A 62,681-nucleotide genomic window follows, 5' to 3' on the forward strand; every position below is an offset into this window, starting at 1 on the left:
GACTCTCTAGGTTATGATAATTGTATGTAGCACTGTTGAAGAATAATCTTCCATTAGTAAGCCAGTTGCAGATTTAAAGCATTGTCCCTCAGTGCTGTATGCATGTTTTACAGAGGCCTTTATAATGACAGAGTACAGGAACTGGAAGACATGTGATGGTCGTTTTGTCTGACCTCATTCCTCTTCCAGATGGAAAAACTGAAGTCCAGATATATCATTAGCGCCAGCGCCCCAGTCTGGGCCTCAGATCCAGCTCTCTCAGCTGCTTTCTACTCAGATAACCCTCTGAACTTCAGTGGCCCTCAGTGGCGGCATCATCAGGGTTTTCTGTCCTCTCACCAACAGCCTTCACTCTGTATCTGCTTGTCTCCAAGTTTTATTTTTCTTTCCCTAACAGCATATTACTTAAAATTCTGTTGGCAACAATTAACATGAATTCCAGTCAAGTAGTCATTGGATATGTACTGCCCTCTGGGTGGAGTATAATTCGGACCACATAGTTTCTTTTGTCTGAGGCACTTCCTACAGTATTCCTAACTATGGAATATGCTGCCTCCCAAACTCAAAGAGGCCTGTGAGGTATTGTACTTCCTTCTTTGTGGTGGGAATGTGACGTGCAATAATTTGTCCTTTATTTTAAACCTACTCCAGACTATTGGCTCCCCCTAAAATTGTTACTGATGTGGCAGGTCCCTTAATCTTTAAAGAGTTTTTTCTTATTCTCAGGGATGTATATGTCACAGATGTCCAGCATATTTACTACTTCTTAGTTAGACTGTTTGAACTGATCAATAAGCAAACATATATGATATTCTATAGAATGTCCAGATGGCCCAGGTTTCTTTGGATTAATTTATGACATAGAGTAGAAAAGCCAATATAGACTGGACAGACTGTCAGTGTAAGCTGTTGTCCTTCCCATGAAAGTGAAGTTCAGTTCAGCAGCTCAGTCGTGTCCAACTCTTTGCCACACCATGGACTATAGCACACCAGGCTTCCCTGTCCATCACCAACTCACGGAGCTTACTCAAACTCATGTCCATCAAGTCGGTGATGCCATCCAACCATCTCATCCTCTGTCATCCCCTTATCCTCCCACCTTCAATCTTTCCCAGAATCAGGGTCTTTTCTATCAGGCATTTGGCATCAGGTGGCCAAAGTATTGGAGCTTCACCTTCAACATCAGTCCATCCAAAGAATATTCAGGACCGACTTCCTTTAGGATTGGCTGTTTGGATCTCCTTGCAGTCCAAGAGACTCTCAGGAGTCTTCTTCAACACCACAGTTCAAAAGCATCAATTCTTCAGCACTCAGCTTCCTTTATAGTTCGACTCTCACATCCATACATGACCACTGGAAAAAAACATAGCTTTGACTAGACAGACCTATGTTGGCAAAGTAATGTCTCTGTTTGTTAGTATGCTGTCTGCATTGGTCATAGCTTTCTTCCAAAGAGCAAGCATCTTTTAATTTCATGGCTGGAGTCACCATATGCAGTGATCTTGGAGCCCAAAAAACTAATGTCTGTCACTGTTTCCATTGTTTCCCCATCTATTTGCCATGAAGTGATGGGACTGGATGCCATGATCTTAGTTTTCTTAGAATGTTGAGCTTTAAGCCAACTTTTTCACTCTCCTCTTTCACTTTCATCAAGAGGCTCTTGAGTTCTTCTTCTCTTTCTGCCATAAGGGTGGTGTCATCTGCATATCTGATGTTATTGATATTTCTCCTGGCAATCTTGATTCCAGCTTGTGCTTCATCCAGTCCAGCATTTCTCATGATGTACTCTGCATAGAAGTTAAATAAGCAGGGTGACAATATACAGCCTTGACGTACTCCTTTCCCAATTTGGAATCAGTCTGATGTTCCATGTCTAGTTCTAATTGTTGCTTCTTAACCTGCATACAGATTTCTCAGGAGGCAGGTAACGTGGTTTGGTATTCCCATCTCCTGAAGAATTTTCCACAGTTCGTTGTGGTCCACACAGTCAAAGGCTTTGGCGTAGTCAATGAAGCAAAAGTAGATGTTTTTCTGGAATTCTCTTGCTTTTTCAATGATCCAACGACTGTTGGCAATTTGATCTCTGGTTCCTCTGCCTTTCTAAATTAAGCTTGGAGATCTGGAAGTTTACAGTTCACATACTTTTGAAGCCTGGCTTGGAGAATTTTGAGCACTATTTTGCTAGCATGTAAGATGAGTGCAATTGTGCGGTAGTTTGAGCATTCTTTGGCATTGCCTTTCTTTGGGATTGGAATGAAAACTGACCTTTTCCAGTCCTGTGGCCACTGCTGAGTTTTCCAAATTTGCTGGCATATTGCATGCAGCACTTTGACAGCATCATCTTTCAGGATTTGAAATAGCTCAACTGAATTCCATCACCTCCACTAGCTTTGTTCATAGTGATGCTTCCTAAGGGCCACTTGCCCTCACATTCCAGGATGTCTCACTCTAGGTGAGTGATCACACCACCATGGTTATCTGGGTCATGGAGATATTTTTTCTACAGTTCTTCTTTGTATTGTTGCCACCTGTTCTTAATATCTTCTGCTTCTGTTAGGTCCATACCATTTCTGTCCTTTATTGTACCCATCTTTGCATGAAATGTTCCCTTGGTATCTCTAATTTTCTTGAAGAGATCTCTAAGTCTTTCCCATTTTATTGTTTTCCTCTATTTCTTTGCATTGATCACTGAGGAAGACTTTCTTATCTCTCCATGCTGAACTCTACATTCAAATGGGTATATCTTTCCTTGTCTCCTTTGCCTTTAACGTCTCTTCTTTTCTTAGCTATTTATAAGGCCTCCTCAGACAACCATTTTGCCTTTTTGCATTTCTTTTTCTTGGGGATGGTCTTGATCACTGCCTCATGTACAATATCACAAACCTCTGTCCATAGTTCTTCAGGCACTCTATCTCTCAGATCGAATCCCTTGAATCTATTTGTCAGTTCCACTGTATAATCGTAAGGGATTTGATTTAGGTCATACCTGAATTGTCTAGTGGTTTTCCCTACTTTCTTCAATTTAAGTCTGAATTTGGCAATAAGGAGTTCATGATCTGTGCCACAGTCAGCTCCTGGTCCTGTTTTTGCCGACTGTATACAGCTTCTCCATCTTTGACTGCAAAGAATATAATCAGTCTGATTTGGGTATTGACCATTTGGTGATGTCCGCATATAGAGTCTTTTCTTGTGTTATTGGAAGACGGTTTTCCTATGACCAGTGCATTCTCTTTTCAAAACTCTGTTATTCTTTGCCCTGCTTCATTTTGTACTCCAAGGCGAAATTTGCCTGTTATTCCAGGTATCTCTTGGCTTCCTACTTTTGCACTCTAGTACCTGATAATGAAAAGGATGTCTTTTTTGGGTGTTGGTTCTAGAAGGTTTTGTAGGTCTTCATAGAACCATTCAACTTCAGCTTTTTCAACATTTCTGGCTGGGGCATAGACGTGGATTACTGTGATACTGAGTGGTTTACCTTGGAAATGAACAGGGATCATTCTGTTGTTTTTGAGATTGCATCTAAGTACTGCTTTTTCCCTCTAAATACTTCTTCAGCTATTACATATCTATTGGTATGTAATCTTTTCATCTTCACCCAATTTTAAAGATGTTCTAATTTTTTATTTTAATTACTTCTCAGTTCCATGAATTATTTGGAAGAATATTTTTAATTTCTAAAATTTTACAATCTCTTTTGGGTAATATTTTATTATTGATAATAGTAGTACTTTGTGGTCTCCATATCATTTTAATAGTTTGATACCTTTGCTGCTGCTGCTGCTGCTAAGTCACTTCAGTCATGTCCGACTCTGTGTGACCCCAGAGATGGCAGCCCACCAGGCTCCCCCGTCCCTGGGATTCTCCAGGCAAGAACACTGGAGTGGGTTGCCATTTCCTTCTCCAATGCATGGAAGTGAAAAGTGAAAGTGAAGTGGCTTAGTCATGTCCGACTCTATGCGACCCCATGGACTGCAGCCCACCAGGCTCCTCTGTCCATGGGATTTTCCAGGCAAGAGTACTGGCGTGGGGTGCCATTGCCTTCTCCTTTAAGCCTAATATTTGTTCAATTTTTGTAAATATTTTTAAGTATGCTTGAAAACAATGTGTATTCTTTAACTGCTGATTTGAGTTCTATAAAATCTATATAGGCTTCCTAATTTTTTGTCCATTTAGTCAGTTACTGAAAGTGATGTGTTAGAATCTCTCACGGTATTTGTGAGCTTGTCAATTATTCTTTGTAATTTTATTCATTTTGGATTTATTTATTTTGAGGCTTTATCAGGTGTCTACAGTTTCTGAACTGATGTATCTTCCTGGTGAATTTTTACTTTTATGTTATGTAGTATAAGGGACAGAGAAGGCAATGGTACCCCACTCCAGTATTCTTCCCTGGAAAATCCCATGGACGCAGGAGCCTGGTGGGCTGCAGTCCATGGGGTCGCTAAGAGTCGGACACGACTGAGCAACTTCACTTTCACTTTTCACTTTCATGCACTGGAGAAGGAAGTGGAAACCCACTCCAGTGTTCTTGCCTGGAGAATCCCAGGGACGGGGGAGCCTGGTGGGCTGCTGTCTATGGGGTCGCACAGAGTCGGACACGACTGAAGTGACTTAGCAGCAGCAGTATAAGGGAGTGAGTTTGAGCACTTTGGGGATGAGCAAAGATAACATGGCCATGAGGTGGCAGTAGCTGCACACGAGCTCTGTTTTGGCACTACTCGATAGGTCTGCAAGTTGGGAAAGGCCCTAGCACCACCCAGAGCTTTAAGGCATCAGGCCCCCATCAAGAAGGGAAGGAGGGCGAGCATACTGGGGGAAAGAGGCATCAGAGACAGAGGTTTTTTGTCTAGGGGGCTTATGTATTATGTTACTCAGCAGCATGTCAGGAGTCTCTGAGTTAGAGAGTTCCAAAGCAAGGCAAGCAGCTTAGAGTCTTTATTGCCCAAAGGCTTATTTCATCTGTGGCAAGCAGATTTTGGACAGTTTCACAGGTTATAAAAAGCAGGCAAGCTCTAAATGGCTAAAAATTCTGTTTGTTTGGATTATGTTTAAAACAAGTAGACGGGTGAACTTTTGGTTTGGTGCCAGTGGCTTTTGAGCTAATGGGTCACAACCTGCTCTGAAGAAATAAACCACCCATGGGCCAATATACAGAGGCCACCTTTGCTTCATAAACATAACATAAGATAGCTTTCTTTATCCCTTTTTTGCTTATCATTGTTTATTGTATTTTACTTTTTTATTAGTATTATATTATTTTGCAAAGTTTGTTTATAATGGTCTGCTATCTTACTATTTACTTATTATTCAAACTGCTCTAGTAAGAATTTTACTTTATTCTTGCTTCCATGTACCCAAAACTTCTCTGGGTAAGGTCATAAAATGACCTTCATGATATTAAATCCAATTAATGTTTTAAAACTTTAAAAGCTTTATTTTATATGCACATGTTTAATTGATATAATTTGAAAATGGGATCTCATACATGGAATTTTTTTTTCTGTTTGCTTATTCTTTCCTCTCTCCTCTTCCCTTTCCCACCCAAATTCTCATCTTTTCTACCCTCTCTAGATAAATGATATCATCCACTTTCAGTTCAGTTCAGTCGCTCAGTCCTGTCTGATTCTCTGCAACCCCATGGACTGCAGCACCTGTCCATCACCGACTCCCAGAACTTACTCAAACTCACATCCATTGAGCCGCTTGTGCCATCCAACCATCTTACCTTCCGTTGTCCCCTTCTCCTCCTACCTTCAATCTTTCCCAGCATCAGGGTCATTTTTAATGAGTCAGTTCTTTGCATCAGGTGGCCAAAGTATTGGAGCTTCAGCTTCAGCATCAGTCCTTCCAATGAATATTCAGGACTGATTTCCTTTAGGATTGACTGGTTGGATCTCCTTGTAGTCCAAGGGACTCCCAAGTATCTTCTCTAACACCACAGTTCAAAAGCATCAGTTCTTCGGTGTTCAACTTTCTTTACTGTCCAACTCTCACATCCATAAATGACTATTGGAAAACCATAACTTTGACTAGACGGACCTTTGTTGGTAAAGTAATCCCTCTGTTTTGATATATCATTTTCATTTTTCTTCATGCTTATAAATCATATGCAAACATATATACATACACATACAACCCAAAATAAGAGTATATAATATATATGTTAATATATATCTCATCACTACTGCATAGAAATACTACATCAACTAATATAGCTCTAATATGTATTTTCCCTTAAGATCAATGTTGCAATAAAATATATATATGGACAAATATACTGATTTTATTTCTGTAGGATTGCTGTAACAAAGAATATATTTCATCCCGAAGGACTGTCACAATCTGTATTTCTTACTGCTCATATATGAGAATACTTGGTCCCTCTCGGGAAATTCCCACCAGCGATGGGTATTGCTCCTCTTTACATGTGACTACCTATCTAGTGGGGTATAAAATGACAGTCTTCTAGAGCTTCATTTGTATTTTCCTGATCACTAGTGAGTTTGAGCCTAATTTTATATATCTTGGTCATCTGGACTTATTCTTCTATGGTTATATCTTTATATTTGCCCATGGTTTTGTTTGCCTTTATTTTTTTTTTGGCCCATTTTTAAGTGCTCTATAATACGTGTTATCATTACATATTACATAATCCAGACTAATATAGATATTAACTCTTTGTAACCTACATTGTTTCCTCCATGTTTATTGTGTATAATTGATATTTGACTTTACCTCTTTGTCACAAAAAATTGTTAATTTTTGCCACGTAGGTTTCCCTATCTTTAGTCTCTTTTCTTCTTCCCCACCCCCAACTCTCTTTCTAAAATAATAAAAAAAAAATTTTTTTTTTTGGCCATGCCCTCTGGCTTGTGAGATCTTAGTTCCCCAACCAGGGGTCGAACTAGGGGCTCTGGCAGTGAGAGCACTAAGTTCTCACCCCTGGACTGCCAGGTAATTCCCAATAATTATTTTAAAAATAACTTTATATCATATCAAAGCTTTTAATGAAAATTAGCAGTCCAGTCTTGTTTTCTGTGTGAATTAAAGCACATATTCATCATATGTTAAATTTTCACCTCAATTCTTTTCTAGCAATCTAGTTTATTCTTATTTAATGCAGTTATTTTTCTTACCATATTGACTTGATTCCAGTGACTGTAGTATATGCTGATATCTGGTGAGTAAAGTTTCTCTCATATTGTTTGTTTTTGTAGAATTTTCTGACTATTCCAAATGAATCTTAAGATAGTTTAATCCAATTTAAAAATACTCATAATTCTAATGTGTTCTAGTCAATTAAAGAGATTTGTATTTTTACAATAGTGTTTTCTAATATGTTTAAATTTTGTTCAGTATCTTATAGTAACATTTTTATAGGTTATTTTTTTCTTATAAGTATTGTACCTTTCTGAGCAAATTTATCCTACCTTTTTGGGCTTTTTCACTATCATGAATGAAATATTTCTCCCTTTAGCACTTCAGAGTGCTTATTGCTATTAAATTTTGTATTCATCTGATTTCCGAGTACTTTACTCAAAATCCCTCTCTAATTCTGTCTTTTCCAAGCTCTGTCATTTCCTAGGCATATAAAATCATATCAACAGTTACTGGATCCTCCAAAATACTCTTTAATGATAATTGACAGTAACCATGCCAGTTAATTTTAATTGAAACAGCTTATAATTTTAAATACTTGCAGTTTTCATAAGTACTCTTCACTGTTTTAAGCAGTTTCCTTCAATTTCTGTTTTACTCAAGAATCTTCATTAGGAATGGCTACTAAATCTTAGTAATGTGCCTTTCACCATATATTGATATGATCATGGAGCTGAAGCTTCAGTACTAGGGCCACCTGATGCAAAGAGCCAACTCATTGGAAAAGACACTGATGCTAAGAAAGATTGAAGGCAGGAGACGGGCATGGTAGAGGACGAGATGTTTGGATGGTATCACCGACTCAATGGACATGAGTTTGAGGAAGCTCTGCGAGTTGGTGAAGGACAGGGAAACCTGGCTCCATGGGGTCTCAAAGAGTCAGACATGACTGAGTGACTGAACAACAACAAATATGATCATGTTTTCGTTTCTTTAATCATCTGGGTAACCGTTTCTGTTAATTGTTGTTCAGTTGCTAAGTTGGGTCCGATTCTCTGCAACTCCATGGACTGTGCATACCAGGCTTCTGTGACCTTCACTATCTCCTGGAGTTTGCTCAAATTCACATCCATTGAGTCAGTGATAGTATCTAACCATCTCATCCCCTGCCACCCCTTTCTCCTTTTGCCTTCAGTCTTTCCCAGCATCAGGGTCTTTTCCAGGGATTCTGCTCTTCACATCAGGTGGCCGAAGTATTGGAGCTCCAGCTTCAGCATCAGTCCTTTCAATGAATATTCAAGGTTGATTTCCTTTAGGATTGACTGGTTGAAACTCCTTGCAGTCCAGGGAACTCTCAAGAGTCTTCTCCAGCACCACAGTTCAAAAGCATCAATTCTTTGGTGCTCAGCTTTCTTTATGGTCCAACCCTAACAACCATTCATGACTTCTAGGAAACCAGCTTTATCAGCAAAGTAATATCTCTGCTTTTTAATATGCTGTCTAGGTTTGTTATAGCTTTCCTTCCAAGGAGCAAGTGTCTTTTAATTATGGCCGCAGTCACCATCCACAGGATTTTGGGGCTCAAGAAAATAAAATCTGTCACTGCTTCCTCTGTTTTCCCTTTCTATTTGCCGTGAAGTGATGGAACTGGATGCCATGATCTTACATTTTTGAATGTTGAATTTTAAGCCAGCTTTTTCACTCTTTTACCCTCATCAAGAGGCTCTTTAGTTCCTCTTCATTTTCTGCCATTAGAGTGATATCATCTGCATGTCTGAGTTTCTTGATACTTCCCTGGCAATCTTCATTCCAGCTTATGTGTTCCTCTAGTCCAGGATTTCTCATGATGTACTCTGCATATAAATTAAATAAGCAGGATGACAGTATACAGCCTTGATGTACTTACTCCTTTCCTGATTTTGAACCAGTCCATCGTTCCATGTAAGATTCTAACTGTTGCTTCTTGACCTGCATACAGATATTTCAGGAGACAGGTAAGGTGGCCTGGTATTCCCATCTCTTTAAGAATTTTCCATAGTTTGTTGTGATCCATACAGTCAAAGGCTTTAGAATAATCAATGATGCAAAACTGTGTATTTTTCCAAAACTCCCTTGCTTTCTCTATGATCCAGCGTATGTTGGCAATTCAATCTCTGGTTCCTCTGCCTTTTCAAAACCCAACTTGTATACAATACCTAGAAGTTCTTGGTTCACATACTGCTGAAGCCTAGCTTGAAGGATTTTGAGCATAACCTTACTAGCATGCAAAATGAGCAAAATTGTCTGATAGTTTTAACATTCTTTGGCACTGTCCTCCTTTGGGATTGGAGTGAAAACTGATCTCTTCCAGTCCTGTGAACACTGCTCAATTTTTCAAATTTGCTGACATATTGAGTGCAGTACTTTCACAGCATCATGTTTTAGGATTTGAAATAGCTCAGCTGGAATTCTGTCACCTCCACTAGCTTTGTTTGTAGTAATGCTTCCTAAGGCCCATTTGACTTCACACTCAAGGATCTCTGGCTCTAGGTGAGTGACCACACTATCCTGGTTATCCCAGTCATTAGAACAAATAGATTCTGAGGATTTGATCTGGTAGACAGAGTACTTGAAAAACTATGGACAGAGGTTCATAACATTGTTCAGGAGGCAGTGAGTGACGAAAACCATCCCAAAGAAAAAGTGCAAGAAGGCAAGTAGTTGTCTGAGGAAAGAAGACAAGCAAAAAAGCAAAGGAGAAGGGGAAAGATATACCCAACTGAATGCAGAGTTCCAGAGAATAGCAAGGAGAGATAAAAAAGGCCTTCTTCAATGAACAATGCAAAGAAATAGAGGAAAGCAATAGAATGGGAACGATTAGAGATCTCTTTAAGAAAACTGGAGGTATCAAGGGAACATTTCACCCAAGGATGGGCACAATAAAAAACAGAAACATTAAGAACCTAACAAAAGCAGAAGAGATTAAAAAGAAGTGGCAAGATTGTATTAATTAGATGTGCTGAAATCAAAACACTCTTGAATTCCTAGAATACAACCCTTTTTGCCATAGTGATTTTTTTTAACAGTGCTACACTTTTATCTGGGCTTCCCTAGTAGCTCAGCTGGTAAAGAATGCACCTGCAGTGCAGGAGACCTGGGTTTGATCCCTGGGTTGGGAAGATCCCCTGGAGGAGGGCATGGCAACCCTCTACAGTATTCTTGCCTGGAGAATTCCCATGGACAGAGGAGCCAGGTGGGCTACAGTCCATGGGGTGGCAAAAAGTCAGACACAACTGAGCACAGCACACTTTTATTTAGAATTTTCATCCATATGTATAGATGAGGTTGATCTTTTTTTTTTTTTGGCCTTCTGTTCCTTTACCAAGTTTTTATATTAATATCATACTAGCTGTATGAACTGGAGAAGGAAATGGCAGCCCACTCTAGTATTCTTGCCTAGAGAATCCTGTGGACAGAGGAGCCTGGTGGGCTGCTGTCTATGGGGTCGCACAGAGTCGGACACGACTGAAGCAACTTAACAGCAGTATGAAATGAGTTGAAGAGTTTTTCCTTTTTGAAGAAATTTGGGATACTTTAAATCACATTAGAATCATCTCCTTTGCAACCCTGCTGCTGCTACTGCTGCTAAGTCACTTCAGTCGTGTCCGACTCTGTGCAACCCCATAGACGGCAGCCCACCAGGCTCCCCCGTCCCTGGGACTCTTCAGGCAAGAACACTGGAGTGGGTTGCCATTTCCTTCTCCAATGCATGAAAGTAAAAAGTGAAAGTGAAGTCGCTCAGTTTGCAACCCTAGAACTTTTAAAATTAGGATTTTAAAATTCGCTTTTTTCATTCATATCTGAAAATTGGTCTATTAACATGTAAAATTTTATCTTGGGTCGCTTTTGATCTTTTATGTTTTACTAGAAAATTATCACAGGATGCTTGGGGCTGGTGCATGGGGATGATCCAGAGAGATGATATGGGTGGGAGGTGGGAGGGGGATTCAGGATTGGGAGCTTGTATACACCCATGGTGGATTCATGTCAATGTATGGCAAAACCAATACAGTATTGTAAAGTAAAATAAAGTAAAAATAAAATTAAAAAAAAAGAAAAAGAAAATTATCCATTTCCTGCAGATTTTTCAGTGTGTTGCTACACAGTTGCATGCAAAATTCTAAAGTGAATGTACTTCTACGTTCATCTTATTTCACTTCATGGCAGCAGCATCTTGTTGAAGACGCTGTACTTCTGTCTTAAATTTATTGAAGGGATGTTATTGATTCTTATCTTTAGTGTGATTAATGCAGAGGAATTTATGATGGATACTAACGGAAAATTACAGGAAATTTGAGAATTTAGTGAATGTTGACATTTTTATTTTCAATTACAAGGTTCATCTCTGTAATTATGCAATTTAATACTCTTTTTCCATTTCTATATTATTTTGGAAAATTACAGCTTTATAATAGACATCAGTAACTTGTAAATATTGTGGCTGATTTGACAACAGTGTTTTAAGAGAACAGAGTCACAGAATATACTTTTTGTAAGCAAGAATCAAGGATTCAAAGCAAAGGAAACTTAGAAAGTGATGTCTTTCTGACAGAGATAATGTCTCTCTGAACAGATTTTCAGTGTCCTTCAAGACCATAAGTGGAATTCCCTGGAGGTCCAGTGGTTACAACTCTGTACTTCCACTGTGAGGGTCATGGGTTCAATCCCTGGTCAGGGAACTAAGATCCTGTATGCCACATGGCCAAAAAAAAAAAAAAATACACACACACACACACACACACACACATATATATGTATATATATAAACCTAGTAGAAAATTGCACAATGGTATTGCTAGTAAGTAATATGGTCTACTTTTTATATAAAACTAATGCTTGGTTCAAGATAACCTCCAAATTGGATTTCTGCAAAAGATAATGGATGCCTCTCTGAATGTGATGCCATGAGCTTCCAGTAAAAAGTTACTGTGACAACTAAACCATAACCTCATATGATGCAGCATAGCTAAAACAGAGCAACAGCCCTGAGAGTCTTGGACAGTCCTCTCTCTGGTGCACAGGGACTGCGTGGTCAGTAAGGCAGTCACGGAACTACAGCTGAATGACTTTAAACATGACTTGTCATCCTCCCTAAAGTGCAGGAGGTCATCTAACTTGATTTATGTGGTTTAAATCACTTTTCCTTTAGTTTTTCTCATATTTTAGCAAATTAAATTATGTAGTGAATTAATCATTAAATCTGAAAAATGTTTCAACTGAATGAAAAACTGCCTATGAGAAATCCTCTAAATATCAAGGAATGAGTCAAGGTATTTCCTGCATAAACTTTCCACCTGGATACCACTTTAAGCACTCAGCTTTTAACCATATGAAGTGGAAATTGGTATCACCAAACAAAACAAATCCTACCTTCTTACATACTTTAAACTACTTCAATCCAGTTCAGTTGCTCAGTCGTGTCCGACTCTTCGCGACCCCATGAACCACAGCATGCCAGGCCTCCCTGTCCATCACCAACTCCCGGGGACTCATGTCCATCGAGTCAGTGATGCCATCTAGACATCTCATCCTCTGTCGTCCCCTTCTCCTCCTGCCCTCAATCTTTCCCAGCATCAGGGTCTTTTCCAATGAGTCAGATCTTCACATCAGGTGGCCAAAGTATTCAAGTTTCAGCTTCAACATCAGTCCTTCCAATGAACACCCAGGACTGATCTCCTTGCAGTCCACGGGACTCTCAAGAGTCTTCTCCAACACCACAGTTCAAAAGCATCAATTCTTCGGCGCTTAGCTTTCTTTACAGTCCAACTCTCACATCCACACGTGACCACTGGAAAAACCATAGCCTTGACTAGACAGACCTTTGTTGACAAAGTAATGTCTCTGGTTTTTAATATGCTGTCTAGGTTGGTCATAACTTTCCTTCCAAGGAGTAAGCGTCTTTTAATTTCATGGCTGTAATCACCATTTGCAGTGATTTTGGAGCCCAGAAAAATAAAAGTCAGCCACTGTTTCCACTGTTTCCCCAGTTGCCAACATCTGCTGGATCATGGAAAAAGCGAGAGAGTTCCAGAAAAACATCTATTTCTGCTTTATTGACTATGCCAAAGCCTTTGACTGTGTTGATCACAATAAACTGTGGAAAATTCTGAAAGAGATAGGAATATCAGACCACCTGACCTGCCTCCTGAGAAATCTGTATGCAGGTCAGGAAGCAACAGTTAGAACTGGACATGGAACAACAGACTGGTTCCAAATAGGAAACGGAGTATGTCAAGGCTGTATATTGTCACCCTGCTTATTTAACTTATACACAGAGTATATCATGAGAAACGCTGTTCTGGAGGAAGCACAAGCTGGAATCAAGATTGCCGGGAGAAATATCAATAACCTCAGATATGCAGATGACCACCATCTTGATACAAATTCATCATTAAACATCACTTGTACAATTGGACCACAGTGATGCTCTTAGGCACTGTGTTGTGGAGGACTCTACTTTAAGTTTTCTCAAGTTGCTACACGTTTACTGTTCACATTGGTTCCCTCCCCTGCTGTCAGCTGTCACATTTTATTATTTACCTGACTCTAGAAGGACCCTGTCGATACTTGTGATTTGTTCAGGAGCAGAAATCAGATAAACAAACTTGTTAGAATTAGGGGTGAAGTAATAACAAGCCGGGGCTTCCCAGGTGGCGCTAGTGGTAAAGAACCTGCCTGCCAGCGCGGGAAATGTGAGTTTGATACCTGGATCCAGAAGATCCCCTGGAGGAAGGCATGGCAACCCACTCCAGTATTCTTGCCAGGAGAATCCCATGGACAGAGCAGCCCGGTGGGCTCCAGTCCATGGAGCTGCGAAGAGTCAGACACGACTGAGTGACTTAGGACAGCACAAGAACAAGCAGACGCTGAAGATGGGGATCTGTGAGCACTTCTAAACGAAGTCTATAAGCCTCAGTAAGAGCTCTCCTGGTCTTCTCAGGATTGGTAATGCTCCACAACTGAATTCCAAACAAGTAAAGGCAGTTAGATGTTTCTGGTAAGTAGTAAATAAAATATCTATCATAATTTAAGAACCCTGTTTAAAAACATTTGAAACTCTCTTTGCAAGGTAATAGCAGGTTTCTAATGTAAGACTGCAGGATTACAGTAAGGAAGACAGAACTATATAGATCAGCAGCTGGCTTAATTAGCTTGCCATAAACTTATTAACAAATTAGGTTACAAAATACATATGCAATGTAATGAATCATCATATGAAACACTGAACTCAAAACTGAATTGTAATGTGCTTTTCATAATGTAACTTGCTTAATTACCTGTAAGAATGAGTCACTAATACCTCAAGTCCTGCTCGACAGTTTTGGAGACTTATTTATGTAATGGTGGTGCTCACGTCTGAGTAAGGCAATGACTGACTAGTCCCCTGGGTAGGGAGCAGCAGTCCTCAAAATGATTATAATGTGACAGTAACAATATGGCTGTTTCTAGAATGTTATAGGAACCCAAGATATGTATTTCATATCCTCCATTGTATCAATTTACATGCAATTAGATTTCAATTAGATGTCAATTTTTTAAGACAGACATGATAGAATTCTGTGAACTTACAAAAAGAAGTGATAGCAACTGGTAACACTGCTTACGTAAAGAGGTAATTAAAATAACAACTTACTACCAGCCCAGGGCTTCTGAAGGAGCTGCACATGTGGGAAAATATTTGGGTGCAAGTGTGGGGAGAAAAAACCGTACTCAAGAGTATTCTTCTTTTTTTTTCTTCTCCACATTTTCAGTTGTTAAAATTGGTTAAAGAAAGAAATGGTCGTTAGCTTTGATGGTCATTTCTTTCTTTAACCAATTTTAACAACTGAAAATGTAGGTAGGAAAAAAATCTTATTCAAGAGTGTAACCTTATTTTTGGAGTATTAGAATTACCTTTTATGAGATGAAAAAAGTTTTCAATTTTTTAAAATGTTCCTACCTAACAAGTTTAACATTGGTAGTTTCATTCTAATCTCCACATTTGGAGAAAATTTGACCTTCTCTTGTAAGATCTAAGAATGACAACTACTGGAACATGTACAAAACCATGTTGCTCTGATCTGCAGTGAACGCTTTTCTAGAAAAGCATTAGGGACCAGGCTATGCAAAGTCTCGGTGAGGAGCGTTTTCCCCAAGTCTTGTGATCAACTGTGGAAAAATAACTGGTTAATCTGACAGTTGAAGCCTCAGAAGGGTGTTGAAGAAAAAGGTCTTAGGGAAAAAAATGCCAAAAGTGAGAGCACTGTTGTATTTCTTCCTACTCACAGCAGAAGAGCAACAATTTTGTAAATACTCCTTATAAAACTTCTCAAAACCATACCTACATTTCTAATCCTAACTTAAAAATTCCTGCTGTTGTTCACAAGAAACTCAAGATCACCTAAATCAATAGCTTTGATATTACATGCAATAAACTATTCATAAAAATCCAGGTAGCATGCTTAGTGCAGTGTTGTTACATAAGTGCACAGTAACTATTAGCTTTGATGGTTATTGGAAGAATTAAGTATGACTGCCTTCTGAACCGTCTTCATATATAAAGAAAGCACAGTGGACTGACGGATAGCTATTAATATAAGAACTGTAATATGAAATTAAATTGACTCAGGCTAAAAAACTACAAAAGTTTTAAAGATTCTCCAATAAGTTTATTGTGCAAACCTTTTGTATTTTGTTTTACTGGTTTACACTGTAATAAAGAGAAAAATGTTTATACAGATACAATTTTGAACACTAAACTATTATCATATTAATATAAATTCAGATTTTTTAAAACTATTTCTTTTGGGGTTCAGCCGATTAGCAAACAATGTTGTGATAATTTCAGGTGAACAGCAAAGGGACCCAGCCGTACCAGATTTACTTTATTTTTAACTGACCTTCAAATTGCAGCAGCTCATGAGTTTAGCTCTAAGGATTCTTGCCATCCTACCTGACTTTGTCACGAAGTCAGACGGCTGTGACATATACACACACAACACATGTAAACAGATACAAACAAACCTTTTATAAACAAGTCATTTATAATGTAAATAATTTTTCCTTGTTGAAACTTTTTATACCCAGTTCCTGTTTTTTCTGAAATTCGGATATTCACATTTATAGAGAACAATACTTAAAAAGTAAAGAGTTTTTCTCTTTGAAAACTCAAGCAATTCTGACAGCAACATTTTTCTTACTGATCTAAAAAGAATGAAATATGGAAGGGGGAAAAAAATCACTGCAAATGATCAAAACAGAAGGGTACTAAATATATACATATTTAATAGTGGAGGGAGACATTTTTAAAGTATAGATTCTGTTGAAAATATTGATGTTCAAACAGCTTTGCACTCATTGCCAAAACTTTCTCAATTAATTAAAATTAAAAATGTTGATTTTTTTTTGTAGGAAGATACATTAATTGTTTGAAGTCAGAATGAAGAACTGTAATTTCTATACAAAGACTGCTTGAATATACAAAGTATCAAATATAAACAGTAGTGTAAAAAGAAAATAAATTGGCAGAAATAATTATTCGACCAGTAGCAATAATTAAGACCACCATTTGAAAGATCTTCTATAAACAAAGAATGCAAAAATATTGTTATAACTTTTTACAGCACAGAATTGAATTCCATCCTAATTCATTACTCTTACACTTCTTTCTTCTTCAGTATTAGTGGACCCACATTATCTCCTGTCAATTCATTGTGCTTATTATGTGAACCATCACAGGCAGGAAACTAGAAAGGAAAAAATTGCAGATGTTATTTTTCAAATGAGTCAGTAAGTAGAAATATTTTTGACATGCTCATACAAAGAAAGTCCATTACTTTGGGAGGAAAAAAACACATTATTAGATAGCTTTTCTGAGCAACAGATATATTCTATAGCTAACTACCTTCCAATATTATGGCAAACCTAACATTTAAATATTTCATTATTTGGCAGATTTTAAAAGCTTTGGATGATTCCATACAAGTCAATATGATAGTCTTAAATAAGCTCCTATTTTTTATACAGCTCTAACTCTGAGCTCACCTTTTCAATTATTTTAAATTTTTAAAGGATGTAATTTAAATTCAAATTAAATTCTTTCATGTTTTCTCACTATAAAACTCATGCACATTATAATACTTTAAAAAACATTTTAAAATATATTTTTAAAAACTTACTCTTAAGTAATAATTAACAATTTGGTATCTTTTTTTCCTCTATTTACTATGTGCACTCTTATACGATACTTTAATCATTCCTCTATTATCAGATATCTAGATTGTTTCTAAGATTTTGTTATTATAAATGATGCTATGATTAACATTATTGTACTTAGTCTCAAATAGCGTATAACCAAAGTAGCAGAAGAAAACAGATCTCATCAACTACTTACAATGTATCATTCCAAACTCCTCCTCCTTGTCTATTTATTTGTTCTTAATTGAAATATAATTGATTTACAAATTGTCTTAAATACTGCTGTATAGCAAAGTGATTCAGTTATACACATATATACATTCTTTTTTAAAAAATATTATTTTCCATTATGGTTTATCATAGGATACTGAATAGTTTTCTATGCTGTACAGTAGGACCTTGTCATTTATCCATTCTATATATAAAATCTTTATCTGTTAACCCCAACCTCCCACTCTACCCTTCCCCAACCCCACCCCCCTTGGCAATCACCAGTCTGTTCTCTGCCTTGATTCTGTTTCTGTTTCATAAGTAGGTTCATCTGTGTCTTATTTTAGATTCCATATATGATATTATATGGTATTTTTCTGTCTGCCTTAATTCACATCATATGATAATCTAGTTGCATCTACCAAATTCCTTTTTAATTTCCATATTCAAAATCATCCATAACTACAGCTGCCATTCACTAGCTCATACTACATAGAAGGCACTGTACTATACACACATCATCTCACTAAATCCTCAAAAATTTGTGATATTATCAGATTTTAAAAAACTGAGTGATTAAGGATTAAGTAACTTGCTCAATTAAGTTTCTGTGGTGCTCTAACTTTTCTAATGTAGGAAGTACATTGCCTCAGAAGAGGCAAACTTTAATTTAGAACAGACTTTCAGTGCTGAATACTTTGGAAAAGTCTCTCATCTCACAGAACCTCAAAACTGAGGATTTAAGAAGCAAAAGCATGTTAATTGCACAAGTTTTAGTGTATGTATAAATGGACAGCTTACCGTCTTAGAGCGCCAACACCTACAATAAGCTGCTTTAGTAAGGCACAAATCTTCTATGTTTATTTCATTCACCACTTTGGGATTTTCCTTTTGTATTTTAAGATTAATCAAGCTATCCTTCTGTTGCTTTTTCTTTGGGAGGAACGGACGAACCGCAAGGTAGCCAAGTAGTGCGAGTACGCCAAGGAACGGCAATAACCGAAGCCATTCTGAAACTAAAAATACAGATTTGTTAAGAGTCTGAAAAAGGACTCAAATAGGGATGGACTGGGAGTTTGGGGCTGATATGTACCAACTGCTATGTTTAAAACAGATGACCAGCAAGGACCTACTGTAGTCTAGTTAAAAATGAAACAGAAATATTTTAAAATTAAATAATACATGTAAATTACCTAGGTCAATACCTGTTGGGTACAAATACCAAATAACTGCTTATTCCAATTGCTAATGATAAATTAATAAACTTTCATTGATTCCCCCCCAAAAAAGGACCTACTGTAAATAAATTTAAAAAAAAAATTAAAAAGAACTTAAATAGCATGTCTCACCCTTCAGCTTATTCTTTACTTCTCACTTTAATTTCTTACCTTATCTGTAAAACTGTGAATAAATATCAAGGAACCAGTAAATAGGACCACTTTATTTTATTTGTGGCCTGCCCTGAGACTTTTGAAACTGGAAAACAAAGTTTTCAGAAATAAATCCTCTATCCAATACCCTATCTCATTATCTTCACTTAGTATATTTGTGTTTAGTTTTATTTCAGGAATTACAATCACCATAATTATAAATAAAACTCAATTTTATATGTTTAGAAAACATTTCCACCATGTCTAAAATCATACAACAGAATTTCCTATAAACTATTTACCACTGATATATAATTTCAGACAGAATATGTCTTCAATGCTTTTATTTTTACATTTTTGGTAAGGCATAGTGTGATTCCTATAGAAAAATCTAAATGTTGTGTTGTGTAAAACCTATTTTAAAGAGCTAGGTGAAATTTTCACATACTAAATAATCTCATTATTAGATACATCTTACTTCGTAAGTATTCATTAAAGCCTTTTGTAGTACTCAGCACTGATTGGGGGACAGGGAATATAAGTGACATAAATGATATGTTCCCTATGTCTTCACAGAGAAACACACCAAGGAGCCAAAATATTTTTATTTCAGCATGCATTTATCAAATGTTGGCTAGTACGCTGCCTCTGCTGGGTTCCATAGGGAATCCCTTCTGACCTTAAGAGTTATCACTTGTCATCATTCACTGAGTGCTAACCTGACGCCTTGCTAATAAACACTATAGCTTAACGGAGAAAAAGGAAAATTGAAGGTCATATGCTAAGGCATGCTAATAAATCTTAATAATAAATGAACTGATTATGCTAAGAGTGCAACTGTAATACCTCAGTTAACATTGTGTTAACTGAATTTAGTAGGCACCATTATTATTCCCATTTTTCATGTGGGTAAACTGGAGCTTAAGCAGGTTTAGCCCAGGAAATTAAGTACAAAGGCTATTCTCAGTCACTATGAATGAAATTCAACAGAGCCAAAATTTTATCTGTTCTTCTCTCAGTAAAACTACTCTCCAGAAATAACTGTTCTTACTATTCAACTATTAAAAGGCTGGCTTAATACTAACTCTTCAAAAACGAAGCTATTTTTGATATAACACCATGCCAAAGGCTTGTTATGAGCTTTAGATGAAACAACCTATTGACATTATGTGCAGCACTTACAAGAGTGCTTGGCACAGAGAAGATAAAAGTGAATGGTAGTTTTTATTAAGATTATGAAGACTGGAAGCAGCTCCTCTGAAAAAACATTTTGCCGACTCAACCTGACAATACTACATGGCAGAAATCTTTGGGAATATAATCTTTCAGTCACCAGAATAAAATTCTGTAAGGGTAAGATCTTGCCAATCAGGCTGATCTGTTGTAGTCTCTTAACAAAAGTGGAGACACTCCACAGAAACACTCTGAATGAATTAACATTCTGAAAATGACAAAGAACTGTTTCCTGGGGTGAAGGGTCTATCTATAGATCTTTGCTGTCCAAGACAGTAACCGCTAGCCATACTGTTTTGTTTGGACCCAGGATTTTGTTATAATCAGATATGGTAAGATGACAGACATGGAGACAACTACCTTGAAAGAAAAGTTTACTTACGATTCACAAGACGAGGGAGCACAATAGGCCACCTATGACCATATAGGTAAGTATGAGGCTTGGTCAGGAGCAAGGTGAGCGAAAAGGGCACAAGCCTTTATTGTGGTTTACAGAAAAGGCAAGGTAAGGCACAGTCAACAGTTTAGTATTGGCTAGCCTGAATAATTTCAGTGGGCTCTGGGCTATAGAGGTGGTCCTTAATTGTCTCATATCTGGCCTTGGGTGATTTCTGCAAAGTCACTTCAGTCGTATCCGACTTTGTGTGACCCCACAGACGGCAGCCCACCAGGCTCCCCCGTCCCTGGGATTCTCCAGGCAAGAACACTTGAGTGGGTTGCCATTTCCTTCTCCAATGCATGAAAGTGAAAAGTGAAAGGGAAGTCGCTCAGTCATGTCCCACTCTTTGTGACCCCATGGACTGTAGCCTACCAGGCTCCTCCGTCCATGGGATTTTCCCGGCAAGAGTACTGGAGTGGGGTGCCATCGCCTTCTCTGTTGGGTGATTTAGGGCAGGGTAAATACTGCTTGGTAAGTGAGAGTTAGATAAAGGTGTTTGAAGTGTAGGCTTTGGATTGGTTGGTTTGCATATGAAAAGTATGCTCACAAGCAAGTAGTTTACTATCTCTTGGCATCAGCCAGTCCGGGGAGGGGGCAAACCTCCCTGGCCAGCAAGGCCCCCAAGATGTCCAATCATAAAAAATAGAACATAAAAAAACATGATTAATGCATGTGGCTATTTAAATAAAGTTAAGTAGAATTCATAACTTAGTTTCTAAGACACACTAGTCACATTTTAATAGCTCCAGAGCTATTATGTGTGGCTAGTGGCTACTATGTTTGACAGCACAGAAAACATTTCCATCATCACAAAAAGGCTTTTGGATGGTGCTGCTGTAGACCAACAGGTTCCACAAAGTACCATGTCTATGACATGGGAAGGCTATTATGACAGTTTCAACACCCACAAATATCCCATCCCTCTTGTACTTAGAGCCAGCCAAAGCTACTGATTACCTAGTGGCAGGTTTCCTGTGTCCTTTGCATAAGGGATTCCTTCTGTCTGCCATGCCTTTCTACTTGTGGTCTATCTGACTCATTTATATGGACCCTTTAAAACTAGGGTCAAATACTGCTTCCTCCAGAAAATGAAAGTGAAGTCGCTCAGTCCTGTCTGACTCTTTGGGACCCCATGGACTGTAGCCTACAAGGCTCCTCCATCCATGGGATTTTCCAGGCAATAGCACTGGAGTGGATTGCCATTTCCTTCTTCAGGGGATCTTTCCAACCCAGGGATCGAACCCAGGTCTCCTGCATTGTAGACAGACGCTTTACCATCTGAGCCACCAGGGAAATCTTTCTCAATTTCACAAAGCAAATTAATCGCTCCTTCCTCTGCTTTCAAGCCCCTTTTCCTCAGTTTCTTTTATCATACTACTGTTCTCTGTTTACAAAGTTGATTCCTCCATAATCCTATAGGAAAAGGAGCTCTACTTCCTGGCACAAAGTAGAACCTCATAAATGTTTTATGAGTGACTTAACGAATGAATGAATTTAAGTGACTTAATGAATGAATAAATGACATTTAGAGTGTAAATGTCAGTCCCTTTCTCACTCACATTGTACTGTAATTATTTATTTACACTTATCTTCCAGATCAGGCAATAAATGTCTTAGACTGTTATTGGCCCCAACATCCAGTATAGTATTTTGAACCAGTACTTATTCAATAAATGTTTTTGAATGTAGTATAACATTAAGTATTATTATGTATACTACAAAATTTAAAAGTCTCAAGAGGTTGAGTAAATCAAAGTCAAAAAGTTAAAAGAATGAACATGTAAAGATGATAACCTTAACTTAGATTCTTAAGTTTAACATTCCCTATCTTAACCTACAAATTTCAGGGAATAAATAGAATGCTGTTTTAAAATTTACTTCAGAAAATGTTGCTCTTTCAACACTTAATTCCTTGGTAAAACATCGTAGTAATACAGTGATGAAAGGTACTATTATTTCCTACAACAAAATAATTTAAACAACAGTGTTATGTAGGAAAATTTACTTTTAAAGATGACAAACTTCAATTTAAGTACAGGAAAAATTATAAAGGAAAATAATACAGCCTATAAAGCTCAATTAAATCATTTAAATTATATGTTAGAGCTGACTTTTGGTAAATATGAAATACAGAATAAACAAATTTTTTTAAAAAATTTAAGATTGGCTATCTCTTATGAACCTGTTTGATATATATTGAGCTACAGCAGATATATTAGGTACTTTAAAGGGAAATCTGCTGCTGCTGCTGCTAAGTCGCTTCAGTCGTGTCCAACTCTATGCGACCCCAGAGATGGCAGCCCACCAGGCTTCGCCATCCCTGGGATTCTCCAGGCAAGAACACTGGAGTGGGTTGCCATTTCCTTCTCCAGTGCATGAAAGTGAAAAGTGAAAGAAGTCGCTCAGTCGTGTCCGACTCTTTGCAACCCCATGGACTGCAGCCTACCAGGCTCCTCCGTCCATGGGATTTTCCAGGCAAGAGTACTGGAGTGGGGTGCCATTGCCTTCTCCAAAAGGGAAATCTACTACCTACTAATTGTTAGGTTTAATGTGTATTTTGTACAGTACATTCTAAAATTGTTTAAGGATTACCAGAAATAGCATTTAATTTATAAAATCTGAAAATTTTAAAAAGTATAAAAACTAAAATAACTTGTAATCCCACCAGTCAAGAGTTGGTAACATTGTTCATTTCTATTTTGCTCTGTTTATTCTTCCTTTTCAAAAGGCTGCATATAATGATCCCATAAAAATAACACTGGTAACTTGATTGCTGATAATTTCATAATTATTTTCTAATGTATCAATATGGGTAAAACATAGAAATGACTTCACTTCTAACTATAGAAAAATGAAAATAAAATATTTTTAATGGATGGCTTTACTATTACCACTTAAAGACTACTTAGGACCAAAGGGCCAATAAAATGAAATTAATAATCAATTTTTCCACTCACTGCTATAAACAGAACAGTGTCCCAGTATCTAGAACATTGCCTGTCCCACAGTAAGTGCTCAACAAATACTAGATGACACGAGGAATTCTAAATTGCAGAGAGGTTACATGGAAGAAAATGTTTTAAATGACATCAAAATTGTTCTCCATAAAAGCTTTTTCATTACACTGACTTTTAAATTTAGTTGGTCTACCTCGGAAGGGGGGAAAAAACTTTTACAACTTACAGTATGTAAATATTTTCCCAAATTCTCAAAAATAAGTTTTCTGAAATAAAATTCTTTAATCTTTAAAAAATAAACTTTATTATTTACATGTTAATAAATGCAACTCTTTAGCTTGAACTTAATCATTTCTTACACTTTCCTATTAAGAAAATTCATCTTTTGTTCCATTTCTTTTTAAAAAAAAATGAGGTAAATTTACATACAATAAAAAAACAGATCTCAGGTGTTTAGCTCTGAGCTGTGACAACTAAAGACACTGTTGTAGCCTCCACTGAGGGGCTTCCAAAGTGGTGCTAGTGGTAAAGATCCTGCCTGCCAATGCAGGAGACATAAGCATTTGATCCCAACCAGTTGCTTCAGTCATGTCCAACTCTTTGGGACCTTATGGACTGTAGCTTGCCAGGCTCCTCCGTCCATGGGATTCTCCAGGCAAGAATACTGGAGTGGGTTTGGGCTTTACTGGCTCAGCTGGTAAAAACTCCGCCTCCAATGCTGGAGACCCCAGTTCAGTTTCTGGGTTGGGAAGTTCCCCTGGAGAAGGGGTAGGCTACCCACTCTACTCAAATTTTCTTGGGCTTCCCTGGTGGCTCAGACTGTAAAGAAGTCACCCACCATGCGGGAGACCTGGGTTCGATCCCTGGGTCGGGAAGATCCCCTAGAGGAGGAAATGGCAACCCACTCCAGCATTCTTGCCTGGAGAATCCCCATGGATAGAGGCGCCTGGCGGGCTACAGTCCATGGAGTCACAAAGGGTCAGACACAACTGAGTGACTAAGCACAGCACACAGCCCCCTTCCAGTCTATCTCCCCACCACTGATTCCTATAGACAAAGGCTTTTTATAAAATTTTTGAGATTCATGCAGTAAATCAGTAAATCATTCTTTTTTATTACTAATCAGTACTCCATTCCATGAATATACCATAATTTGTGTATCCACTCTCCTGATGGTGGTTACCTGGGCTGCTTCCAACTTGGGATTATTATGAATATGGCTGCTATGAACATGCTTGTATAAGTCTTTCTGTGGATATATGTTTTCAATTCTGTTCCACTTCTTTAATTCTTTACTTAAAACTGGTCCTTTCTAGAGCTAATCCTCTTGAAGGTGTCAGCTCTGACATATTTGTCTTACTTTGGGAAAAATATTACAGTCCAAGGATTCATTGCTTTAAGAGTTAAACCATTACATTTCAAAGAAACTAGCTTTTTAAGTGGGGAAGAACTAGTACATTCTAAGTTTCACAACTAGCTTTTCAATCTGTAAGTAAACTTTTTTGATTTTTGAATGGGAAGCTTTTTGTTATTCTATTTTAAAAGGTTGTATGACAGGGAAAGCTTTTTTAAAGGTTAATATATTTGAATACAATATACTTTCAAAGGGGGTATTATACTAATTTACCTTAAAAGCCTCATTGTCAACAATGTAACCTAAACAAAGACAGGTTTTTGGCAAAGTTGTTTTGACAGGTAAGGGCTGTCTATAAATACTGTACAGTAATTAAGGATCTCCCAGTGTTTACTAAGAATGCAGAGTCATCATGAGAGAGTCGATTGCTTTACAACACCACTCGATCTAAATAGGGACGGAAAAACAGGCAGCAATAATGTGAACTGTAACTTTTTTTTTGCTCTAATTATTATAGAGAAGAAATGAAAATACTTTTGATCTGGTAGACATTTTAAATAATTTATTTTGAAAAGTTATCTTCCAGGTTTTTATTTCAACAAAAAAAAAGGTCTAAGATGGATTCTAAAAGTAGTTCCTTCAAGACATCCAAATGTCATTAGCTAATACAATCTAATCAAGAGACACAGCTCAGAGAGGAAATTGGTCATTGAAGTTTTTCTTCCATAGTGCTCCAAAATAGATTCTGCAACTGTTATATTATCATTGTTCAGTGCAAAGCAGACTGTCTCGTTTTTTGTAAAGTAATTATTACAAACATCATTTCCTAAACAAATGGACATTACAATGAGAACTAAAATGTAGACACACTGTAATGCGACAGGTTAAATATGCACTATAAAGATATTTATCAGAGTTGTCTGTTTCTGAGAATCATTCTTCACATTAAGTATTGAAGAGCGTCAAAGAAGAAACTACTATATATTATTTACTCAAGAGGGAAAAGGTTTAGGTTGAGTTTCCTTAATGCCTTAATAGGACAGAATTTCTTGAGAGGGAAAAAAAAAGTTTGAAAGTCTTCGTCATTAAGTCAAATATCATACCTTCCAGTCTCCTTCATCTACAGTCTATTTATGGAAAACTTTAATATAAAACCAGCCACAATCAGAATCAACACACATAATTAAGGTTAAACTGGGTTCACCCTCGTGGCTCAGGGTAAAGAATCTACCTGCACTGTAGGAGCTGCAGGAAACCTGGGTTTGATCCCTGTGTTGGAAAGATCCCCTGGAGAAGGAAATGGCAACCCACTCTTGCCTGGAGAATCCCACAGACAGAGAAGCCTGGCAGGCTACAGTCCATAGCGTGGCAAAGAGTTGACTTAGCATGCACAGGTTGGCATGGGAGTAAGGGGATTTTTTTTTTTTTCTTTCTTGACTGCTAAAAACTTATCAGTTAATTTACACAGATTATTAAGAAAGTAAGTTGGCAACTGGGAGCAAATGTCACATAATGATTGTATCCTTTTGACGTATTATTACCATTTAATGAATACATTTAAAGGTATAATTTAAAGAGGGAAAAAATAATTGGTATAGGGCTACTTACCCACTGAACATTATGAATAAAATATATATATTAAAAACATTCAAAACTTCCAGCTGCAGGGAAATGGTTACTACTGTGATGTAAAAAAATAAGGGCAGAAAAAGTCAAAATTTTACATAACTGCTGTAATCTATCAGAATAAACTAGTAAAATCAAGAGAGAACTAAGATGTTTACAAACACTTGATCTTAAAACTTTTTCATCTTGTTACTTTTCTGTTACTATTTATGTGTAGATTGTTTTTTAGTGTTTATTACTCAGTTACCACTCTTTCTATTCAATTACATGCTTTCTGTCAAACCTTTTAACACCTAAAAATGTTAAATTTTCATAATCCGTTGGTCAACAAAGCAAATGTCTGTGATTATTATTTAAAGAATCTCTAGATTTAGACTAGACTTAGATGTAGTTTACCACATCTTGCCTATCCACCATCAGACACCGCCTTTTGTTTTTTAAATCTCTGAGAGGGGATAGCTCTCAAAGCACCCTATTAAGGTAAAGTATTCTCTAATTAAAAAAAAAAAAAAGAATTCCTTTAACATGCAACTAAAATCCATGTTCAAATAACTATCACTAACTTGGCCCTAGTTGTCTTCTGGTCTACACAAAATACATCTTATTTTTCTTCTACCTGTCAGCCTTCCAAATACTGCATTTTAAGTCAGCTACCATAGATGTCTAAACTGCTCCAGAAGCAGCCCTATTTACCTCAAAATTATCTTAACTCATGCTTACATTCCCTGGTAATCAGTCAGAACATATGAGTTCAATGTTTGCTTTATCAATAACCTCCTTCCCCACCCTCCTCCCCCCACCATCATCCTAATCAGTCCCTGAGTCTGGCTTACCCATATCTCACTTGGATTGTAAGGCTCAGAACCCAACAAAATCTTCCAAGTTTTGGCAGCATTCTGGAAATGTTCATCTTTTAGATATGAAATCCCGCGCTGTGGGTTCTATTTTGTAAAGGAGGGAACTTAAGTGCAAATGTTATATGTCATCAGTAAATTTCACTTTCTAATTTTTGGTCTGTCATACCAGCAAAAGTATCTTTCCTCCAACTCGAGTAAACTAAATTGCTTCCAGGCCCGTGATACGGTGATGACCTCAAATGACCCCGTAACAGGTTGACACTCCCCCATGGAACTGGAATTGTCTAATTTTGTTAGTAAATAAAACCACCAAATACATGTGTATGTGTGTTTCTCTCTCACACAGACACCCACACTATGTGGGTCAAACTCAGCCAAGAGCTGGGACGGCCTGATACACAGAGACTTTAAGCCTTGGATAACGACTTTTCCTGCTTTAAAATAAACCAGCAACGTTGCAGGGAGCGACGGAGATGAAAAAAATGGGCCTGTTCCCAACTCAGCACCTTCTCTGCAAAAACCTGGTCTCTCAACACGGAAAGACACTGCAGACAGACATGAAGATAAGCTCAGGGGGCCACCAAGTCCCAAGATGCGGCCTCACATACACTCCGAGGATGCAGGGCCGGCGCGTGCCCACCTACTCCGCGACTGCAGTGAGAATGGTAGTGGGGGTGTGCTGTGCTCAGTCCTGTCCGACCCCTTGCGAAACCACAGACTGTAGCTCACCAGCCTCCTCTGTCCACGGGATTCTCCAGGCAAGAATACTGGAGTGGGATCCCAGGTCACGCGCCACCCACCAGGCTCCGCCCCGCCCCTCGGCCGGAGGACTTTCAGATGCCCGCCCCCACCCTCCGCCTGGGGAAGCTCGCAAGGATGGGGACCCGCTGAAGGCTCGGATTACCTGTGAGTCGGGCGAACCCGGTAATACTCTCGGGCACTGGAAGCCGCTTCAGATACGCGGGGAGCTGCACCTTTACGATGCGGGCCACGCTCTCCAGCACCATCCTGGCCGGCGGCGTCCGCTCCTCGCCCGACTCCCGCGGCTCTCCGGCGGAGCTGCTGCGCCTGCGCCCAGAGCGGAAGCGGCCGACCGGCGCTCTCTGCCGGGACAAGGCCGGGGCGGGGCTGGGGGCCCCAGCGCGGAGAGGTGAGCTGCCCGGCGCCGATTGGCAGCGGGCCGGTGACGTGCGCGCCCCGCGGAGGCCGAAGGGGCGCGGGCGGCCGTGGGGCAGCGAGGCCCGTCTGTGCGGCTTGAGGTGGAAGAGGGCCTCCACGATGGGCCTTTCACGTCCGGAGGCCCAAGAAACGATACTGTGTCCGAGGAGGTAAAGCACGTGAGAGTACTGTGTAACCGGAAGGTGCCTTTCAAAAGTGAGTTTCTCCGGGCGTCGCTTTTTACCTCGGGCCACGACCCCAGAATTGCAAATTCTCCTTGGAGCACCCTTTCCGCCGAACCCCGCAGCGCCTAATTTCGCTCTCTCCCCTCTACAAATCTGGCTTTTTTTTTTTTTTTTAAAGAAAGAAGATACCTAAACTAGGCGCTACTCACAACCTTGCTCCTAGGCTGTTTAGTGCCAAACTGCTCCGAGGCCTTGACTCAGACCAGATCCGTTAGAGTCCTTAGTTAGATATCTATTTTCAGTAGATAATTCTTCTTCTGTAGATCAAATTTTTTTTTTCCGGTTAACTAAAACTGGGAAAGTGGTGAAAGAATATGAAGATTTAGGGTTTCCCTTATTTCATGTTGTAGGGCTTCTGCTGCAAACTAAAGTATCCTTGGAGAGCTTTAATTTTTATTTAGGAACACCGAAAAAATAGAAAGGAGATAGCTTCAGTCCCTTGAAGCACCTTCCTTGACATGACTTTGTTTCATGTTTTTAAAGTATCCAAAGTAATGCACTTGCTGATTGCACGTTGTGTATTTGTACCATAATAACCCAGCCTTATTTCCTTTCTGAACCCTGCTTGACGGACAACATAGAACAATGAACTGCACAAGGGCCAGTATTTCACCTTGTATGACTTAAAATGTAACAACCAATTGTTAATATGTAAGTTTTAAAAAATTTTTCTCTTGGTATTTCATCCTAAAGTGAAAAGGAATTTTTTTAAAGCAACTTTTCATTCTCTAGACTGTTTAATATTTGTTATCGTCCTTCACTAAAAAAATAACCCTCAGTAAGAGAATTAATTGAAATCTAGATAAATTGATTTTCTGTCATTTTACCCTGGTCAAAATTGTCCAAGTAGAATTATAATGGAAATTTCTACCAAGATGTTTAGATACAGATTCATGTTCATGAGCTAGGGTAGTATAGAAGTGATGATTGAAAGGTTGGTGTTTACATTCAGATTCCTTTCAGTTTACTCCTGGGAGCTTACTTTTGATTTAGTGGAAGAAGGATCCTGGAGCTTGTTTATCCTGAAAATGATGAGCTCAACTGCCTTGACTGTTGTTTTGGGAGGTGGTTGAGGCAGGGTGGTTTGCGGGAGTGGGGCCATTAGGGGAAGAAAGCTTAGAGAGGCCGCTAAATATTCGTTTCTTATTTAGAGGCTTTGTTGTCTTGACAGGAGCAAAGCAGGCTGTGTTAAGTGAGATTCCTAAGGCCTCTAAGAAGTTTTTCTTTAAAGGATTAAGAGATACATACCTCAGTTAAGAGGGATATAATAGAATGCTCAAGTGCCAAATGACCAAGTCAATGTAACCAACACCCAGATCCACATATACAGAATACACCAAACACACCATGGAGTCTCTCTCTGTCCCTACTAATCACATCCCCTTACCACCACCAGCACTATTCTTCCTTTACATGTTCTTACATCATATAAAAGAAATTATCCTCTATGTAGTTAAATTATCCTCTATGTAGTTCTTTTGTGACTGACTTCTTTGAGCAGTGGATAGCTGTTTTGCTATCCAAGTAGAAGAAATGCAGTGAATAGAAGTCTATATGGATGAAACTTTTTTTTCTTTTGTCTTAAAATTTCAAGATGTGTAGACATACATTAGCTATTTCTGATCCATTAAATAATTATATATATGTATATATACAATGTATAAAAGGAGATAGTTCCTAACCCCACCAATTAAAAAAAACCCTTATTGTGCATTTTAGGGAACATTTTCTTACATTCCCTTTGCTTTAAATTTTAAGTCCTGTTTTGCCTTATTTTTTAATTTCCACTTCATTTCTACCACCCTACCTTCTTGGCAGAACATAAAGTAGAGGAGCTAAAGGTAATTGTTACAAACAGAAGTGGCAGGCTTGTCTGACCACCTTCTGATGTTGTTGTTAAGTTTCTAAGTCACCTCCAACTCTGTGACCCCATGGACTACAACACACCAGGCTTTCCTGTCCTTCACTATCTCCTGGAGTTTGCTCAAACTCATCTCCATTGAGCCGGTGATGCCATCCAACCATCTCATCCTCTGTTGCCCCATTCTCCTCCTGCTCTTAATCTTCCCCAGTATCATCTTCTGATGTAATACCCAACAAAATATGGGGTTTTTAAAATTAATTAATTTGGCCATGTCACATGGTGTGAGGGATCCCCAACCAGAGATGAGACCCGCACCCCCTACAGAAGGTTGGAGTCTTAACCACTGGACCACCACCAGGGACTTCCCAAAATCTGGTTTTATTATAAGTGTTTATTTCTTATACTTAGACCTCATCTTTAAAAGACTTAAAGTTATGATCAGAAAAAGCCAGCTAAAATAGTATGTGGATAAGGTTAAAGCAGTGATTAGGATTAAGAATTTGAGTGAGCAGACTTCCCTGGCGGTCCAGTGGTTGAGACTCTGTGCTTCCACTGCAGGGGGAATGGGTTCCATCTCTGGTTGGGGAACTGAGATCCCTCATGCTGTACAGCCCCAGGTTGGATAGGGAAAGAATGAGGATTGGTAATCCTTTGCTTGCTTTATGTCCTAGCTAGGCCCAAATTTCTACTTGCCTTACATGCTTTCCTAGAAACTCATCTAGTTCTGTAAATTTATATATGATAAGTAAGCTGATACAGCCCAAATCTCTATTTCCAGCCCAGATTCTCTAATACTAATCCCAAATGCCTCCAGGACATCTTTGGGCATCTTTGTCCATTTTTCTATTGCTTTGCTCATCTTTTTCATTGATTTATGTTTTCTGGATAATAATACATTGTAGGTTGTATTAGTTGCCTGTCATCTTCTAGTCCATGCCTTTTCTCTGGCGTTTGTTATGGTGTCTTTTTTTGCATTGAAATTTAGTTGGAATGTAATCAGATTTATTCATCTTTTCCTGTATATTTTTTGTTTTGGGTGTCTGATTTAAGAAATCCTATCCTAAAGAAAAGAAGTCATTTCCTACCTCAGAATGACAAAGATATTCATCTTTTTGCTAAAAGTTGTAAACTTTTATTCTTCATATTTTATTCTTTTTTTAACTCAATCTACTGTTTTTGTGCATAAGGTAGAGATCCAATTTATTTATTATATATATAAACAACTAATTGTTCTAGCAGCAACTATTAAATAGTGTGACTTTTCTTTTACAGTTTGTAATGTCATTGATTTCAAATCAGATTTGCACACATCCATGGACTGTTTTTTCTTTTCCATTGGTTAATTTGTATGACCTCTATTATATTATCACACTGTCATAATTGCTACAGCTTTATTATAAGTGTTAATACCCAGCAAGATATTAACAATGGTTAATATTCACCTATTTCCTTGGAAATGCCAGATTCTTTCCTACTGTATATGAATTTCAGAGTCATTTTATTAAGTTTTATGAAAAACTTGAATGTTACTGAAAATTCACTAGGACCTCAGTTTCTCTTCTGTAATATGCTGATAGTAATGGTTGTTATGACTAGATTTAATTAATTTTTTAGTGTGTGTGCTTAATAAATGGTTATTATCATCAGTATCATCATCATCATCATCAATGAACGAGCATTTATTCTGGCTTTGAGATCTTAAATTTGTCTTCTAACCACAACTTGCTATATTTGTTTATACATTGTCCACTCCGTTACTCCCTCTAACCTATTCTTTGACTTCTTCGATATATTTAGTGTTGAAACCATTTCTATTTCTCTAGCTGTCAGTTCATTCCTGGCTTTTTTTTTTTTTTTTCCCCATTCCTCACAAAAGTTGCTCCAAATCTTCACCATTCTTTATTATTTACTTATTAAGCCTTCTAAGTTGATACTGCCAGTCTTATTTTGTGCTCAGATGACCTTGATTTTTAGTTACTGGAGATTTTTTCCTCACCATCATCTCTGAATGTGGCTATAACTCCTCCTGTACTTAGCATCTTCCCAGTCCTTCAGGTCTACCAGCTCCCTATGTTCTAGAACTGACCCTCTAAGATCTTGTTCCATCAGTTATCTTCCCTCAAATTTTCATTTTCTCTCTACTGGTCCTATAAACTGGTGATTTCCAGGTTTTCACATTTCACCAACCAATACATTTTTAAATTAAGGAAGTAAACATGGGTTTGCCAACCTTTTATTTTGTCAAGAAAAGATATTTTAAAACAGTATGCTGCCGCTACTGCTAAGTCGCTTCACTTGTGTCCGACTCTGTGCAACCCCATAGACGGCAGTCCATCAGGCTCCCCTGTCCCTGGGATTCTCAAGGCAAGAACACTGGAGTGGGTTGCCATTTCCTTCTCCAGTGCATGAAAGTGAAAAGTGAAAGTGAATTCGCTCAGTCGTGTCCGACTCTTAGCGACCCCATGGACTGCAGCCTACCAGGCTCCTCCGTCCATGGGATTTTCCAGGCGAGAGTACTGGAGTGGGGTGCCATTGCCTTCTCCAATTAAAACAGTATAATAAACAGCAAAAACTGATTAGCATCTACTACCAGAATGTAGTATAGCATAATAGATAAGATCAGAAGATTCTGGAGCTAGACTATTTGGACTAGAATGCTGGCTGTGCCAGGATAGATTATGTAACCTATAAAATGAAGATAATACTTACCTCTTAAGGTTGTATGGTATATACTAATTCAGTGAGTTAATATGTACAAGGCAACTGAAACAGTCCCTGGCACATAGACGTGCACAATAGTGTTAGCATTTATCTTCATCATAATTACCATTTTTACATCACCATCAACACATCTTTTTTTCTTGTACCTGCATCTTGTTTTGTTTTTTACAGTGGTTGCTCTAGGGCTGCACAGTGTGTATGATAGTGCAGTGTGCCAGTGCTAATCACATGTGGCTCTTGTGGTGGGGGTGGGTAATTAAGATTGCTCTAAGTATAAAATTCCCATCTCTTTCAGAATTTTCCACAGTTTATTGTGATCCACACAGTCAAAGGCTTTGGCATAGTCAATAAAGCAGAAATAGATGTTTTTCTGGAACTCTCTTGCTTTTTCCATGATCCAGCAGATGCTGGCAATTTGATCTCTGGTTAAACCAGCTTGAACATGAGGAAGTTCATGGTTCATGTATTGCTGAAGCCTGGCTTGGAGAATTTTGAGCATTACTTTACTAGCGTGTGAGATGAGTGCAATTGTGCAGTAGTTTGAGCATTCTTTAGGCATTGCCTTTCTTTGGGATTGGAATGAAAACTGACCTTTTCCAGTCCTGTGGCCACTGCTGAGTTTTCCAAATTTGCTGGCATATTGAGTGCAGCACTTTCACAGCATCATCTTTCAGGATTTGAAATAGCTCAACTGGAATTTTATCACCTTCACTAGCTTTGTTCGTAGTGATGCTTTCTAAGGCCCACTTGACTTCACATTCCAGGATGTCTGGCTCTAGATGAGTGATCACACCATTGTGATTATCTGGGTCATGAAGATCCTTTTTGTACAGTTCTTTTGTGTATTCTTGCCAGACCACCTGACCTGCCTCTTGAGAAATCTGTGTACAGGTCAGGAAGCAACAGTTAGAACTGGACATGGAGCAACAGACTGGATCCAAATAGGAAAAGGAGTACGTCAAGGCTGTATATTGTCACCCTGCTTATTTAACTTATATGCAGAGTACATCATGAGAAACGCTGGACTGGAAGAAACAGAAGCTGGAATCAAGATTGCTGGGAGAAATATCAGTAACCTCAGATATGCAGATGACACCACCCTCATGGCAGAAAGTGAAGAGGAACTAAAAAGCCTCTTGATGAAAGTGAAAGAGGAGAGTGAAAAAGTTGGCTTAAAGCTCAACATTCTAAGAAAACGAAGATCATGGCATCCAGTCCCATCACTTCATGGGAAATAGATGGGGAAATGGTGGAAACAGTGTCAGACTCTATTTTTGGGGCTCCAAAATCACTGCAGATGGTGATTGCAGCCATGAAATTAAAAGACGCTTACTCCTTGGAAGAAAAGTTATGACCAACCTAGATAGCATATTGAAAAGCAGAGACATTACTTTGCCGACTGAGGTCCGTCTAGTCAAGGCTATGGTTTTTCCTGTGGTCATGTATGGATGTGAGAGTTGGACTGTGAAGAAGGCTGAGTGCCGAAGAATTGATGCTTTTGAACTGTGGTGTTGGAGAAGACTCTTGAGAGTCCCTTGGACTGCAAGGAGATCCATCCAGTCCATTCTGAAGGAGATCAATCCTGGGATTTCTTTGGAAGGAATGATGCTGAAGCTGAAACTCCAGTACTTTGGCCACCTCATGTGAAGAGTTGACTCATTGGAAAAGACTCTGATGCTGGGAGGGATTGAGGGCAGGAGGAGAAGGGGATGACAGAGGATGAAATGGCTGGATGGCATCACTGACTCGATGGACATGAGTTTGGGTGAACTCCGGGAGTTGGTGATGGACAGGGAGGCCTGGCGTGCTGCGATTCATGTGGTCACAAAGAGTCGGACATGACTGAGCGACTGAACTGAACTGAGCTGTAGTATAAAATGCTGAAGGGGACCCCATGCTGATTTCTGGAGCTTTTTTCCTGTGTTTCTCCTGCCTTTCTCTACTCTGTAAAGATACGTAGAGAGACAAAGACTAGATTGTTCAAGTTTATAGACAGAAAAAACAGATTTCATGTGATGCATACAGAGATGAATGTGTTAGACTTCTCAGTAACAACTCTGGAAGCAAAAGGGTAATGGAGAAATGCTCCAAAATTCTGAAGGAAAATTACTTATAATTTAGAGTTTTGTACAGACCATGCTGTTACTCAGATACAAAGCTAAAAGAAATTATTTTCAATCCTAAAATGTCTCAAATATGCAGTTCACACATCCTTTCTAAAGAAACTAATGAAGGATGTGTACCACTTACATGACAAACCAAGAAGAAGTAGGACATGTGATCAAGGAAATAAGCCCAAAGTAAAAGAAAAGTAAAAGGAATTGCAGATTGATAGACTGGAACCGTAAGATGAAATTAATGGGATACCTAATAATGTTTGAATAGATTGAAAGGAGACTTACCCTCCTGGGCTCAAATCAATGATTATTACATGAACAACTAAGCAAGTCTTTTTAAAAAAATTATTTAAATCTGTCAGTTTATGTGCTAAAAAAATTTTAAGGATAAACAAAACTTTTTTAAAAGAGGATTTTGATTTTGGTGTTTGGCATTTTTATACTTCCCCCTTTTTTTGAGGAACCACGTTTTAACTGCCCTGCCTTACCCACAGCGTTAAGAGGAAGAGGAAATGCAGCAAACTGGAAATAAAAGCAAAACTAGAGAAACAAAACTGGTATTTTAAAATTAATAACAACTGGTAAAACTTTAAAGATCATTTTCTGTAATACTTGTGTTGCTTAAAACAAACAATATACACAAGCGCCTAATAGAAAATTCCTAGAGACATGGTAGCGTGAACTTGGAAAAAAGGCTTTCTATCCTATAATAGAATCTATGAGTGTGTATTGAGATGCCACTTTTGCAGTCATTGACTAGGCAAAGATTATAATTTAAAAATAAATACTGGAGAAGGAAATGGCAAACCACTCCAGTATTCTTGCCTGGAGAATCCCCATGGACAGAGGAGCCTGGCGGGCCACAGTCCATAGGGTTGAAAAGAGAAGGACATGACTGAAGTGACTTAGCATGCATGCACACTGGTATAAATGTGAACTTTTTCAACCTGTTTGCAAAACAGTCTGGCAACCTGTATTAAAATGTTTTAAACTAGAAATATCTTTTGTCCTAGCTATATCTTCCTTGGGAATCTGTCCAATAGGTATAAAATATGTAAGTGAAAGTCACTCAGTTGTGTCCTACTCTTTGTGACTGCATGGATATATAGTCCATGGAATTGTCTAGGCCAGAATACTGGAGTGGGTAGCCATTCCCTTCTCCAGGGGATCTTCCCAAGCCAGGGATCAAACCCAAGTCTCCCGAATTGTGGGCAGATTCTTGCCAGCTGAGCCACCAGGGAATCCAAGAATGCTGAAGTGGGTATCCTATCCCTTCTGCAGCAGATCTTCCCAACCCAGGAATCAAACCAGGGTCTTCTGCATTGCAGGCGGATTCTTCACCAGCTGAGCTACAAGGGAAGCCCTTAAAACGTGTAAGGATCTGTCTATAAGAATATTCACTGTAGCATCATCCATAGTATCTAAAAACAAGTAGCGAAGTGAAAGCTCATTATTAGGAAAATGGTTGAGTGAATTAGTTTTTGTATCCAACGAAAGGAATAAATTAAAGCAGTATGAATTGAATTGTGATTTCCACAAGATACTACTATTAAATGAGAAAAAGCGAGATGAAGAAAAGTGTGTATAATGTGATCCCAGTCTATAAGTCAGCAGCAGCAGCACACATAAATGTTTACATATTTGTGTGTGTGTATGTTTACACTCAAAATATTTATATTTGTAGATATGTGTATATATATATACACACACATGTGTATTTGTATATAACTATATGGGGGAATAATGGAAAATACGTATTACTTGGGATATAGGTTTGGTTGCTTAAAGGCCAACATAATAATAACTTAAGATGAAAGTTTATTTTTTTCTCTTGTAACATTTCAGAGATAATCAGTTCACAATTGATACAGCAGCATCAGGTGTTAGGGATCCACCCTCATTCTAGCTTGTTAATCTGCTATACTCAATATGTGGCTTCTATTTCATGGTCTAAGATGGTTGATTCACCTCCTGCCAAGATGTATCTGAGAATGGGAAATGGAAAAACGGTATACCTCTTTTTTTTAAGGGCATGTCACAGAAGTTGCAGCCATCATTTCCTCTTTTGGCCAAAATGTAGTTGCATGGCCAGACCTCCAAGGGAGGCTAGGAAATATAGTCCTTGCCTGTGTGGCAAAGTACTAAGTCAAAACTTGGGAGTTGCAATACTAAAGGAAGAGAAGAAAAAAGGACATTAAGAGACAACAGCAGTCTCTGCCACAGCAGACTAGATTATCTTCCTGCACTACAAGTCAACCACAAATTTAATGGCGAAAGTCAAGAATGATTTATTATTTCTCACCATTCTGTGTTTTGACTAGAAAGTCTTTCTGTCGTTTCTTCTGGGCTCATTCACGTGGCTCTGTTCACATGGTCTTTCATTCCAGACTTATTCACAGCATAGAGGCCCAGGGCAGTGTTCCAGAAGGTGACAAAAGAAGCTGTAGAGCCTCTCTAGGCCCCATCCACAGAAGTTGCACTAAGTCACAGCTGCTGCATTCGGTGGTCAAAGTAAGTCACAAGGAAGGCTAGCCTAGATTCAAGAAGTGGGGAAATAAAGTACCTTTTGATAGTGAAAGTGGCAAAGGCACATTGCCAAGAGGCACGAACAACAGAGGCATGATACACTGGAACAAATATTGTAACAAGCATATGACAGTTTTATACTTACACGTATATGTAAATTTTTGTTTGTCCACATAGTCAAAGAAATATACATAAGTATAGTTAAGCAAATTCATGGTGTCCAGATATGACCACATCACTCTCTTACTTATTATTGCTTTACAGATTAAAGCCCCAGCCCCTTGGCCTGTACCATTTCTCCTATATTACACTATCTCCCAGGAGATGTAATGAAAACCAAGCAGAAAGATAAGTCATTTCTAGCTGAAGTGCTTGGGCTTCAAGTTAGTTGTGGAATCTGAACCAGGCCTTCAAGGAAGTGTTTGAATTGATGGCGAGGGGCAAGTAGGCATAACTGGTAGTTCGCAGTCTTATTAGGACTACCCTTTTAAAAAACTGAAATACAGCATACTGCAAAAATCAGTATCTATCATAAGTAAAAATATCCCTGTATCCACCACCCAAGAAATAGAATATTACATAGAAACCTTTTATGTAACAGCCCAGTAATTATACTGCCCAACCTCTTCCCCAGATGTAACCACTCATACTAACTTATAACTGTAGATCTGTTTTGACTCATACATGAATGAAATTATACGTGTATTTCAACCATTAAATTTGTAAGGTTTATCTAAGTTGCTTGTAGAGTTAGTTTGTTCATGTTCATTGTTATATTCCGCTTGTGGATAGGTTGTCTCTGTCCATTCTATTGTAGCTATTTGAGTTGTTTCTACTTTGGGGCTGTGTGTGCGTGCATGTGTGCTAAGTTGCTTCAGTTATGACCAACTCTGTGCTACCCTATGGACAGTGGGCAGTTAAGTAGATTTGTAGTACCAGTTAAATGCTCAGTTCTTCAGTTTTCTTACACTGAGGTTAGGATTGATGAGAAAGGAGTGGGGCCTTGAGACATCGAATAGGGACAGTTGGGCAGATAAGAATGAAGCTTTGGGGCAGCTCTCTCATAAGTTGATTCCTACTGTCCTCAGAATTTACCCTCACCACCTCCCAGTTCCTCCAGGCAAATCCTGACATAGCTTCCCCATCAGAGGAGTATGCAGCTTGCTCTGGCAAGTGATAACCTACAGAAGAATTAAAGATCTTGCTGTTTTGACCAGTGAGAACCCGAGGAGTTAAATTTGAAGCATCTCATCTGAGTCACAGACTTGGTACTTCTCGATGGGGAGAGATTTGGTCCCTTCAAGGAAGAACCCTGCAATGCAGCCACAGCGGTATAACCATTGATCTTCTCCAGACCCAGTGGTCCCCAAACTTGTCTGGACATAAGAGCACCTTAGAATTCTAAAGCCAAGGATACACCCCAGGCCAGTTAACTCATAATTTCTGGGGGTGAGAGACAGGCCTTTCTTAAGCTCCCCCAGTAATTCTGGCGAGCAAGTTAGGGAATCATTGCCCTAATCCTTCTTCAGTGGCTATTTATTGGTTAGAATAGGGGGCCCCAAGAAAGTCGAGTGACAGATGGAGTCCTGGCCTGAGTCTGGCTAACAGGCCAGAGAGCGCCATACTGGTTACTTCTCCAACCCCAGATGTGAGGTAAGAATAAATACATTTTAATAACTGAAGCAATCTTCATTTTCATTTCCTGACCAATGGAGTGAGTGTTGTTATGGTAGGTAGGACTAGATAGAAGTTCAGAACTGATCGTTACCACTCCCTCTCAAGACAGTAAAAGAAAAGCAGTACAGAATTAGAGCCCCCGTGCTGGCATGGCAACTGATACCATATTCCCATTTAAATTCCCTGTGTGATCACCAGATGGATCATGGAGATGACAAGGTAAAAACCAGATGGGTAGTGAAAGATGACAGTGGATTATTGCAGAGCTTAATCAGGTGTGGGGTGGAGGTGGGGGGCAACTGCTGTTGTTCCAGCTGTGGTATCTTCATTGGAAGAAATTAATATAGACTTTGACGTGATACATAGGTACTGATCTGGAAATGTGCCCTGCCCCCCACTCCCACCTCCTTTCTAATCAGTAAAGAAAGTCAAAAGCATATGCACTTAAATGACAGGGACAACAGTAAACCCTAACTGTCTTGTCTCAGGGCTGTGTCAACATCCCTCTTGTTCCTGTGGTGTAAAGGGACCTTGACCATATCGCTGTGCCACAGAATATCATACTAGTCTATTGTAGCAATGAAATTATGTTAAATGAACCTAATGAGAAAGGAGTAGCAAGCATTCTGCATGATTTGATAAGACACATGCCTGCCAGAAGATGCAGCAATAAGCCCAGGACTGCCCCAAGTTTCTAGGGTTGCAGTGGCCGGAGACGTGTTTGAGCATCCATTCAAATAAGTGATGGGCAGTTGTGTTTCCTACCACTACAACAAAGAGAAAGGAAAAAAGGTGTAGCAGAATTTGGGGGGTTCTGGGGGCAACAAAATAAAGCACATTTGGCTGACCTGCTCTAACCTGTTTTCTGGGTAACCGTAAGACTGCAAGTTTTGAGCCGGGCAGGGTGGGCGGTTGTGATTAGGCAGGGGTCCACTGGTACTGGAAGTTCACGTGGTAAGAGACGTTAAATGAAGGCTTAGGTAAGTTCCCATAGGGGAATTACAACACAGACCCTTCGGCTTGGGAATAAGGACATATCTTCCTCAGCCAACAACATTTTGTTTTGTTTCTTTGAAAGGCAGCTCCAGATTTGCTCCTGCTACCTGGTAGGATGGAACACGTGACCATGGGACCTCAAGTGACTGAATGAATAATCGAACCACCCGTCGTGAACTGATGTCATCTGATTCACCAAACCATACAGCTGGATGAGCACAGAAGCAGTCCACTCCCTGTTAGACTGGGAACTGGCTACAACTAAACTAAATGAGCAGGTGACTCAGACTCCTGTAGTCCCTGACCCTGCTCCTTCAGCATTTCTCCCCCAACCCATATCAATTGGCTTCAGGAGGAGTTCCTGCTGACCAGTTAATGGAAGAGAAAAAAGTGTGGGTCCTGTTCATTCTTGAAAGAATCTGCAGTGAGCTGGCCACAGCTGGATGTGAATGGTCAGTAAAACCACCACTCATTAGTGGCCCTAACACATGATGGTAAAGGGAAATCTTTCCATAGAGAATAACTTTAGGAGACATGGCCTGAGGTAAGGGTATATACTGGTTCGTTGTCACTGGCTTATGAGTTGACAGGCTAGACGAGAACTCAGAACAAATTGGAAAACTGGCCAGTTATGATACAATAACCTGCAAATTAGGGATGCTGGCCTAAACAATGAAGTATATGCTTAGAATCCATAATCAATATATGGTGCTGCCTTCCCCAGAAGGTGTATAGAGTGGAGATGAGAGTAGTCCCTCTATTTTTCAGTATGACTAATTTTGTAAAAAAAAAAAAAAATCAGGTGGCATGTTTTCCAAGTTTGGTGAAAAGCACAGAACTATAAATCCACAAAGCTCAGTAAATCACAAGCAGAAAAGTTACAGTGAAAGTCACACCTATGCATGTTATAGTCAAGCTGAAAAATACAGAAAAACAAAAGCATCCAGAGAAATTATACATTATATGCAAGATGACAGTTGTATTTTTTTTTAAATAAGCTTTTTAATGGAAGCATAACATATGTATGCTGCTGCTAAGTCGCGTTAGTTGTGTCCGACTCTGTGATCCCATAGACGGCAGCCCACCAGGCTCCGCCGTCCCTGGGATTCTCCAGGCAAGAACACTGGAGTGGGTTGCCATTTCCTTCTCCAATGCATGAAAGTGAAAAGTGATAGTGAAGTTGCTCAGTCGTGTCAGACTCTTCGCGACCTCGTGGACTGCAGCCCACCAGGCTCCTCCATCCATGGGATTTTCCAGGCAAGAGTACTGGAGTGGGGTGCCATTGCCTTCTCCAAACATATGTATAGAAAAACACAAATATAGTTGTTTAGCATGACATCACAAAATGAAGGTAACTATAGTCACCACCCACATCAATAACTGTGTTCCTTCCTAGTCATTACTCTTCATCCTTCCCAAGGGTAATCACCATCCTGAATTCTAACACCAAAGATTAGGTTTGATAGCAGTTAACCTTTATATAAGTTGAATACATAATGTATGTTTAGTTTCTGGCTTCTTTTATCTAACATTGTAAGATTTATCCATGTTGTTACCTGCAGCAGGTAACATACATTCATTCATTTTCATTGCTATACAGTATTCAGTATTCTACTTTATACCACACTTATTTATCCATTCTATTGTTGATAGATATTAGAGATGTTTCCACTCTTTGGCTATTAGGAGAGCTTCTATGAACATTGTTGTGTATGTCTTTTGGTGTTCACATGTATGCATTTGTGTTGCATTCTCTTATTATGCCTAGTAAACCACTGGAGGAATTTTTTGGTCCCTGAAGCATCAGTCTTAGTGCTTTGGAGGTTTTAGTACTCAAGGGAGGAATGATTCCTAAGAAACATGGTTTCAGTGAATTAGAAGTGGACATGGCCTGCTGGCAGGACTTTTTCCTATCATTAACCAATGGGGGGAGTGGTGCGGGGGAACACTACTGACAAAGATTCCTTTTAAAAAGGGGAACTTTGATTGCTGTTGCATAGTGGAGTGAGTAGGACTTTACATGCAATGTATGATATTCACCAGTATTCTCCTGGCCAACAGTCAATGAAAAAACTAAGGTAACCCAAAAAGGACCTCCACTTGGTTTCATCTTATAAGAATGAATGTTTGGATCACCCTACCTGGCTCAGACAGTAAAGCATCTGCCTGCAATACGGGAGACCCGGGTTTGATCCCTGGGTCGGGAAGATCCCCTGGAGAAGGAAATGGCAACCCACTCCAGTACTCTTACCTGGAAAATTCCATGGATGGAGGAGCCTGGTGGGCCACAGTCTATGGGGTCGCAGAGTCGGACATGACTGAGTGACTTCACTTTTACCTGGTAAAGAATTCCATTCAGCTTAGGTGCAAGCAAGGAGTGAGAGAAACCTAGATGGGTGGTGATAGAAAGCAGCTATGCTCATGAACCTAGTCTTCATGACCAGCTAAAATACTGGTTTAATGAAACTATAAATCATGTTTTGTTACTTATTTCTTTTCTCCCTTACCATATATGAGGAAGTCTGGGGTGGATAATGTTTTTGGCTTCAGATGAGAGTGTGACTGAATTGATACCACCCCATGATCAGTAGCTGATAGAAGGAGAGTGTATGGGGGAAAAGAGTTGAGATAAGTGCTTATATTCCCCTTGGCTCCCTCCATTAGAGGTTGCCCTGAACTGAATGTGTACCTTGACCAAAGATCATTGCGTCTCTCACCTCGAACTCTTTTGACAGTTCTCTCTTCCCTCAAGACTTTGGTTAATTTCTTCTGTCTCTTGGAGCTTAAGAGAGGTCCAGTTCCCCTGTTGTTAGCCCTGAATTATAGAACTATCCTTGTAATTCTCTTATACCCTATACACACATTTGTAGTTAGTCCCTCTGTTGAAAACAAACAATCCTGAGTGTATCACTTGTTTCCTGTTAGGGCTTTTGACACATGAGCTTTATATCTCTTGTATTGTGTCTTGGATATAAGCATAGCCAGTCTTTTAGTTTTTGCATATCTCTTCACTAAACTATTCTGTATTCTAATATTTACCTCTTGAAAACAGGTTAAAGGTGTATCTTTATAAATCCAAGGCAGCAGTCTTACCTTTTAATTGGGATAGTCAATTTAAGTTTAATGTTATTACTGATACATGAGGCTTTAAAGCTGCTATCCTACTGTTCCTTGTCTCCCCTGCTCTTCACTCTTTTTTCTCTACTTTCTTCATCCTTTGTGATACTTATTCCCCTTTTCCATTTAGTTATGTCTTTTTGTTGCTGTTGTTTAGTCGCTAAGTCATGTCTGACTCTTTTGTAGCCCCATGGACTGTAATCCACCAGGCTCTTCTGTCCATGGGATTTCACAAGCAAGAATACTGGAGTGGGTTGGCATTTCCTTCCAGGGGATCTTCCTGACCCAGGGATCAAACCTGCGTCTCCTACACTGGCAGCCAGATTCTTTACCGCTGAGCCACCAAAGAGGCCTACATGTCTTTTTACTATAGGTTAGTTGCTCTAGAAATTAGACTGTGCATCCTTGACATCCAAAAGTCTTGTATAGGGACTTCTCTGGTAGTCCAGTGGTACAGACTTCACTGCTGTACAGGATCAATGATAACAGCACTTATCAATGCTGATCTGGTACAGGAGCAATGCTGGGGACCCAGGTTTGATCCCTGGTCAGGGAATTAGATCCCACTTGTGAAACTAGGAGTTCGCATGCAGATACAGAGTTCACATGCTGCAACTAAGATCCAGCACAGCCAAATTAAAAAAAATATGTATATATATAAGTCTAGTATACGTTAGTACTTTATCCACTTCCTGGACAATGTGAATACCCTTGACCACTTTATCCCCTCTTCTCAATTAATGTGTTGTTAAAGTTAAAATCTGTATGTTTTAAACACAATAAGTCAGCTGCTGCTGCTGCTGCTGCTAAGTCGCTTCAGTCGTGTCCGACTCTGTGTGACCCCATAGATGGCAGCCCACCAGGCTCCTTCATCCCTGGGATTTTCCAGGCAAGAGTACTGGAGTGGGTTGCCATTGCCTTCTCTGCAATAAGTCAGCATTGTTTTGTAAAAGTAATTATTTGTTGAGATTTACCCATATATTTTCTTTACTGTTCTTCATCCCTTTCAAAATCTAAGAACTTCCATCTGAGAACATTTCTCTCTACTCAAAGGTTACTCTTTCCTCCAAGGCAGAGGTGAAAAAAGTGAAAGTGAAAGTCTGTCAGTTGTGTCCGATTCTTTGTGACCCCATACAGTCCATGGAATTCTTCAGGCCAGAATACTGGAGTGGGTAGCTGTTCCCTTCTCCAGTCGATCTTCCCAACCGAGGGACTGAACCCAGGTCTCCTGCAATGTAGATTCTTTATCAGCTGAGGCACCAGAGAAGCCCAATTTTCAGTTTCTGTTTGTTTGAAAATAGCTTTATAGTGTCTTAACTTTTGAAAGTTATATTATCTGAATTTGAATTCTGTTTTTAGTACTCTAAAGATAGCATCATTTGGTTGCAAAGGAGCTGTCTTATTGTCATTCATTTGATAGAATAATTTTCTTACCTACGGATGCTCAACATTGCCCCCTCTTTGAATATTAGCAGTTAACATTTTTCACTTTTAGCATAGTTCACTTTTAATATGAAGTGCTTAGGTGTTATTTTCTTTGCCTTTTCCTTAAAGGTTTATAATGCTGCTTAAATCTAAAGCATGATGATTTTTGTTTATTTGAGACATCTCTTTCAGTATTGCTTTGTTACAGTCCCTCATGCTTCTCCTTCTGGGTTTTAATTATATACCTATATTGGACTTTTTTTTAAATTCTGTATCTCCTACCTTCTAAGTTTTTTCCATTTGTCATCTTTTAGTCTTTTTGTTAATCTGTCCGCAGTTTCTTCTGAATTTTCTTCCAGTTCTGTAATTTTGTCTTCGACTCTGTATAATTGGCTATTAAATCCACTCACTGGGTTTTTCTTGTATCTTTCAATAATAGAATTCCATTTGGTTGTGTTTCCATTCTCCACATTCTTACTCATATTTTAAGTTCCTGAACAGATTAATCATAGTATTTTGGGGAATTCTGGGGAGGGCTGTGCCACATGTCTTGTGGGGTCTTAGTTCTCCCCAACCAGGGATTGAACCTGGGCCACCTCAGTAAAAGCCCTGAGTCCTACCCAGTGGACCACCAGGGAACTCCCTAATTACACTGTTTTCCAGTCTTCATTTCATAATCCCCGTGAGTCCTGTTTCTGTGGTTGCTTCTCTGTCTTGTCATGTCATCTCATATACCTGATTATTGTTTTATGTGTGCTGGATATTGTATATAAACAATTGTAGAGATATTTTAGGGCTTGGGATAGCATGACTTTCTTCTAGAGAGGATTTTTTTTACTTCTGTTAGGTAGCGAGGGCCATTAGCATCCTCAGATCACTGCAATCTAGTTGAGAACAGAGATGATTCAATTCCAATCTATTTTTGGTTCACTCTGACTTGTAGGGTGCAGCATGTTAGAATCTCAACAGAAAGACTGAGGTGCTTGTCTCTTTCTTGGTGAGCCCAACTCTAGTTTTTCTCTTCTACCCCCACCTAGGTCTGTAACCTTGCAAAAGGCTTTGTTCTTAGCTGCTTCTGGAAGAGACAGATGCCTCCAGCAGAGAGGCTGTAAGCGCCTCTCCAGCCTGTCTGACTCTACTAGGTCTTAGCTGTGAAATCCTCACAGTTTTGAGAGCTTTCCAGTGCCTTCAAACAGACACATTTCTTTGTTTTGTCTCAGCTTTCCTAGTTCTCAGCAGAAACGTGATCAAAACCACAGTCCTTCATTACCAGATGTGGAACTGCAGCGGTCTCATTTTTCTTTTTTAATTGTGGTATAGTTGATGCACAATTATCAGTTTCAGATATACAACATAATGATGCACAATTTTTAAAGGTTATAGTCAATTTATGGTTATAAATAAAATAACCATATTCCCTGTGCTGTACAATACATCCTTGTAACTGATTTATTTTATGCCTAGTTGTATCTCTTGATCCTCTACTCCTATTTTGCGCCTTCCCCCACCCCGTCCCCTTTGGTAACCACTAGTTTGTTCTTTGTACCTGCGAGTCCGTTTCTTGTTATATTCACTAGTTTATTTTTTATATTCAACATATACGTGAGATCATACAGTATTTGTCTCTGACCCATTTTACTGAGCGTAGTACCCTCCAAGTCCCACCGTGTTGTTTGCAAATGGCAAGATTTCATTCTTTTCATGGATGAATAGCATTCCAGTGTATATATATATATATCACATCTTCTTTAACCATTCATTCACTGATGGACATTTTGGTTGTGAAGACTTTTTTTAATGTCAAAAATTTTACCAGTGCTCCCTGCCCCCTCTCCATCAAAACATACAAGGTAGTAGTTACACATATACTTAGTCTATAAACTATATATAAATAATACATATATATATAATAAATGTTCAGGTCCCTGTACTCAGGGATGTGTAACTCAGAGAAGGGAAACACTGCTAAAAGCAAAGGCAGTCTCAGGAAAGTTAAATGTTATGTTCAAAGGAACAAGAGAAGCCCAGTATGATTAGAGATTTCACGTATGAAACAAAGATTCCAATCTTTATTGTCTGTATAATAGGAAACCATTGGCAGCTTCTTTATTGAGATATCTTTTAATAAAAGCTAAGTTTTATCTGATACTGATATGCAAGATAGAGGTAAGGAGTAAAGGCAGAGAAAATCACTAGAAATCTAGAGTAATGGACCAAATATGAGTTGATGAGAAGCACCATAGTGTAATGAAAAGAATGTTGACATTAGGATCATAGGACTTGTAATTACTGGTCCTGTCAACTTAGGCAAGTAATTTAACTTCTTACTCTGCTTCCTGTTTACATGCCAGTCACCTTGTAGGCCCTTCAACAGAATGATGAAATGTGTATAACTTCTGCGTTACTCACAGAGTGGTTATGCAAATATAATGATGAAAATATTTTAAAATGTATATTAAAATGTATGCATTTGAAGGCCCAACACAGAGACTGATAAAAGAAAGGTAAAAGAAAAAAAATTAGTCCCAGTACTGAATCTTGGAGACTATAAAATACATTCATCTAAATACGTCAGTTAGAAAAGGAGCTGATTTGGAAATCAGGAAAGGGGTTAGTGAAAAAATAGTGATTTACTTAATTGTGGAAATGTTCAGCAGGTAGTTGTCGGTTACATTTACTAGTTTCAGGTATTATTAGATATTTTTCATGTGAGATCATTTCATTCAGTGTCCTTCATAAATTTTTAAGTTCCTAGAGAGAGAAAGAAGTTATTCCCCTGGGAATTTGTATTCCTCTTCATTTTTAACTTCAAAAAAAGTTTGTACCTACCAGCTAATTTGATAAAGTTTGATTTATTTTGTCCAACTCATTGGTAAAGTGATTAGATAGGGCATTGACTGGTTTAAAGATTGTTTGGTCCTCTCAGTTTAATACCAAACTGTAACTCTTTATGTACCTCACTCTACAAAGTTGTCATGCTAGTGCCTCACCATAATCCAGGCTAACAGTTTCTTTAACCTCTATTTGAATTCCATGTGAGTCATAAAAATGTCTTATTGAAAGTCATGTGTATGTTTCTTTCATATTTTAAATGTATATGCTTTGCATGTGGATCCTGAAATTTAAGATGGTTTCTTTTCCTTCTGAAATCCTTCGTTTCTCTTAATATTTTTTTTAAGTTGGGGTATAGCTGATTTATAATGTTGTGTCAGCTTCAGTTGTACTGCAAAGTAAGTCCGTTATATAAATACATATATTCACTGTTTTTTAGATTCTTTTCCCGTATATAGGCCATTACACAGCACTGAGTTCCCTGGGCTATACAGTAGGTCCTTATCAGTTATCTATTTTATACACCCATGTTGTATGCATGCGTGCTAAGTTGTTTCACTCATGTCTAACTCTGTGCAACCCTATGGACTGTAGCCCGCCAGGCTCCTCTGTCCATGGGATTCTCCAGGCAAGAATAGTGGAATGGGTTGCCATGCTCTCCAAGGGAATCTTCCTGACCCAGGCAGGGATTGAACCTGCATCTGTCTCCTGCATTGGCAGGCATGTTCTTTACCACTGGCACCACCTGGGAAGCCCTATTTTATACATAGTATAATGTGTATATGTTGATCAATTTTTCCCTCTAGAACTTTAAAAAAAATAAATTGTAATGAACACTCAACTGTATCAGTCACTTATTATCTTTTGTGCTTTAAGAATTTGCCTCTTCTGCCCAGTTTGACATCTCTAGACTGCTGTACTGTTACCAAATCTGTAACTTTAAATTTCTGATGGCATCCAGAATCTTGGTTAAGTTTGGACTTCCTCTTGTATCATGGTTTGCGCCTTCTCATTTTAGCCTAGTTTCCTCTATTCCTACATGAATAGAAATTTGGTAATACAGAGCTGTTTACCTTTCCTATTTTTTGCCCATTATAATTTTCTGTATTTAACATCCTTTGTAGTAATTCTACAAAAAATATTTTATGTATGTTTTTATTTCAGAGCACGAAAATAATACATTAGCACCCTTCCTTACCCATTACTCAAACTTTGGCATTCTCAACCTTAGGGAACTTGGAAGTTTAAGACAAAAACTGAGCAGCAAGGAAAATAGGTGTTCTAAGCTTTGTTCGGTAACAAAAATATTGATCTGTTCTTGAGGAATTGTTTCACAAAGGTGAACTCTCCATGTAACTGAAGCTTCATTATTCATTATGGACAGTAAGTTAGTGTAGTTTGAAGGGTCTTTACCAGTATGCTGTAAGTTTAACAACTAGGCTCTCCAGGGTTAAAAAAAAAGTTCTGATTGTGATGTTTGCTAATTCCAGTGGGGTTCTCCCACTGTGACTCTCACTTCAAGCTAACACAGGACATCACTGAACACAGAGTTGGAAAGAGGTGTAGACTATCAGAATATAAGATTTCCCTCATGTGCACACAACAGACATAATCATAAAAACATGGATAATAATGAAATAGTAAAATAACTAAGAAAACGAGTTTTGAGTATTTATTATTCAGTAATATTGGATTTTACTATAGACTTTCAGTTTATAAAATTTCTGATAATGGCTGTGCTTAAATTCTGCAGAATTCTTAAAATTTTATTTTTTTTAATTCATTTATTTTTAAACTGAAGGATAATTGCTTTACAGTATTGTGTTGGTTTCTACCAAACGTCAGCATGAATCAGCCGTAGGCTTTAAAACTTTCTAAATCAGCACTCATAAGGCAGCGTGAGCCAGCGCTAGCACACTGTTGTCGATGCTCTTAGTTGTAAAGTGACAAGGACTGACCAATATGAGTTAAAGTGGTTCTGCTAGCTAAAGCTAAAACAGATTTAATCCTCAGATTTATATAGTGAACCCTTAAATTCCACTGTCACACAAAGTAAAGTCCTTGATAAAAATAAAGTCTTTTTCATATTCTTCCACGTATGTGCAACCTTGTTGTGACTTGGTTACTTCTTAAAATCTTGGCTGCTGTAAATGTTTAATCTGTGTTGCCTGTAAATAAATACTGACTAAAGGAACCCAACAAGCAGTGGGCAAAAAATGCAAATAGACATTTCTTCAAAGAAGGTATGTGAATGGCAGAGCAGCACATGAAAGGATGCTGAACATTGTCAGTCACCAGGGAAATGCAAATTAAAAGGACAATGAGATACTACTACATACCTATTAGAATGACTAAGATTGAAGACAAATCGTAAGAAGTCAGGAGGAATTGGAACTCTCATACACAGCAGGAAGGAATGTAAAAAGGTATAGTCACCTGAGAAAGTGTAGCAGATTCTTAAAAAGTTAAACATATGCCTACCATATGATCCAGCGATTCCACTTCTATTTACTCAAGAGAAATGAAAGCACACGTCCATACGAACAATCATACAAGAATGTCCATACGAACAATCATACAAGAATGTTCATAGCAGTTGTAGTTGTAATAGACAAAAACTGGAAACAACCCAAATGTCCACAGGTGAATGGATAAAATAATTGTGGCATATCCATAAAATGGAATGACTACTCAGCAACTTTTAAAAAAAAATGAACTATTAAGAGACACAACATAGATAAATCTCAAAACAATTATGCCAAGTGTAAAAAGCCAGAGAAGAGAATAGGGCATACTCTATGACTGTATTTAAATAAAATTCTAGAAAATACTCATCAGTAGTGGCAGAAAACAGACCAGTGGTTTCCTGTGGATGAGGGATAGGAAGAATGAGCAAGAGAGTTTACACAGGAGTACAAGGACCCTTGCAGTGATGGATACATTCATCATTTTGATTTTGGTGATAATTTCACAGGTGTATACATAGGTCAACTTACCAAACTGCACACTTTATATGCAGCTTAGTTTATATTTCAATAAAGCTATTAAAAAACACAATCTACTCTCATATGACCAGGAGAGATGATCAAAAAAAGTAAACTGCTTTGTTGTGCATAACTTTGTTACATCTTTCATGGTAAAAATGTATAGGTCCTTTGGGCAGCCCTAAGCATATTGCTGTTGTCTTTATCACATGCTATTAGGCCAGATTCTCTTCATCTGAGTGCCTGTCTTTACATTTATCTCTAATAAACTTCATATTGTTTTTGTTGTTTAGTCACTAAGTCGTGTCTGACTCTTGCGACCCATGGACTGTGTAACCTGCCAGGTTCCTCTGTTCATGGGACTTCCCAGGCAAGAATACTGGAGTGGGTTGACATTTCCTTATCCAGGGGATCTTGCTGATCTGGGGATCGAACCCACGTCTCCTGCATTATTTGTTTTACATATAATGAGGCTTTAGTATTAATATTCATTAGATCTTTGGTTTTTCAGACCATGTTTAATGAACATTAGGGATACCCACAGAACCATCTGAGGTATCTTGAGTGGAAATGGGGAGTGAAGATGGAAAGAAAGTGATAATCTGAATGGACAAGGCTTCAGATTTCAACCCAGGCACCTTAGTTTTACAGACTTAAGGACTTCTGGGGAGGAAAAATAAAACAAAATATGAAAACTATGTAAATTTTACAAGCCAAGCTCAGAGCTTGATGCATAGTAGATGTTCAGTAAATATCCTCCAAATGAATTCTGATTAAATGTAAACTGCCTCTCCCTCCTTCCTACATACCCTCTTTCTCAATTTGGCATAAAAAGTTTTATTCTGTCATTTGAGTTTCTTGAGATGGGAATGAACATTAATTTTTGAGAAGAACTGTTGATTTTACACTTTAAAAACAATTATACAACAACATGGAAAACTTCCCTAACAAATTCATGATCTTCTACCTTAGGCCCTTAAGGAGGCCTTTTTTCCTTTCTTCAGTTAGTTCTTTAGTTTCCCTTTTCAGTGATCCCACACTTACCTCCTTTTCTCATGCCCAATTCAGTCACCACATAGCTAGCTCTCCTTCCTATTTTACCGAGAAAGCTAACATTGATTATTAAAGGCCAACCTCCCGCCTCCTCACACCTAAAATTTATCTTCATTTTTACCCATTCTAATCTTCTTGCCTCTAGTCCCTGATAGGTTTGCAGTGCTAAGTCTTGTCCAACTCTTTGCAACCCCAAAGATACATCTGTCCATGGGATTTTTCAGGCCAGAATACTGGAGTCGTTGCCATTCCCTTTTCCAGAAGATCTTCCTGACCCAGGGATCAAACCCGCATCTCTTCCATCTGCTGCTTTGGTAGGTGGATTCTTTACCACTAGCACCATCTGGGAAGCCCAGATACATTTATCTCTTTTACAAAGAGTCAAATACTGTTTGACCTCCTATCATGTCTTGTGAAGAAACTGGCTCCATCAATTAATCTCGCCATTCTGTTCTGTCTCATTGGAAAAGACCCTGATGCTGGGAAAGACTGAGGGGAGGAGGAGATGGAGGCAACAGAGGATGAGATGGTTGGATGCATCACCAATTCAATTGACAAGAATCTGAGCAAACTCCAGGAGATAGTGAAGGACAGGGAAGTCTAGCTGCAGCCCATTGGGTCACAAAGAGTCAGACATGACTTAGTGACTGAATAACAACAAAAACCACCTTTGATCCTGAGTTCCTCTTACCTAATACCCTATTTCTAATTTCCAGTCGTGGCCAAGCTCTCCACTTTTTCTATTACCATTCAGTTCCCAACACCACTTCACTCAGTGACAAATCTTAGTTGAAAAATTTCGAATCTCTAGTATAGATGAAACTTCTCTACCATGTGACACTTGATATTTTGAGTAGGTGGTCAAATATTTTTTAGATGAATAAACTGGAATCTGTGGAGGAAAAAGTCACAAGGTTAAACTCAACAAATCCAACATTAGGTATGTGACAAAAGGATTCTTATAACCTCTATATCAGTGTTTCTCAAACTAGAGTATTTGACTTCTTTACCAGATACTTTTCCTCATGTTGATTTATTTCATTAATCTACAGAAAGTATTATCCAGATCACCTTGATCCCACTTAAAACTGAGTACTACCATGTGATTCCAGAGCCTGTGTCATGTTAGGTTTATGATCTTGTTAGTACCATGAAACAGTACTTTGTTTTAGGCAAATGAGAACAGACATAGATCACAGTTGCTTATTTCTGGCCATCAGTGAAATGACATCAGTGAAAGAATGAACAAGGTCTCCTAAAGTTTCTAGTAGACAAAGCTGGTCACTATATATAGAACACAGCAGTTAGTTATGCCAAATATAAAAGAACCTAAATTGTAGCAGTCAGCTCTATATTTGTTTCAAGGGGTGGTTTAATTTGTAAAGAATAAAAATCAAGTAGCACATATTAATTTTATTAGTTTACATTTTCCCACATTTAATATGTAAACAAGAGCATAAAGTTTATATCAAGTATTTTGTTTTTATTATATTATACATTGTCATATATTTGTGTGTGTGTATATGTATATATATATATATGACTTTATTATTACATTCTAATAAATAACTGAAGGGGAAACCTCAAAAATTTTTTCTTAAGGTCAGCTCTACCCATTAAATACCCTGTACTATGTGTCTTTACTGCAGTTTAGTTCAGTTAAGTCACTCAGTCGCATCTGACTCTTTGAGACACCATGGCCTGCTGCACTCCAGGCTTCCCTGTCACCAACTCCCAGAGCTTGCTGAAACTCAATGTCCATTGAGTTGGTGATGCCATCCAACCATCTCATCCTCTGTCGTCCCCTTCTCCTGACTTCAGCCTTTCCCAGCATCAGGGTCTTTTTCCAGTGAGAGAGTTCTTTGCATCAGGTGGCCAAATGTTAGTTTCAGCTTCAGCATCAGTCCTTCCAATGAATATTCCGGTCTGATTTCCTTTAGGATGGACTGGTTGGATCTCCTTGCAATCCACAGGACTCTCAAGAGTCTTCTCCAACACCACAGTTCAAAAGCATCGATTCTTCATCACTCAGCTACTCTCACATTCATAAATGACTACTGGAAAAACCATAGCTTTGACTAGATGGACCTTTGTCAGCAAAGTTATGTCTCTGCTTTTTAATATGCTGTCTAGGTTGGTCATAGCTTTTCTTTCAAGGAGCAAGTGTCTTTTAATTTCATGGCTGCTGTCACCATCTGTAGTGATTTTGGAGCCCAAGAAAATAAAGAATCTCACTGTTTCCATTCTTTCCCGATCTATTTCCCATCAAGTGATGGGACTAGATGCCATGATCTTAGTTTTTTGAATGTTGAGTTTTAAGCCAACTTTTTCACTCTCCTCTTTCATTTTCATTAAGAGGCTCTTTAGTTCTTTGCTTTCTGCCATAAGGGTGGTGTCATCTGCATGAGTGAGTGAATTCGCTCAGTCATGTCTGACTCTTTGCGACCCCATGGACTGTAGCCTACCAGGCTCCTCCATTCATGGGATTTTCCAGGCAAGAATACTGGAGTGGGTTCCCATCTCCTTCTTCAGAAGATCTTCCCAACCCAGGGATTGAACCCAGGTCTCCTGCATTGTAGGCAGACGCTTTACTGTCTGAGCCACCAGGGAAGTCCTGTGTATCTGCATATCTGAGGTTATTGATATTTCTGGCAGTCTTGATTCCAGCTTGTGCTTCATCCACCCTGGCATTTCGCATAAGTTAAAACAAGCAGGGTGGCAGTATACAGCCCTGACGTACTCCTTTCCCAATTTGGAATCAGTCTGTTGTTCCACGTCTGGTTCTGACTGTTGCTTCTTGACCTGCATATGGATTTCTCAGGAGGCAGGTAAGGTGATCTGGTATTCCCATCTCTTGAAGAATTTTCCACAGTTTGCTGTGATCCACAAAGTCAAAGGCTTTGGCATAGTCAATAAAGCAGATGTAGATGTTTTTCTGGAACACTCTTCCTTTTTTGATGATCCAACGAATGTTGGCAATTTGATCTCTGGTTCCTCTGCCTTTTCTAAATCCAGCTTGAACATCTGGAAGTTCACAGTTCACATACTGTGGAAGCCTGGCTTGGAGAATTTTGAGCATTTCTTTGCTAGTGTGTGAGATGAGTGCAATTGTGCAGTAGTTTGAACATTCTATGGCATTGCTTTTCTTTGGGATTGGAATGAAAACTGACTTTTTCCAGTCCTGTGGCCACTGCTGAGTTTTCCAAATTTGCTGGCATATTGAGTGCAGCACTTTACAGCAATTATTACAACTATTTTAGGTCTTTCTCATAATCACAACTCATCTAGATTATTTCAATACCATCTCAATTGGTCTCTTTACCTCTAATCTCCATCCTAACATACACTTTTGCTGTATCTTTCACATTACTATCATAGTTATCTTCTCCTGATTAAAATATGATCATGACTTTATGCTAAAAATTTAATTCCCTCATCCCATACCCTTCACAATTAACTCTGAGCTCATTAACATGGCTTATAAGGCCCTCAAGATATCCAGGCTTGTCTTGGCAAAGTTTTGTCTCTTTTCATCTTTGCTCATTCATCCCTCCCACCCCTACACACACCATCACTATTCTTCCTGTAGTCAAAGTACTTTCTAAACTACCAAAGTACCTTGGAAACTTACTTTCCAAAGTTTTAGAAACTTGTAATTCCCAAAACTTATCAGGCCAAGTTCTCTTGATTGTTTTGCACAATGTTCCCTCTGCCTAGGAGCATTGCTTTTTTTTTCCTCCTGGCATGACCTTCTTTTTATTTGTTTAAATACAACTCCCTTCTGAAGATAGCCTCCCCATCTCCAGCTGGATTGGGTATATCAGTATTACTCTATAATCCCAGGTGGCACAGTGGTAAAGAATCTCCCTGCCACTGCAGGAGACACAAGAGACTCAGGTTTAATCCCTGTCAGGAAGATCCTCTGGAGAAGGAAATGGCAACCTACTTCATTATTCTTGCCTGGGAAAATCCACAGACAGAGGAGCCTGGTGGGCTACAATCCATGGGGTCACAAAGAGTCAGACATGACTGCTTCTGCTAAGTCACTTCAGTTGTGTCCGACTCTGTGCAACCCCATAGACAGAAGCCCACCAGGCTCCCCCGTCCCTGGGATTCTCCAGGCAAGAACACTGCAGTGGGTTGTCATTTCCTTGTCCAATGCATGCAAGTGAAAAGTGAAAGTGAAGTCGCTCAGTCATGTCCGACTCTTAGCGACCCCATGGACGGAGCACGTCCATGGGATTTTCCAGGCGAGAGTACTGGAGTGGGGTGCCATCACCTTCTCCGGTCAGACATGACTAAGTGAGCACAATATTACTCTAAATATGTGCTTATAGTATTGTATACACCCTATTGGTGATCTCATAGTTAATGGGCTCCCTACATAAAAATTTTTCCTAAAGGTGACAACTGGCTTTCATCTGTGTATCTTCAACATCTAGCTCAGTGCCTAGCACATAACAGGCACTCAATATTTTTTTTTAAATGAACACTTAAGATGGTAGTGATTATCAACAAATCTCTGTTACATTAACATCCTTCAGCCTAAATCTGAAGACACCACCTAGCCTACTCAGACCCAAATATCAGGTTTGTTTTTTTTTTTTGAAGAATGTTTTAATTTTTGGCTGAGCTGGTTGTTGCTTTGTGTGGGCTTTCTCCAGTAGCCGTGAGTGGGGCTGCTCTTCATCGCAGTGTGCCGCTTCTCGTTGTGATGGCTTCTCTAGCGGCAGAGCAGCGGCTATAATCTGTGGGCTTCAGCAATTGCAGCGTGTGAGCTCAGCAGTTGCAGTTCATGCGCTGTAGAGCACAGGCTCAGGAATTTTGGCCACAGGCTTCACTGCTCCGAGACACGTGGAATCTTCCCGAACCAGGGATCAAACCCGTGTCCCCTGCACTGGCAGGCAGATTCTTATCCAGTGCACCACCAGGGACATCCTAAGTATCATTGACTGACAACTCACCTCAAAAGCAGTCCCATTTTATAATTCCACATTTTTAAAACTGTAAATAAGGAATTTTGGGGGGAAGGCAAAACAATTATATATGAACATGTTATAGTGACCAGATTTTTAAGCAAGTATTAATACAAAAAAAAGGCAACTAAGTTATGTAAAACTGAACCACTGTAACAGTGGCACCCTGAATTCTGTTCTTCCAGCTGGAGTAGGAGACCTTGTAGCGCTTGAGTGAAGAGGAAGAGGAAGAGGTTGCCTCTTCACTTCCAGTTCCCTCAAGGGACATCTACCTTTGAGTTTCCTTCCTACTTCTGTAAATCTCTCCATCTAGTCTCCAGTGTCCTTAACCATCCCTTTTGTCCCTAATTACAGCCCTGTCCAAGCCAGGGGTACCCATTTAGCCCTACCCTGAAAATACTCCAGGGTAATCTTCCCCTTCTCTCCATTTGTGCAGAATAGAAACAAGGAATGGCTAAATTCATATAAACCTTCAAATATCTAGTTATATCTTAACTCTTGGCCTTCGTGTCTAAATTAATGTTGGAGAATTGATCAAGCATTGTAGCAATGACGTTCTTTCTTATATAGGTCTTTTTGTAAGATGGGGAACCTGTATCATGGTATCATGCTGTTCTTACTGGGCATATATGATAAAGCCCATTCACATTATTACTTAATCATTGAGATTTAATACATTTTATGATGGGATATCTCTGAAATTATCATACTTCAACATCAAATGAGCTAAATTCTTAAAAGTTTTTATTTTTTAGATGTAGTAGAATGTTTCTTAGTAAGTTTCACTCTTTCTTACTGTGCCATGTGTTAAATCATTACTTCCCTGCAATGAAAAAAATCAACAGGTACTAGATAGTATTAAAAACTAAAAGCCTCCCATATGTGGCTCCATTAAGCCACTCAGATACTATATATATCGATTCTTTAGAACCACACAGTACAACATTCCCATAATCACACCTAATTTAAAATTCTCTAATGGAAGAATTTTACATTTATCATCAGTGTCTTATATATTCTCACCTATATATTTAAATAATCAAATTCAGTATGGGTAAAATGATCATTTTGCTCTAAATTACAACACATCTGTGTTTAGATTGTAGACTGTTATTGAAACAAGAAACACTGTCATTAATGTTGGGAAGTAATTCTAATTTGAATTCCTTACTTTTAGTTAAGTGCGTTTAAAGTTAATTTGTATTTTGGAACCCAAAATTACAGCGGCCACCCCAGTGGCTTCAGCCCATGCCACAAACCTAGTCAGTCAGCCTGCACTTACATGGAACACCTTAGAAACCCAACATACACCAACCACAGACTTCCAGCTCAGCTTAAATAGCTCACCTGACCTAGAAAACAGGACCTGCTGGCCTTACATAGGCAAAACACTCTCAGACATAAATCACAGCAGGATCCTCTATGATCCACCTCCCAGAATTCTGGAAATAAAAGCAAAAATAAACAAATGGGATCTAATTAAAATTAAAAGCTTCTGCACAACAAAGGAAAATATAAGCAAGGTGAAAAGACAGCCTTCTGAATGGGAGAAAATAATAGCAAATGAAGCAACTGACAAACAACTAATCTCAAAAATATACAAGCAACTTATGCAGCTCAATTCCAGAAAAATAAACGACCCAATCAAAAAATGGGCCAAAGAACTAAATAGACATTTCTCCAAAGAAGACATACGGATGGCCAACAAACACATGAAAAGATGCTCAACATCACTCATTATTAGAGAAATGCAAATCAAAACCACAATGAGGTACCACTTCACACCAGTCAGAATGGCTGCGATCCAAAAATCTGCAAGCAATAAATGCTGGAGAGGGTGTGGAGAAAAGGGAACCCTCCTACACTGTTGGTGGGAATGCAAACTAGTACAGCCACTATGGAGAACAGTGTGGAGATTCCTTAAAAAACTGGAAATAGAACTCCCTTATGACCCAGCAATCCCACTGCTGGGCATACACACCGAGGAAACCAGAATTGAAAGAGACACATGTACCCCAATGTTCATCGCAGCACTGTTTATAATAGCCAGGACATGGAAACAACCTAGATGTCCATCAGCAGATGAATGGATAAGAAAGCTGTGGTACATATACACAATGGAGTATTACTCAGCCGTTAAAAAGAATTCATTTGAATCAGTTCTGATGAGATGGATGAAACTGGAGCCGATTATACAGAGTGAAGTAAGCCAGAAAGAAAAACACCAATACAGTACACTAACACATATATATGGAATTTAGAAAGATGGCAATGACAGGAAAAAAGACACAGGTGTGTATAACGGACTTTTGGACTCAGAGGGAGAGGGAGAGGGTGGGATGATTTGGGAGAATGGCATTCTATCATGTATACTATCATGTAAGAATTGAATTGCCAGTCTATGTCTGACGTAGGATACAGCATGCTTGGGGCTGGTGCATGGGGATGACCCACAGAGATGTTATGGGGAGGGAGGTGGGAGGGGGGTTCATGTTTGGGAACACATGTAAGAAGTAAAGATTTTAAAATTAAAAATAAAGAAAGAAAGAAAGAAAACCCCTGCCCTCTGAGGCCACCGGGCTCCGTTTCGGTGTTGCTGCTTCTAATGATCTGTAAAACTCCCTCTTGCCTAAAATCCCTGGCGAAGGGAGAGTGTTCCACTGCGTACACCCTCAATCTATAGATTGTTTCTCCTTGAATAAAGGACATCAAACTCATTACTAAGTTGTTTTAATTTTGTCATTTGATAGCACCTAATCCTCAAATTTCTTATCTAGATGATTTACCCCCAATTTTCAACTACTTGATTTTATTTGAAATTTTAAAGAAAGATTTCTATATTTAGAGTATACCAAAATCAGATGTATTCTATTTCTGATCATAATCATGAACTTTAACTTTCAATAAAATATGCTATTTAAAATTAATGTTAATCACTGTTTTATGCAAATACTGATAAAAATACCTCCAAACTTAAGACTGACAGCAAATGATTATTATATTAAAACCAGATCTAAATTACATTGTTGTTTGTATTGAAGGAAAAATCTCTTACTGGATGAAAATTTTTTACATTTTACAAGGATGCCATTTATCATCAATAACCTGAGAAGTGAGATGCTGAAAATATTCAGTAATAAGAATATTCTTATTTCAGACTGATCTCATATTTTTGTTCTAATTCATTAGTTTTAAAAAAAATCTACATTGAGGTAATTCACATACCATAATGCCCAGTCTTTTTAAAGTGTACAGTTTAGTGAATTTCAGAATATTCACAGTTATGTAATCATCATCATCTAACTTTCATCAGTTCAGTCGCTCAGTCGTGTCTGACTCTGCGACCCCATGAGTCGAGGCACACCAGGCCTCCCTGTCCATCACCAACTCCCAGAGTTCACTCCGACTCACATCCATCGAGTCAGTGATGCCATCCAGTCATCTCATCCTGTCGTCCCCTTCTCCTCCTGCCCCCAATCCCTCCCAGCATCAAAGTCTTTTCCAATGAGTCAACTCTTCTCACGAGGTGGCCAAAGTACTGGCGTTTCAGCTTTAGCATCATTCCTTCCAAAGAAATGCCAGGACTGATCTCCTTCAGAATGGACTGGTTGGATCTCCTTGCAGTCCAAGGGACTCTCAAGAGTCTTCTCCAACACCAAAAGACCACATACTCATAAGCTGCCACTCCCCATTCTCCCTGCCCCTAGTCATCTAATAGTCATTTCATATGAATGGAACCATACAGTACATGGCCTTTCATGTCTGCCTTTTTTCATTTAGCAGAATGTTTTCAAGCTTCTAGATACATGTTGTAGCAATATCAGTGTTTTGTTCTTTCTTAGTAACTAATAAGATTCCATCATATTGATACACCATATTTTATTTATGCATTTATTAGCTGATGGACATTTGGGCTGTTTCCACTTTTTGGCAGCTATGAATACTACTCTGAAGATTCATGTATACAACTCTATATGCAAAGTGCTCGAATTTAATTTTTAGCTTTACATTTGGGCATGGTTCATTATGTGCCAAAAACCATCTTATTTTAAGGTCAAACGATGTTCTCAGCATGAAAATAAGTCTCCTAAACCACACTAACTTGTCTTGATTAGAAAATAAAATTCAGAACTGGAAAGATATAAAGTCTAATTTGATTTTTATGCAAAAAGTATCAACATTTGAGTTGAGGTCCATATTACCTATTCCAAGTAGAATGTGGAAACATCCAGTTTACATATGCATAACTTTATATTAAATCTGGACCATAACACTTATAATTTAATCAATAAAATGGCATAAAATGTGTTAGAGCCAGTGTCCTTAGCAAGCTATAAAACTGTGACAACATAAGTCAGAATGGCCATCATTAAAAAATTTGCAAATAACAAATGCTGCAGAGGGTATAGAGAAAAGGGAACCCTCCTGCCCTGCTGGTAGGAATGCAAATTGACGCAGCCGCTGGAAGACATTATAGAGGTTCCTCAGAAAGGTAAAAATAGACATGCCATATCATCCAGCAATCCCACTGCTGGGCATATATTCAGAGAAAACTAATTTGAAAAGATACAACTCAGTGTTCACAGCAGCACTGTTTACAATAGCCAAGATATGGAAGCAACCTAAATGTCCATCAACAGATGAATGGATAAAGGTGTAGTATATGTGCGCGTTACTCTTCAGTTGTAAAAATGGATGGAATAATGCCATTTGCAGCAGCATGGATGGACCTAGAGATCATCATACTAAGGAAGTTAAAGACAAATACCTAATAAACCATGATGAAGAAGAGTGTCTAAGTATACGTATAACTGAATCACTTTACTGTGCACCATAAACTAACACTGTAAATCAAGTATACTTCAGTAAGGAAAAAAACATTCTGTGACAAAGTTACAAAGATCTGAAAATATAGACGTAATATTAATAGTATTAATAACGTTAAGTATATGTACTAGTCTGTGTTAACTACATTTTAACTAACCCCTGTACTCACATTATTACAATAATGTGGCTACACCGACGAATTCATATTAGGACTCCATAATTTAGATTAGTTATTCTGTTGCCATTTTTATGCTAATTTTCTTCATTCTTTATATTCTCCTGTTTTATGCTACTTCTTGCAAGAAAATCAGATCTATCATAATTAGAAAGATTTCAATATAATATTCATTAAGGAGGAAGAGATTGTGTCAACTCTTCAGTATTTTTGTTTAATTTCTGAATGTAACTATTTCAATATATAAACCTGTAATCTTTTTTAGCACATTGCACACTACAATATAAAAAATGATTATTTTCTTTTTGTCAGATGGGGACATTTCCATCATTGTAACTCAAATAGGTTAACTGCAACTGTCAAGTGGGTTCTGTATATTACCAGATATGCGAATGGTGTTTTAAAATCTGAGCTACTCCTAAACTGCTTCCTAAAACATCAAAATACTAGTAAGCCATGGTCTTTTAAATTTTAACCTTAACAAAACTGAGTAGAAATATGTTTGCTAGTGTAAATACAAATAGAAAGCATAATCAGCCAATAAATTTACTCTAATGCCAAATAAAAAATAAATTTGGGATTACGTAATCACTTCTCTCCATTAAGCATGGATAATCTAGAACTTCATA

General features: G+C 38.6%; 1 protein-coding gene across 1 annotated transcript; it reads right to left on the reverse strand.

The window, feature by feature from the left end:
- Positions 1-15,827: 15,827 nt before the first annotated feature.
- On the reverse strand, positions 15,828-28,404 carry CISD2 (CDGSH iron sulfur domain 2). The gene is made up of 3 exons (XM_052642030.1): positions 28,264-28,404; positions 18,325-18,539; positions 15,828-16,862 (listed from the first exon to the last, which is right to left on the reverse strand). The coding sequence occupies exons 1-3, from the start codon at positions 28,364-28,366 to the stop codon at positions 16,773-16,775; spliced, it is 408 nt and encodes a 135-aa protein (XP_052497990.1). The 5' UTR covers positions 28,367-28,404; the 3' UTR covers positions 15,828-16,772.
- Between the last annotated feature and the right edge of the window lie 34,277 nt (positions 28,405-62,681).

This window comes from Budorcas taxicolor, chromosome 6 (genome assembly GCF_023091745.1).
Source record: "Budorcas taxicolor isolate Tak-1 chromosome 6, Takin1.1, whole genome shotgun sequence".
Lineage (NCBI taxonomy): Eukaryota > Metazoa > Chordata > Mammalia > Artiodactyla > Bovidae > Budorcas > Budorcas taxicolor.

Bases quoted from the DNA above. Each gene is read 5' to 3' on its own strand.
- CISD2 (XM_052642030.1), bottom strand. From the start codon at position 28,366: ATGGTGCTGGAGAGCGTGGCCCGCATCGTAAAGGTGCAGCTCCCCGCG. The intron at 18,540-28,263 runs GTAATCCGAGCC...CTGTATTTTTAG, and splicing joins CGGGTTCGCCCGACTCACAG to TTTCAGAATGGCTTCGGTTA. The intron at 16,863-18,324 runs GTAAGCTGTCCA...TTTCCTTTCTAG, and splicing joins GGTGTTGGCGCTCTAAGACG to TTTCCTGCCTGTGATGGTTC.